This window comes from Blennius ocellaris (assembly GCF_963422515.1).
Source record: "Blennius ocellaris genome assembly, chromosome: 2".
Taxonomy (NCBI): Eukaryota; Metazoa; Chordata; class Actinopteri; order Blenniiformes; family Blenniidae; genus Blennius; species Blennius ocellaris.
The window spans coordinates 12,319,039-12,391,127 of record NC_137651.1 but is presented as its reverse complement, the minus strand read 5'-3'; the positions used below and the strand labels follow the sequence as shown (position 1 = coordinate 12,391,127).

Below are 72,089 nucleotides of genomic sequence, written 5' to 3'. Positions count from 1 at the left end.
AGTGTAGACATTGGCACAGTTTCGTGAAAAATATTATTTGCAAACAGATGAGAGGTTTTCACAATGTGGGAGAAACTCACATCACTTGTGCTTTTTCGTTAATGCCAAACTTCCTGATGTTTTGCACATGGTAAGACATATTGTTACTTGCTGTTGACTTTGATAAATAATATAAAGCAGAGTTCTTCTTGCGCGATACACATTTAATTGGAAGATCAGATTAGTTCTTCTAATAAAGTTGTCTACACTTCTTTGTTGTAATCGTCTACTAGAATGCTAGAATGCTGGGGTAAAGCATCTCCCTGATCCTCTTTAAGCTTTCTTGCACTCTTTGAAATCCAGTGGGATATTCAGGGACAGTATTCAAATAATAAAAAAAAAATGTTCTGGGTTTAATTGGCCTTTTTATAAACCAACTTGCTTTTGTTCCACAAACTTATTGACACTATTATTTAGTTATTATATGGATACTGATTTGCAAAGCCACAATTACAGCTTTATATTCACATAAAATATATATTTTAGTGAATATGTGCGTGAGGATAAGGTTTAAGTTGTATGACAGCTTTATGGAAATATTCAGGTTATGTTTGAACAGTATGATAATTATTACAATCAATTATTGTAAATTGCACTCATTCAGCTTGAATAGACTGAACGAGACTAATGCAACAGATAACACAAAATGACCTTACATTCAAATCAAGAATAATGGAGGGAGCTCCCGGTGGATGAATCCCAGCTTCTGTTTGGTTTGTGCTATCATACACGTTGTAAATACAAGTTGCATTTAAAACTGCATCCATGCTAATAGCATATGCAAGAGTGCTCAGACGTTCCAGCCATGTCATACAAAAGGCGCCGGTACCCTCAGTGCTCTGTGTTTACTGTTCCCAGTGAACAGATAGCGGCTGCACCTGCTCATGGTTGTACTCCTTATTCACGCTACCGGCAACTACTAAAACAACTGCACCATGGTAAGTCCTATCCTATCAAATATGAGACGTTACATTGTGTGAAAGATCAATAGCTCTGGATTTAAACTCTGAAACCTGATCCTGGAAAGTATTCTTAAAGTTTATGGTTGAATCTCATTTCAAGGCAGCTGATTGGTTCCTCTCTCCTTCTCCCTCCTTTCTCCTCCATGCTGGTCTTTATTTTCTACCACTGTTCTTTTCACTCCTCTTTCTCTGTCTTCCAGGTGCTCAACTGTACAGACATAGATGACATTTTGGAGAAATACTACCTCTCACCCTTTTATGCCTTTGAATTCTGCGTTGGCTTCCCAGGAAACCTTTTTGTCATACTTGGCTATATCTTTTGCTTACCAGAGTGGCAGAGTTGCAATATTTACCTCTTCAACCTGGCACTGTCAGACCTTGTGTTCCTCTGCACACTGCCACACCTCTCATACCTGTACGCACACGACCAATCGGGAATCAGTCCCTTCGCTTGCATAGTCAACCGCTATATCCTGCATGTCAATCTTTACTCTTCAATCCTCTTCATGGTCTGGCTCAGCATGGATCGCTACCTGCTCATAAAGCATCCAATGAAAAACCACTGTCTGCTGAAGCGACGCGCAGCCCTCATCATAACGGGGCTGAGCTGGGTAGCTGTCAACGTTGAAGTCACCCCAATGATACGACTGATGATTCAGGACCTACAGAATGGAAATATGACTCGTTGCAAGGATTTTGCAAGCTTAAATGGAGATATCAATGTATTCGGCTACAGCTTAGGACTAACCTTGACGGGTTACCTTCTCCCTCTGCTTGGACTTTGTGTTTTCTCCCATCAAATCGCCCATCTACTCCATGTTCAGGAACGAGCTCTACAGCGCAGGACGTCATCATACAAGCGGCCTCTTCGGGTTGCAGTATCCGCCGCGGTCATGTTTCTGGTTCTGTACTCCCCTTTTCATGTGCTGAGGAATGTGAGAATAGGATCCCGGCAACCCTGGGCAGGGCTGAAGCTGTGTACAAGGATGTACATAGAGAGCCTGTATATATTTTCTCGACCGCTGGCCTTCTTGCACAGCGTCATAAACCCTGTCTTCTACTTTCTCATGGGTGACAAGTTCAGAGATCTCATGCTCTCTCGTCTCCGAAAATTATTCCGGAGAAAAGAACTTCAACAAGAACCAGCTTGACAACACAAGATTTTTGCTGATGTCAGCATTGTACTACATCCACACATGTGAATCAACTCCAAGTGTACATAAAATAATTGGGGTGGGTTTTTCTTCTTCTCTGTTTTGTGGTTTGATTGCTTTTTTTTTTTTCATAATTCAAAATATGTCTCTCATTCTCAATTGAAGTGGTTTCCAAAGTGTGGGGGCCAACAACCATGGGAGATGCCAGAGAACTGCACAACAGGGTGTATCAAGGAAAAATTTAATGTGAAGAATAACCAACAATCTGGTGAAGCAGAAGGCTGATATTTAGGATTTTTAGTGAGTTAGGGAATTAGCCGAAAACAGGGAGAATATTATATGTATGATCTATACGACCACTTAATATTAAGAAAAAAAATTGACTGGTTTGGACGAGGTGATAATTTTTTTATTTTTAGATCAATTTGACACTTGTCAAATTCAAGCTACTGAGGTTACAAGCAAAGCCACCCCCGTGTATTTAATTACAATATGTGTGTAAACTAAATTCAATACTAATTTTATATTTGTGAAATTTTAGCATTTGTTACATTTATGCGCCCACATAAGGAGATAAAATCATGTCATGCTATTTTACTTAAAGATGTAGATGTAGAATATACTGTAATAAGGTTATATATAGGAAAAAAACAACTAGTATGCATTGTTAAGAACCTACTTTTCTATTCATATTTGTTGAGAAAGCATTATTATTTGCATTTGTGGTTGAATGGAAGTAGGAATGCATTGTTTCACATTGTTTCTCCAATAGAAATGTACTGCAATAATATCTAATCTTTTTAACTTTCAAATAAATTGGCCTATCTTTTCTCCAAATCCATATAAGTTGATCTTATATGATCTAGTTATTTTTAACATCATCATTAGTTAAAGATAGATTTTTTTTTTTTTTCAATTCAAAATATTTCATTTGCAACTTTAAACCTACTGATGGACAAGTGGTGATGGAGTGGTCACACATGGTGGTTTGCAGTCTTGCCTCACAGTGGTGGGTTGTTGACCTGTCCAGAGTTGACTTTGTCTTCACCTCCAGTCAGCTGGGAGTTGGATGAGTTGGATAAAGATATATCAAAGAATAATTCTTAAGAAACAACATTATTAAAAAAAAAAAAAACCTCTCTATATTGCCTGCAGGAATTGGAATACTCATTTTCATTAGTTCTCTCAAAAATCATTCATTCTGTTTTTGTAAATCTTAGCTAAGCTAAGCGGGGTGTCCGGGTGTATAAGTGATAAAGTGTGAGGCGAATATCCAACATCAACACAGCATCTACGTCTCCTGTGTCAACGGAATAATTTTCACCTCACTTGCCCCCATGTAATCTGAGAGGTGGAATTTCTGGATATGTCTGCGGTTGTTTGCACCTTATTTGCTTCTCTGCAGTCAAAACCTAAAAATCTTTCCTATGTGCACATTTTGAAACAGAATATCCTCAACAAACACTGAGAAGAGGCATGTTTATTATTCTTTACACGTACGACAAGAGGAGCCTTTATCTCTGTTGAAAATCAGTCAAGGCAAACATGATTCATGATTTGCTCTCTGTTGTCTTTGTTTTTTTCCCGGGCTTATGTGTACCCAGCTTGCTGAGTTGTGGAGCACCATGCATTCTGACCTTTTCAACTGAGTCATCAGCAGTTTCTTTTTCTATTTTTTTTTTATGTTCATTTTGAGTGTTTTTTTGAAACAGGTTTGTTGCGTTTCTCAAGTTGTATCAGGACTTCAGCCAAGACTGTTATATGGGTGAATGAGTTACAGAGAAAAGCGAAATAAAGGGCTTGGATTTACTCGATGGGTAAGCAATTTATCACTGTCACTGCAGGATATTGTGTATGTCATCCGCTTTGTGTGAATGCGTACTTCTGGAAAATACATTTAGGCTTTAAAAATGTCAGCATGAGAGAAATTCAAAACGTTTTACACAACATTGTGTAAATTTATACTTAATCCTCTCGCCTTTCACATTTGGAAGCAAGACTATATATATGTAAAAAAATAATCTTATTCTCTTCTTGTTTTCTTGGAATAGACTGATTAATCTTGAGAGCAATGAGGGCAAAAAGGACACAAGCCCTGTCCTGTTATCTGATTGTTATCTGAAAGAACAAAACATATTAAATTCAAAACCTTAAAAGACGAAATTTAATATGTCCTTCATTTCACATTGAGGTTTTTCTCTGTGTAGCAGGAGTTCTCAAAGCTTCCCCACCACCTGTTGTAATATATAGACATGACAGAATTATTAGTTTGCTCTTGGGATCCATTGACAACTAAAAACAAAACACAACTCTTCTCATGGCAGTCAGATGCTGATGTACATGTGTGTATGTCTTCACATACAAAACATACATATATTTTATACACACACACATACACACATATATATATATTCAATTTTACCCTCCATTTATTTCTTACGGTCGTGCCCCCATCTTCCAACACACACACACACACACACACACACACACACACACACACACACACACACACACACACACACACACACACACACACACACACACACACACACACACACACACACACACACACACTGTGTTTTGAAAGCATATTAGTCATATATGATCATTCAATTGTACATGTGTCTCTTAAGTGTTATGTTTATTGATGTTTTTAATTTAGAGCTGCTTTTACTTCATTTAGTCGAGAATCATCCGTGGAATGGGTTAACTAAAGAAGCAGTGATGAAACAGTTCATGGTGTGTGTGTGTGTACGTGCATGTGTGTGTGCATTATAAGTCTCAGGTTTCCTAATATAAAACCACAGGTGTGAAACTGACGCAGAGTCAGCAAAATGGGCCAGGAGGTAAGTGAGGACAAATCCAAAGTTCAATTTTACACATTGAATGTGATATGTTGTTTCAAAGGTAATATGGTATTATTGTAATTCAGTCAACTGAGGTCACGGAGAAACAAGGCCATGTTTGGTCACAGGAACGTTCCAAAGTCTTCTTTTTGATGTTTTTTTGTTTTTTACAGCTATCTCTTCTATTTTCATTAATAAAGAAACCACTTTGTATTTTTTTGCAACAATTTAACATCTAATCCCTCTGCATTTGACCATGAATAATTGTTGTTTAATCTGATGAACACTATTGCACCTAGACAAACTTGTTTCTCTCGGTTATATTGCTTTTTAGCAATGAGCTGTATCCACAGAGAAGTGAGTGATAGCATTTTTATGTAAGCGTCCCTGACATTCTCACTACTCTGTGACCTTTGTCATAACTATAAAACAGCTGTGGAGTTGTTTCTGTTATGGGGTTAACACCCTCCTGACATCAACATAAAAGATTTCAGTTTTATTAAGTCAACATAAACTGTAGTCTGTGTTTACAACACAGCATTTGACTGCATTTTGGAAGTGGAAGCTGCAGTTTTCATTTTAAAGCTAAATTTGCTGGTTCAACACTTGATGAAAATCCTAATACAAAATGATGTAGTTCTCTCTTCTGGATTTGTTTTATTTTGGAATTTATTCTGCATTGGTCTTCCACAACCAATATAGTGGTTTCACTTAAAGTTTCATTAGTGTGTAATTAATCCTTGTTGCATGTGCTGTATGACCTTTTCTCAAAAAGCTCAGTAGCAAAACAGTATGTTTTTTTATCTAAAAGTAATATTAGTTATACTCTGGTCTTAAAACTTACCAAGATTTCTCAGAAATCACTCCATGTGGTGCTGTGAGCCGCTCGTCAATATCCAGGGCTTTAAACAATCCCATGCGTATCTCATCCACTCCAGGGGCCATTCCACCAAGATGTTTTTGATTACCTTAGTGACCTGCGCCAGGGAAATGGATGAGATTCCCCAAAAGCCTCAATGCTTCCAGTAAGGGAGGCATGTCTCTCGAATTGAGGATAACCACAAATCTATTAAGGTTTTAACTGATATTTTTATGTATTGTCTTCATTCATATATAACGTTTCTACTGGGCAAGGTCTCTATATTAATTCATTGCATTGTATCATGGCAGATGCTGGTCCTGTTGCAATTGTGATTTGAAGCCTGGTTCATCACACTCAAGATAAAGGCTTAACCCGACACGTCATCAAAGTCTTGTTTACAAATATAATTATCCAACTATGTCTTGACCACATCTAAAGCAGCATTTTGTTCCAGTGTGTTTCTCTTCCTCATTCATATGTATTTGCACACAAAATACAAATAATGAGTGGTGAAAGATCAAGTCATTTTAATGTCAGATATTAAAATTAAGAATGATGTAAATCATACACTGTTCAAAAAGGAATATCATGACAAAAAATACAAATGCTTGCATGAACAATTGAGAATGTGTAAGTGTTTAAGCAAAGGAACCAAGCGTCTCTGGAAAGCTAGCAAAAAACAAAATCCATAAAAGTTACATTTTGTCATGGTGACATACATTGTTTGGAAAAATAAGAAACTTTTTCAAAAAAAGACAGAGTGCACTGAATGACATTAAATAAAGACTTGTAACTGTTTCAGCTCAACAGTTACTACATTCCATAGATGTTTTCCATTAAGTAACCATCCTGTGAGCAGAAAACCACCGACAGACTGAGGATTACAGAAGTGATGAATAAACTGTTTAAAGTCATCTCACATGATTGTGGAGCTTCAGGGAAGATACATGCCATGAAACACTGCAGGACATTGTTGGAGCTAAACACTTGAGCAGGACTAAAATCTGTGTGAAAAGCACAAGTTGCACTAATTTAAACTGCAAAAACAGTTTCTTCAACAGCATTCAATTCACACCAGCCTTTGAGTTGTAGCCAATTGACCATTCATTCCAAAAAGGTCAATCGACAGTGAATGACACACTAGCTTATTAGAATCAATAAGAATATGGGTCACAATAATGACATTTTAATCATGAGATATATTCCCGAATGGAAACATTTCCTGGGATATTTTATGAAAAGCTGCTTTACTCAACACTATATACTGTAAGTGACGCTTGGGGGAAGACATACAGTCTCATATAACTTTTGCTGTAAGAACCCTAAAACTTACAGTGGTCAATAAAGATTACATTCCCCTTTAACAGGCTCCCCTCAGTTATGAGCCATTATTCTCATCATTCAAACTTGTACAGCGTTGTACAAACATTTCAAGCTGGTGTGGAGATGGAAAATCAGGTGGAGCCATGTCAAAAAAGGGCTCTATTAATAGTTTATTTTCATGACTGGATCAGAAATTGCAAAAGTGAATTGGTAGGAGAGAAATTGGACGGTGAGATCGCCCTTTGTCTTCAAAGCAGCATCAGCTATTTACCAGCATGCTTTTAATGAACTTGCTCAGAGGTTGCTTAACAATGTTTTTTTGGACATGCATTTTGATTCAGACGCTTCTGTCTCTGTGTGTAAATCCACAACGATTCAAATATATCAAGGTCAGGGCTCTGTGGAGATAGGGCTGAATAAATGCTGGCTATATGCTTGTATAGTATTCTAGAGCTTCTAGAGTATGTATGGTTATCCTGTGCATGTATGGGTTTCCTTTAGGTATTCATTTATGGATTCTAAATTACCTTTATGTGTGAGTGAAGGCGCTCGTCTGTCTCTGTGTTTTTCCTGTGGTGGATTGGAGACTTGCTCATGGTGTAAATTCCCTTAAAGCATAGTCAGACTCCTGACAAAGCAGTATCTCAAAGCAATGGAATCCGATCATTTAGACTAGGTTATAGATGCTGTTGCCTTGACCAGGCTCGCTACGCTGAACATACTCCACATTCAACATAAGTCCAATGGACTTGTTTCAGTTGCATTCAGACGCCTCCTATCTTGACAAATGCGGACATGCATGGACATAAAGCAGTTTAGAAGACGGAAGGATAGAAGTATGCATCTTTGGAGTTGTTTTCCTCTGCAGCAAAATAGATTTTAATCCAATTAAAGTCTTTTAAGCAGGTGACAGATGAGTAGCATTATATCAAACCTGCATAAAACCTGTGCACAATGATGAATGTCCGTGAAGGAATATATATCTGTGTGGTATAAATTGTGTTTGTTACAGTATGGCATTTACTTAAGGTCTTAAGGTTACTTAAAGTCTTTTTTTTTATGTGGAATGTGGATTTCAAAGGAAAATAAGAAGAAGTTGATGACTACTTACTATACTTACAAACATCTATGAGTTATACAATTAAGGAGTTGCTCTGTCCTGGAGAAAATATAACTGTGCTTAATGCCCATTTTCCCATCTTTGATGTTATAACACCAGAGTTATGGTTTTATAAGCACGTCAAAACAACCTTAGGTTTCAGTGTGAGGTTTCAGTGATCAATGTTAACTTTGGCCAAACACACCCATGTCAAACTTAATTCCTGCTTGGCCAAAACTGTTCCTGGATCCGTAAAAACCCCTGATGGGATTACTCAGATTGTTCCACTGCATGCTTCCATAAAATCAAACAGCAGTTTCATATGGTGCAAAACAAAAATAAGACACACCAAACCAGGCCAGCTTTTAAGCAGGAAAAAAAAAAACAAATGTGGTGACAGTCTGCAGCCTGATGTTAACTCTGGTCATGTGATTGTTGAGGTAAACACACTGTCACTGCTGTGTGCTTATGTCTTTTTTTGTTAAGTCCAGTTACATCTAAATGCATGAGTGCAAAAAAAGCCCTATACATGTATCAATATATGTACATACATTAGCATAGTTGCAGGGAAAGAAACGCATCACAAACTTTTAAACACCAGGTGGGAAAAGGTCCCACCCAAACAAAAATGGGTGCATTGAATGGAAAAACTGGAATAACCATTGATCAACAGGGAAAAGAGTTTTTTTTTGTTGTTGTTTTTTTTCACAAATTTTCCTTCAGCCATTTGATATAGTTGTATGTCAACTGGCGTCCAATGAGAAAGTCAGTTGGCCACACTGTGAACATCAACGCTCCGTGAAATCCTGTGTCATAGTGTTCATGGGTCACCTCAACGCCAGCCGCGCGGAGACGTGTGACGTACATGATCCCGTCATCTCGCAGCACATCATACTCACATGTCAGAATGTAGGCCTTGGGCAGAGAGCGCAAGGCCGAATCCGGGACCAGCAGTGGCGACGCCCTCGGATCAGCAAAGGACTGAAACGGTCCATCTACCGCTCCCGCCTCCCCTTCACCTCCCTGCACCACAGCTGGAGCGCTGTAGTTGTACTTTCTGTGGTACGTTTCAGGGAGGAAGGCGCTCCAGTTGACAAACTTCAGCAGACTGGAGGATTCTGGGTTGTTGTGAGTATTGGCCATCATGGCTCTGAAGAGGGCCTTGTCACTCGTGAAGTACTCACTCCAGAAGCGCACCATGAGAGTGCGGGGCAGGATAGGCATGTCTTGATTCTGCTGATAGGAAGGTGTGTTGAGGTCCAAGGCCTGTAGTACTGGGTAAATGAGTGCTTGGGCTTTTAAGTGGACGTCCCGTCCCGGCTCTTTCAACAGCTGTGAAGACAAATAGAAAAGTGTTATTGTCTGTCGTGTGTCTCATGATAAGTTCATCAGATCAACACCGAGAAGACAAAACTTCTACTCCTTCCTCAACTGCAGACTGTGATACACAAAATCCAACCATCAGTTAAAATGTGGAGGTACCTTATTCAAAACATTCAGTTAAATTTGCCATCAGCAAGGACATTTCTTTTTAAATACAAAAATATTTTGCATTGATCAACAGCACAATAGATAAATGAACATTGTCATATAAATTCTTCTTTGTTTGCAACAAACTTGGTGAGACTTTGTCTTTTGTTCTCCCCTGTGAACACCCCCCCCCCCCCCCCCAAGCTTGACCAAATGTACCAGTCATGCTTGCTTACAAGATTAAAAACATTAATGTTTCATAACTCCTCTGGCTCTCTTCACTAACGTGCCTAAAACCCAGCAGTAATCCGATCCCCTGAGCTTCAGTGCCTCTGGAGTTGTGTTTGACTGCTTGTAAGTACCTGTACTCTGAAGACATTCCGTACTTGTATGTTGTAAAACAAGCAGCTCAGCTTGATTATTTTTACGAGTGAGTGCGTGGGGCTCAAGAAGACCCTGGTGTAGCACTCATACAGCATTGGCCCACAATGGCTTTAGCGCTATATAGTCTGACAAAGAAGACGTGCAGGGCCTATTGCACAAAACTAGCTATACAGTCATTCCCTAAGTATACAGTGTGCTACTAAATAAGAAATTTACAGGACAGTATGTTTATGTGTTATGGCAAGTCTTTTGCAGCGTTGAAAACCACAACACCTTGCAAATTGTTTGCCTTGGATGCTCCATTATGTGTTTGGAATGACTGGATAATATGAGTAAGACCAAGTACATAGCAGGTGATGAAATACAAAAGCACATTTAGTTACACGGGGCCTTTTAAAAACAGCTCCTGCAGCGCAGTCTAATACAGTACTCTTTATTATATCCTGGCTCATTAAGTTTTACTCATGCAAAGTGTTCACAAAGTCTCGATTAATACTCAGAAAATAAAAGGCACTGAGAGGCAATTAGATCCTCTACCTGCTGGGACACAGCCGCTGCCAGGTTCCCTCCTGCACTGTCTCCAGAAACAGCAATGCGTTCAGGGTCCACAGAGAACTGGGCCAGCACCCCCTTCTGGAGGAAGTGTTTGACCACACGATAGACGTCCTCATAAGGGACCGGGAAGTGATAGGCAGGGGCAAGACGGTACCTGATAAAACAGAGCAGCTGCAGATTAACATCAAAACATAAATAACATAAGCTTTGAATGTCATGTGCACATCCCAAATTTTAAGTTCAGGAAAATAAATATGATAATGGAATTTTCCAGAAGATGTCAGGTGATGAGCAACATTGGAAACCACAGTTCAAGAACGCTCACTACAGTTTCTGCAAAGACAACACAGCCAAAAGATTACATTTTACAGAATCAAAAACAGTTGGATAAAAAAATGACTCAAAATTATCTATTGCAAATGTAATCATCAATTCAAATTATACTGATGGACTGCTACGTTATTTTTTTATATATCTAACTACTTATAATTGCACAACATCTTTTAGGGCATTTGATTCCATAATTAATATATCTAATTAGATTAGATCATTTAGATTTTTGCAATGTTCACAGCTCTTTTTAAGTTGCATCCGCCCAAAAAAAAAAAAAAAACTGCTTTGTGACTTCATTAGATCGTCCACATTTGTCTTGCACTCACCAATGTCCTGTAGGTGTCTTCTTAAAGTGTTTTAATCTACACTCCAAATGTTATACCTCCCCTGAGCCTGTGATTGGTTAAAATGTTTAAGTACATTCTTAGCAAACTACTGTGACAAATAAAAATGAGGGGGAAACCCTTCAAATCCCACAGTCTGTCAATAGCCACAAAGAACAGACATGATATAATGATTTAATAACCCAGCAATGCGGCTTCAAATCTGGAAAAAATCTGTACAGAGAAACATGGGTTAAAGGCAGCACTATCAAAAGCTACAGTACTCAGAGACAGTGCTGGAGCCGGATGTGCCAAAGAACAACAGGGAAAGGCCTGGCAAGTCCCAAATGAAAACCTGTTCGCTTCATTCTACTGCATCATCTCTTCAACCGCGCCTGTGACTAATGAGAGAAGACAGGGACATGTGAGAGGAGAAATCTGAGACCGAGATATAGATAGGGGGAAAGAGGTGGTGTGTGTGTGTGTGTGTGTGTGTGTGTGTGTGTGTGTGTGTGTGTGTGTGTGTGTGTGTGTGTGTGTGTGTGTGTGTGTGTGTGTGTGTGTGTGTGTGTGTGTGTGTGTGTGTGTGTGTGTGTGTGTGGTAATATTTACTTACTCTACAGAAAGAACCACTGCATCTAGCTCGGTGACAATCTTCCTGGCCAAGAGATCATATGGGCTCATCCCTGCAATGAAAAAATACATTTCAAAATAATACAATTACAATGACGCATAAAACCATTCCTAATTATCGTCTTTTTTTTAAGGTAGCACCACAGTGGTACTTCCTGGAGAGATTTATTATACCGTAATTATTTCAGCCGTTCGACAAATTGCAAGAACAGTATGAGGCATGTCAAACTCTGTGTCATGTTTTTACATGTCGGATTAGCGAGAGGTACCACCCTCTGGGATTCCCGCCGCTGCAGCAGACGGCACATTATTTGCTCAGGAAACTATCAAAGCCGGGCATGTTGAGTTTCACAGGTTTAGCCTCTATTTACGACCCTGCCATAATAGCTGTCAATAGGAGTCGACATGACGTTGCAATGCGATATGTCACATTAATAAAGTAATAGATTTTCAGAGTGAGTTCCTGATTGCTCTGACAGGAATATATATTAACTATTCATTCATCTTTCTATCCACCCTTAAAAGTCCGAGTCATAATTCAGAGCGATAAAAAAGAAGGCAAGTCGACCCATCAACTTACGGGAACTCCCCAGACACCATCCTCCACCGTGTAGGTATATGACAGCTCTCCTGAGATTTATGTCGCTCTCCTGGTGCTGAGGCTGGTACAGCACCACCTCCACTCCATCAAACCTCTCTTCTGTCACCTTGACATGCTCATCAGACACAGGAGCTACTTTTTCTAGTAGCGTAATGAGGTACATAACCCCCATGTAGTCCTTCAGCTCCAGTAGCTCGCTGAAGTCTGCCTGGAAATAGAAATGCACAGATGTCAGGTGTACAAATAGCTACATCAGAAAGGAGAATCACTCAACGTACAATAAATCTACTGCAAACCACATCACCTTCACTGACCTGAAGGATTGGTGGATTTGAAAGACCTTCAGATGTCTAACTTTGTGGTCTTGCTCAAATGTTGCCTTGTGATTTATTACCAGTCCCACTGAAGAGTTTCAACTTAATAACATATTACAGGCAGACTGATAATCCACTATGTGTGCTGAGGCAGGCAGTCAGTGGCTGGCATGAGGCTGATCAGCTGATACTTTCTCATTGTGACCACATGAAAGTAGTAAAAATTCTCCTTTATCATCACAATCACTGAGCAGAAACTGGGAATTTCAAACATTCTGAAAATGTGGCTTGAAAAAAAGGAGAAGCCAATACAATCTAGAAACATTCACTAATAATGATTTGTTCACTGTGTACACAGATTTTGCTGCATAACTAAAAAAAAAAAAAAAAAAAAGGCTAGGTCAAATACCACCGATGCACCCTTGACAGTAACATTATTTTCAATAAAGAAAAAAAGCCTTCAGACATACCACTGCCATCTGTGCATCACAAATATGATTGAATATGAATTATAAGAGGCAGAAGACTGAACTTGCACTTTTTCTGAGTTGGCATGAGTTGTTGGACATGCTATTTGTAGATTCAGGTAACGCTCTAAAGATGATATTACAAACACAACTATTTGTTAATTTATTGGGAGTCCATGCCATTTATTTGAGAAAGGTAGAAAGCATCAATCAACAGGAGACAGTATACTGATGAGCCCGAAAACAAGCATGAAATCATTAACGCACAGAGGCTGCAGTAAACCACGGGCGCCGAACGGTCATAAACAGAGGCCGGTTTCCTTAATAGGGTCTATTATTAGACCAGGTTATCAGGACTATACAACACATGGATTATCATCTGACATAATCTGGTGTAACCAGCATGTGTATCTACATCAGCAAAAACAAAACAATAAACGTGTAACTAGCCACCGAAATCCACACCTGAATGAATGAAGTAAAATCAATTCTGCGTATTTTATTCTAACATATAAGCCGGTGTTCGGCGTGTAAAAATTTTTGCATCTACATCTTATTAGTGGAGAAAACTTACCAGGTGGCTCAGACTCCTGAAGAAAGAGTTGGTCAGCATGAGTTTCCATCTCTCCTCTATCTCCTCCGGAATGGGCTCGTAAATATAATAAGCGGTCAAAGAGCAAAGAGCCACGAATAAAACGATGCTTCCCAGCCTCATTTTTTCAAAGAGCGTCACCGGCTGCACGACGCAAACACAAGAGTCCAAGTTGCGCGCGTGAAACAAGTCAGTCAGTCAGTCCGTCAGTCCGGTGCGCGTCCCGAGCTGAAGAGCTCCGAGTGGATAGAAAAGATCCGGGCGAGCTTAAACTCCGCAGCGCCTGGCTGCTGTCATTTGATGGTTATCTGCGTGCATATTGGGAGCGTTTCGTCGCTGCTCGTGCGCGCCCCGTAATGCACGTCTGTCTCGTGGAGAATTAATTGAGGTGTCAGTGATATGAGAGCACGCACACAGACACGGGGAGCTCACGAGGCAGAACCTTCCTACCTTGGCCCGCGACGCAAATTCCTCAGGTGCCTCCTAATCGCGGGCTTACACGGGACGCAAACTTTGCTGCGCGACGCAACAGCTGATGTACAAATATTGAGGCTCACGCACATCGGCAGTGGTTCATGCGTTCACATTTACAACGTGAGGAGGGGAAAGTAAGCCTGCTATTGATGGTGTCACTGTGAAAAAGGGAGCTCTGGTTCCCTGCAGCCAATGAGCAACTGTGCACGCAGTCACTGGAGCGCTGGACCACTGTGAGACCTGGACACGATGTCTCTCAGGATCCCTGCTGTGGCCACAGCGAAACGTTATGTGGGATATCTGAATAACTATGGTCGCAATGCAGCCCAAGCTAATTTTATGATTGGTGTGGCAGAGTCAGATCAGATTTCTAGTTTCCTGGTACAACGGTCTCTCACGAGGAACACGAGTCTCTGGTGTGTTCACGTTTTTAGAAGGACTAGAAGTCCAGGAGTATTCTGTTTCATCTCATTACAGGATGTAATTCTGCTCATGTATTCCAAAAATTCATTATTGGCTACAAAATGCAGATCAAATGGTTTTAACATGAACCCTCCTGTTATGTATTTGTCAGGAGCAGCAATGATGTTCCAGGGTCAATTTGACCCTGTGCATGTTAAATTATCCAAAAGATGTCCAAAAAAAAACAAAATTCTAATAAGCATTGTTAATATTTTATGACTAACTCCATTACCAACTATTCTATCAATATTTAGTGCAATGGTGTCCCTTACCGCTCACAGGTAATGGTTAAATTAGGATATTTAACTTGCATTTCATAAAAAAAATACATGTTCAAACTTTTTTTTAAATAATTCACTACTTTATTACTTTTGAAAGGCCAACCGGTAAAACACAATAGTTTTACATAACATTCAAACATAACATTTAAATTTTGTTTTACATAAATGCACTGTTTGTGAACGAGAAATGAAAAAAATAACAAGCAACCACAATATGAAAAAACTGTCTGTCTGTCTGTCTGTCTATCTGTACAGCACACGAGTGGCATGTCATCACACTGTGCTTGGTCCAAATGGCTTTTGCACATTTTGTACAGGTCATGCTTGTCTTGATATCATCAGATGGCCTGCAGATCTGGCACCTCTTCCTCTTCCTCTTCCTCTTCCTCTTCCTCTTGCTCTTCCTCTTCCTCTTCCTCTTCCTCTTCCCCCCAGCAGCAGCAGCAGCAGCCGAGAAACGAGTGGACTATGATTACTCTACTATGATAACAGCTACGACTTTTTGCTGATCACAAGACACACACAACATGCTCTTATACATTTATACACACAAATGCACACACATACTCACACACACACACCTATATTCACTGGCATTGTAATCCAGGATCATGCTTGGTTTCTGGTCCTCTCTTGTGCTGATTTCAGCATTTTTGTGCAGAGTGCTCATGAGCACTCCTGTGTTCCCTTTTTGGAGCAGTAAGACACAAAGCTCCTGACCCAAGTTGTAGTTTGTGAAAAAAATTGTCACAGGTTATGTTGTGCCCCCTGAGCCCCTGTGTAATGTCAAGCATGACCCTTGTGCACAGAATCCTCTTTGGGCTCCTCCAACCGACTTTCCAGTGCAAACTTGCATGTTGGATGCATAGCTGGCCTTTGTATCACATCCTGCCCAGATTTGTATTCCATATTTAGCTAGTTTCTCACACTCTCATTGAGAGAATAGGGAGAAAGAGGGGTTTTGGGTGTGTGTGTGTGTGTGTGTGTGTGTGTGTGTGTGCGTGCGTGCGTGCGTGCGTGCGTGAGATTGGGGTGAAATACATCTCACAGTTGCAAATATAGACATCAAAAGATCCGGGGGGGCAGGACTTAGAGACGCATCTGCTCCGTGAGAATCTTCTGATCAACTTTTTGTTTGTCTTATGAATGTAGTAAATTGACTGTGATAAAGCAGACTCACTAGAATTGTTTTGTTTGATCTTGAGAGTTTTGAAAGTTTAGGCACAATGTTTATTTTATTTTGTTGTATTTTATTAAATAAACCGGGTTAGAGGCCGTCCAGAGTCCGGCATGGCTCTGGTAAATTCTCAAGTTATAAACATTAAATTCCTCTGAATCCGGCGTGATTGTGGTAAGATAAAAAAACAAAAAACAAAACAAACAGGTTATTACCTCTTGTCGAGTCTGGCACAGATGCCACAGAAAACAGGTTATGATCCCCTATCGGTTCATGCAAAAACGTGATAAGAAACTGGTTCAAGGCCATCCGAACCCACGCAGTCGTGGTAAATTCTCAGGGTGGAGAAATACTCCTTGTATAGTGTCCTAACCATGACCTCCTATGTAAGACACATAGTGTGTTTTTGTGCAGAATTGAACCAAGTGCAGCAGTGAATGTATGAGAGCGATGTGTAACAGAGAAGCGACTGCCCGAATCAGGGGGCGTGCCTTGGACGGTGATTTATACTGGATTTAACATTTTAAGAGTACCAATAGAAGGCTGATATTCTGAGTGCTGCAAAATGAAGGCTAGTCTATAAACAGGTAAATAATAGATAAATAAAGAGCCAAGAGTGGATGAGCTTTTATTCAAAGACTGATTTTTCTGCATACCATAATAACGAAATACTGAACTGTGGAATAGAAAATGCTTCTGTCACATTAACCATTGATATAGGTATATGCCCCTTTTCAAATACTGGAGAATGAATGTATATTCTGATGAGTGAAAGCCTAGTAAAAGAAATAAAACAACATCTAAAGGAATATTTCCAAATAAATGATAATGGTGAAGAAACACCATTCATTCTATGGGAGGCAGGGAAAGCAGTGATACAAGGAAACTAATAGAAATATAATCTAGAAGGAGGAAAGCCCGACTGAAAATAATAATGATAATAATTCTAATAATAAAGAGAATTGGAGAACAACATTAAAGAATGAGATAGAACACAAAAGAACACCTGATAGGTCCATACTTAATGATCTAAACAAATTGAGATAAATTAGATGAACCTTTTAATAGTTAAAGCAGAAGGGTCCTCAGGCTTCATGAGGCAGAAATGGGAGAATTCAATAAGAGATTTAGAGAAGAGTGAAGACCTGTACTGTCTAAAGTATTTAATTATACTTTAACACGTGGAGACCCACCGAAGTCAAGGTCAGAAGCCATCGTATCAGTCTTGTATAAAGAAGGAAAAGATCCAACCTTATGTGAACCATATAGACCAGTGAGCCAACTCTACAATGATTTCCAGGTATAATGGCAAAACAAATGCAGAAAACTCATAAACAAACTAATAAAAAGTAGACCAAACTGGATTAATTCCTGAAAGACAGGGAAGAAACAACATTAGGAGAATATTGAATATAATATCCAATTCAAAATACACATCTCAGACCTCGATGATGCTTAGTCTTGATGTACAGAAGGCCTTCAACAGGGTGAAATGTAGCAAGGGGCCTGTCCTTAGGTACCATTGGAATTATTACTATATACTATTAAGTCAATGCAAAGGAAGATTAAAATTGGAAATGATTTGATTATAGAAACAATGAAAATATGGTCAATAATAAATAGAAATTAGACGTATCCAGGTCTGTCAGTAGAGCTAAAAATAACAAAAAACCCAGACTTTATACTGTCACTATGGATGCAGGACTTAAGAAATGGACAAGCAATGGACTATATATATAGCAGAAATTTATAAAGAACACATTTTGAAAATTTTAACAGCTTAAACAGGGACTGAATTTACTTTTATAGATATTTAGAGTTGAGACATAACCTTCAAAATCATGATGAATGGGAAAGAATAAGCAAAGAACTAACTAAAGTTGAAGAATTGTACATGTCATTTACAGAGAATCGCTAAAAAGGGGGGGGGGGGGGGGGGCTTATTTAAAAAATATATAAAGCATCAAACATAAGTTTGCATTTTGTTACAGTGCAGGTCCACCACTTTGAGAATTTGAATATTTCTAGAAATAAATTTGGTAAGATATTAAATGACCAAAGTGACAATAATATAGTGCAACACACACTCACACTCAGTATACAGGAGAGGAAAGACAGAGCGTGAGAGAGACAGCATTAACAAGAACCATTTGTTTGAAAAATGTGGAAAGGGCATCAGATAAGCCCCCTCCCGACCAGATGATGGAAAGAAGAGGCCTCCTGGATGAAGAGAGGGAGGAAGACCCAAAGGAACATGACGATGGGAAAGGAGACATATGCTGGACTGGAGTGTAGAGAGGTCTACAAGTAATGAACACATTTATGCTTAGTAGCTACGGTTAATACGTGTTAACACTGTGCAGTAGGGATTTTTGGATCGGGTGAGATAGAATGATCGTAGGACAACTCGTCCACGGATAAGATTTCAGATTTTTTTAGGAGAAAATAAATCCTGTACAATGTACTTTTACATATTATTTCAAATTTATATTATATATATGTTTCACAAAATAGTCCTGCAACACGCATACCAGCAATACCATCACGCTAGAAACTATAGTACCGACTTTAGACACTGCTTTAAACAATACTGCAGGATTACAAATGGAGAACGTTTGACTTATAGCTCAGGACTAATATATCTTTGTAACGGTGCAAAGACTTTGTAGTGTCCCGATGTCGGAACGGGATAACGCCGTTTCGCTGCTGACCGCTTTGAGTGAATGTGTATCATGTAAGAGCAACTTTCGACATATTAATGAGCTGTGGGTGGCCACATATAGTAGCGACATTACTTTATAAACATGATTCAAATATGACTGATAGAGTCATTAGCGAGCTGGAACTTACACGTGGCGTACATGATCTTCGCGAGAATAAAAAGCCATATGATATCATACGAAATATATATGCACGTATCCTAGATATATGAAACTCATATAACACATTCATTACAAATAATATGCAAAACTACATTGTGCAGGATTTATTTTCTACTTCGAGACGCAGCCTTGGAGGAGAGATGTGAGCTAAAAAGGAAGAAAGCCCCCTTCATTCCCCTGAGTATAAAAACCTCCTTCCCTCTTGCCAGGTCGTCTCGTCTGTGCAGCACTCAGACATCCAGCCATTCTTTGTGTTTGTTCCTCATGTTTTGAATCCTAGTGATTGGATGTTTGATCATTTTTGGACTCTCTTCTGATTGACCCTTTTTGGATCCTTCAGTTATGACTCCTTGTTGAGAAACAAAGTCTTTTGAACTTTACTTTGTGTTGTTCTTCTGTTGGGTTCACTATGTTCTTGACACAAAGACGACTCGTGATTTTATATGAGGCAAAAAAAATAGTCCCCTTAAATACTACATGGTTACCGATATGAAAGTGTTTCTAATTTTTTTTTTTACTTCCTGTTAATGAAACGTACAATAGTGAGGAAAAAGTTCTTATGTTGTCTCAAGTTGTTGACAAAGGTGTATCCAAAAAGATTTACTCTGGTGCTGATTGCTCTAACTTCATCTTTTGAATAACTGATTAGACAAAGAAGAAAGTTAAAAATACAACACTCCACCAAGAATCCCAATCTTAAATTAGAAGGCGGTGCAATGTACACAGCAAACTGAATTCATTAATATTTTCGAGATACCATCAGTGATATTGGCTGACTCTCAGGTCACAGTGAAAGCTTGCCTGGGGTTATTTTAATTCAAAACATTGGAAGCTAGCAAGTTTAAATTGTGTGTTGTACAGTACTTATATTCCACTGCAAGCTTCATTTCAGTAACCTGAACCACATGCCTCCATGTGACTTTGAGTTGACGTCCATGTAACGGTCTTTTAAATCTTTCTCTCAGTCAAGTTGGAATTTGTAATTGGTTGCTGTTGGGGAGTCGGCAAGTGTCTCCTTCCATTAGCCGTCAAACTGTATTGAGACGCAATCTGCAGGATCCAGGGCGTGACAGAGGGTGAAAACCTCAGTGAGACTGCTCAGTGCTGAGCAGCAGAATAGCAAATATCTTCTCTGAATACAAAATCACACTTCAGACACTCAGGGATTCTCCATGGAGTTCCCCTTCCTCCGTTCCCTCTCTAACCACTGGCTTCCACTCAGCTTCTAAGAGAGACCACCTCAGTTTGCTGGTAAATCTTTCATGGAGTCCTCCCCACTCTTTGCATCTTGTCAGTGGGGAAGATGGGTGTCGGAGGATGTGTGGGTGAGGATGTTGTCTTCATCTCCATAGAGCCATGCTGTGCAGCGATAAGCCACGTGGCTGCCCAACACCCTGCTGTGTGTGTGTGTGTGTGTGTGTGTGTGTGTGTGTGTGTGTGTGTGTGTGTGTGTGTGTGTGTGTGTGTGTGTGTGTGTGTGTGTGTGTGTGTGTGTGTTCATACAGTAAAGTGTGTGCTTACCGGAGGTAATCCCAAAGTAATCCCACACTCATGCATACATGTGCATACATGCATAAGAGTGTGTGTGTGTGTGTGTGTGTGTGTGTGTGTGTGTGTGTGTGTGTGTGTGTGTGTGTGTGTGTGTGTGTGTGTGTGTGTGTGTGTGTGTGCGCGCGTGTGCATGTGCGTACAGAGCAGCAACATAGTTTTGGTTTATGCATGCAGCACATCTGCAGGGAAAAATTTTAATTTTTATAATTAAAGAGCTCAACCCTGAACTCCCATATCAATGATAAATATGAGGAGCAAACTTTATAACTTTTTTAATTTGCCGAGCCCCTGCTGGGACAAAGTATTTGAGTTGCACGATGAGAAACATCCCAAACCACTCAATGGAGGCTGAGATGACTGGAAGAAAGATTTTTATAATGCATCATTGCAAACTCCAGCTGTCTAGTGTCAAGTGAAATTAAAATGATGAGATTATCCCATCTTCAGCAAAAAAAAAAAAGAAAAAAGAATGAAGTAGATTTTGCTTACATCAACATACATATATTTTCCAAAAGGTCATGCTGCTAACCCAAATTGCACAATCATGTAGACATTCAAAAGTTGTACTAAAACTTCAGCCTTCTTTTCAGAAGTTTCTTTGGAAATAAAGGTGGAGAAAATAGGCACGTGACACCTAAGGAGAGCTCAGGAGCACAATTTCAATATCTCCAGCACATGTTTTTGAGTTGTGATAGGAAGCCAATCCACCCACAGCAAACCCACATGTGCACAGAGTGAACATGCAGAACGTGCTGTCTCTGAACAGAAAGGCACTGAGCCTGTATTCAAACCAGGGATGTCCTCACAGTGAGAGAGAGTGATGTAAAACTATGTGGGCAAGCAAAATTCAAATGAACTATTAAACACTGTCAAGTGTGTTGATTCCATCCATCCATCCATCCATCCAATAACTGGTCAGGCTTAAACACATAGCAAGCCATTGGGTTTTAATGTTATTTCAAGAAGGTTCCAAATACAATCCTCCAGATGTTTTCTTTGGTTTCAACTAAGAGTTTTAGGACACGGAGTACCCTAACATTACCTCACTTTTACGTATTCAAGCATCTTATTACTTATATCTTACAATGTTTGTGTTGTTACTGCAACCACTGTCAACTAACTTTTTTTGGTATCAATTTTTGTTGTGTCTATGAAACAGAGTTTGATGTTACTTTAAATATATGTGAAATAATAATAATACATATATGCATTAACACTATTAATGTGGTGAGCAACCACATTACATTACTTTGGGGAGCTGATAGAGAAACTTTAACTCAATGCATCTCACCTGGTTCATTAAATCACATTTTCAGAGTCTGACTCTCTTGGAAAAATGCTGTGGATTCAACTGAATAGATCTCTCACTGTCGTTGCCACATTATGAAAGCTACAAAAGTTGACAAATCTGAGAATCTCTTTATCATCTCATCTCTGCAGCTTAAAAGATCACTGAATACCCGTGAGCTTCTCATGCATTGCGTTTCCCTCGGTATTCCCGGGTGACTGGACACCGTACACCAACTGGCTTTAATTTCAAACTGTAGTCCAAGAACAGAGACAAAATGTGTTCAGTTGTAATTAAACACTTGCCTGGATGCTTTTTGTTTGTTACCACATTGTCAAATGGTTCACAATGGTGCATATGAGGGTACTTCATGAAACCATGTCTGGTTTTTTTTACCAATGGGTTCTTCTATGGTCATAAAATGAAAACAGCATATGTTATGAAAAGATCAAATGAGCAGATAATCTCATAATTTGCAATACAGATTCTGAAAATTATTATGCATCTGAGGACACCATTTCCATCAGAAGGATGAATACCATCACCAGCCTATAAAATGTCTTAATTCATTATTCCTTTTTAAGGATTTCCAGATATTTACACATTTTATTTGGAAAAATTCAGGCTATTCTGTGCTTTACTGTGGAGATAATGGGTTGTCTGTACTGTGTACTTCTAAATTACATGGATTTCTTCTGGGAAGCTGTGGGTGAAGTCAATATGTACATGTAATATTTTGTTTTTGGACTGTTTTAATCACATTCCTCCACTATTAGCTCTTCCGAATTATAATCCAAGGACTAAAGTAGCGGTAAGAATCTTGAGGTTTATTATTTCCACTCCATGCCTCATGATCATGGGACCGAGAAGCAGCAGTGGATAAGCTCTTTATCAGTTGTGCCCTATGTAACACTTCTGTCATAAGGAATGTTGGCCTCTCACCCCATTTCCACGTGAATTGCGTGTATTTTATCAGCAGACCCAAGAATCCCAAAGGGCTTGTAGTACTTCTGAAAACACAATGGCTATAAAAGTTAAGCATATACTATTAAAAATGATAAAATTTTCTGCCAGCTGTAACAACCTACAAAGTTTTATTTACGTTTTCAATTCATTAAGTGTGAAAGCATTTCATTATGTGTGATACACTTAAACACAAGCCTGCAGCCACACTGAGGAGCCCTGGGAGGTCGGACTTAAGCACTTAAGTACTGTTTACGTCCTACTAAAGTCAGCCTGACAATCTTGACATGTGGATGTGTAACAGCTTTTGTGTCTCACATTTATCATCTCGTCTTCACACATTTGCCCATAAAATCAATGAGAATGTGTAAGAATGTTGATGGGGAAGTTATTGTTGGCGGGCATTTTAACATTAGGCAACATGATGAAAATACTAAAAGGTATGATTTTTCCTCGATTTCATTCAAACTAAAGCCAGAGATTATGATAATGAATACAAATCCTCTAAAGCAAGGGTTTCAAACACATGGCCCTTGGGCAACCTGCCAGAGAGTCAATTCCAGCATGGAGTGTGATTCTACTTTCAGTTTAAACTAAATTAACTGATGTTTCTAGCTTTTTCACTGGGGCTTGACCTGTTTTGGTTATAATATTGGGCATGAACTAGCTTCCTTGTGGCTAGCATGTAGCCTTAAGCATTTTGTGAGTGAATTTTGAAACGTGAATCCTAAAGACAGCAGAAATTAGGTTTTTTGAAAAGCTGTAATCTGAGAAACACTGTTGATAGAGAGGAGTCCACATTTTTCTGCAGATTTGGATAAAACAATGACATTTGCATTCTATGGGTGCATCAAAATGTAAATTATTTCCTAAATATTTATATAGAAGAGGGATGGTGACATATAGATATGTTTCAGGTCACTGTGGCAGGTGTGGGTACTGCAGCTTGTTCCTGGAGCCTGGAGCCTGGAGCCTGGAGCCAACGTGGCCAGCAGGTTGGCTCTCTAAATAGCACTCTCTAAAAATGAATGAAATATTTCAAAACAGGATAAGAATATCTAAAATGTAGTTTAAAAAAATCAAAAGAGCTTCAATTTCTTTAAAAGGTTACATAAAAAAAAGTAATTATTCCTCAAAATAAAAGGTCTGATACAACGCGCTCAGTGTCGGGCAGTACATCAGTTTCCTACAATAACTTCTCATCCTCCACCCGCTGCAGCGCCTCTTCCACTGTGTGGTCGACATCTTGGGCGACAGCTATCCCAAGACACACATTTGGGAGGCCACCGCCCCACAGCCTGCCCTCCATTACCTACTATACGCCAGGTCAAGAACGCTCACTGTTCTCATGGATATTGGCCAAACCGACAACCCAGGCTGTTCCTCCACGCCTTAGGCTACAGTGGATGCCTCACTGGACTGTATGTCACTTGTTGCTGTGCAACTGCCCTTTTCATCTGTCAACCCCCTTGTCCTCTGGGGCCCTCCGTCTTCCAGGTTCCAAGTGGGCCCTGCTACCTTCTGTTCTCTCGTGACCAAGGCTTCTGTTGTTCCAGTGTCAGGGAGGACACATATTGAGGTCAAGAATGGTAAAAAGGGCAATGATGTCAAGGACAGACCCATTTCCTACCAGTGACAGTTGTTTTGTCCTCAACAAAAAGAGCAACTCTCCCTTCACAGTATATTTGTTAAATGCTGAACCCCACCTGAACCGGGGGAGTTCTCTCCTTTCCTTTCCTTCGATATTTGGGTAATAATTTGGTTGGGGTTAAGGTGTTGCTAAATCCTGAGTCGACTGTTGTTCCCCTTTCAAACCATTATGATGATTTACAGCAGCAGTGGGGTTTTCGGCAGTTAGTGTCATACCTGCAATAATGAATAAGCAAAAACAGATTCTGTCCTCTGAGGAAAACAATGGGGCAGCTAAAATTGGGTCCAACTGACAGCCACACTCAATTTTCCCACCCACCCAAGAGTATTGACTCCTACCATAATTTCTTGAGCAGAAAGTTTTCCCAGCAGCTGGAAAGCGGGAAGATGATATTGGAGGGCAAGAATGTGATTAATTTCTTGCTTCTCTTTTTGATGCTTTGGTTTTGAGAAATTGAGAAAATGTCTTCTGGTTGAAAAATGGGATGTTTGTACATAAGTGAACCCTGCCTCATGCTTCAGGGGAAGTTGTAATCGTGTGAATGTATCCACATAAGGCCCTTAGGTTAACACATGATTATCCTTATACTGGCCATTTAGGGGCTCAATAACTCATCCAACCGGGTCTTAAGAGTTGTTGTTTTATTTTTTTTGGCCAGGATTAAAACAGTATGTGTGCCGTTTGTCAGGTTCCTGGTAAACCTGGTAAACATAATCAGTACTTTTCTCTGAATCCACTCTATACTATTCATGTTGTTGGTGAAATGTTTGAGAGGACGATCATAGATCATGGATTGACAATAGGGGCCTATTGACAGTTACGTATGTGTTGTGCACTCACTTTCCGAAGGGCATTCCTATGCTAAAGATTAGCTATAGCCCCTGTGGTAGTGATAATGGCTTGCCAAAAGTGAGACAAAATGTCAAAAGGTCCAGTATGTCCAACAGTTTTGCTCAGATAGCTTCACTCACTGTTGCTCTGGTAGATATTATCCAGAGATCCAAGGAGCAATCGAACACTTTCACCAAACATTGAAATCCATGTTGCAAAATTATTGTTTAGAGTTTGACAAAGACTGAGATGAAGAGGTTCATCTCCTTTTCTACTGCAGCTCTTGAGGTCACTTGAGACTCTCTGGGCTTCAGTACAGCAGAATTGATGTAACACTTTCGAAGTTCTGTTAAACTACTGTAGGCTAAGTGGTTGGAGACGAGAAACCGCAACATCTTTCTCATGCTTGTGCATTAGCTAGGAAGAATATGTGTATGAGCAAACAAAAATTAAGGCCACATTTACATGCACCTGAAAAAACGGTGATATTTCTTTGTGTTTGGGCCGTGCATTTACACATAAATGCAGCAATGACTCACCACATACGATGATTCTTGAAAACTCCAGCCACAGTGGAGATCTGGATAAAATCTGTGTTTCTGTTTGTGTCTAAAGGTGGATAGGTGGATATTTACATCACAATTTGTGACATCCTGTTTTTCTTTCCAGGATTCTGATTGGCTATCATGGCTCCATGCTTCTTGCTACACTGCCCCCTACAGGTTTGGCATGCTCATCGCAACTCTGAATCTGCTGTATATGTGGGTCAGTGTAAATTAATTAAAAAAAAAAATGTTTTAATGTAGAGAGGGACATTTTAAAAACTGGGTACATGTAAACTTGGCCTAAGAGATTACTTGACAAAGCAAAAGTTTTTAAATGGCTGACAAAACTGTATTTATCCTTATACATTTCTGGTTCAGCTCTGCAGTGGTCCTTATGTTGTCAAAGAGAAATCAATGATTGTGACAACATAGTTACGTTTCTTGGGGGGGTGTATGTCAGGCTAACATGCTGGGACCATACCTTAAGAGGGGATCTGTCGCTCTTCCTACCATTAAAGAAGAGAGTTAAGCTGTATTGCTGTTGGTGCAGCACCGAGTCAGTTGATGAGACAAAGGGTTCGGTGTTGCTGTCCAGTGCTGATCCCACTGAAGCCCATTTGATTGATGCACAATGGGAGGATGATTTGATCAAATCTCACCTGTCTCTCTTTTCAGATGTGCCAACTTGCACCCATGTGCTTCAACTCAATAGCAATGCAGGAGATTTTTCATCAGTAAAACAGTATCCCTAAACAGTGAATCCTGATAAATTTCTTCTTCTGTTTGCATTTGACACTGCCATTGCATAACTCAATTGTACCCTGTGGAGTTCTCTGCACTTTCTGGCAGGTGAGCTGACAGTTGCGATTGCTTCTGCAATGATTTTCACAAAGGTAATGGGGTTACCAAGCCTGTTATCCTCCTCTTCTTCCCACTATGTCGACATGATATGGTCACGCCATTGGGCATGCACAATACTGTTGCTACTTTCCAACCTTTAACACAGGTTTTGTCTCATGTACCTGGCTGTGGAGTATATTTGTATAATATGTTTTTTTTTTAAATCCAAACACATAGGTTGAGCACATTGAACAATTTTATGCGGTTTTTGAAAGGTTGAGTGGCGCTAATCTTAAACTTAATCTTGTAAAATGTACATTTGGCTAAATTATGGTGACCTATCTGGGTGAGGTTATGATTTGTGGATGAGTAAAGTCAGTGGATGTTAAGTTGGAAACTACCCTTCCCAGTCCTTCCTAAGTGGCTCCATTTTCTGGGGATGGCAGTTGAAGCTTCAGTGAAAACTTTTCAGGGTTTGCGGCTCCACTCACAGGTCTTTTCAGCCTCACAGGTCTGAGAAATGCTAGCATGCATTTGAGAGCTTTAATGGTGCAGACTAATGCCCTGATACTTGAGACGCCGACATTCAATAATTTGTTCAAACTGTCTGTACATGCAAGTGACGTGGGGTGGGTGCTGTAGTTTGATTGTGTGGCTGATCCATTTTGAAATATTCACCCTCAATATGTGTAATCAGCCACTAAAACGTTCGACCTTGTTCTTATGTGGTAATTAAACATTTTAAAGTGCACATCTCCTCTAGTTGTATACATCCACCATAATCCTCTCTTCTTTGTTAATCAAATGAAAAACACTAATTAAAGGCTTATGTGCCTGGCGCTCCTTCTGCAGATATTTGATCTAGCTGTTAGGCACATAAAAGGAACGACAATGTTCTAGTCAAGACATTGTCATGCCAACTTGATCCATGAGTAGTGAATAATTTGTAGACCTGTTATTAAAACTCTTAGGGTGGTTGGATGGGTGGGGGGGTGGGGGGTGGTGGGGTGACATGTGGTCTGGTGTTGGTGCCTGCGCTTGGCGAACCTTTGTGTTGGTTGCTGCTTTCTCCTCCCTCTCCCCTCCTCCTCCTTCCTGTTCTTCACAGGTTTTCAGCCTGCAAACAATCGACAATCCTGAGGTAATAGGAAGAGGCGTGGAGAGCAGGAGGTGGTCCGTCTCTGGCACCTTTTTCTGAGACGCCCCTGGCCATGGCAGCAGCATTTTTGGCCCTCTAAATTTTCTCTACTTTGTTCCTTTAACTTAGGTTGGAGATTTGCGGTCACCGTGTCTAATCTTAATCAAGTTCTTATTTTTCTTTTTACTTTTATTTTATTTTTCAGATTTCAAAATAGATGTTAGATATACCGGTAATTTATCTAAACATTTGGAAGAATACAGCCATTTCCCACCAACTAAACACCAAATACACAACTCATTGAAAACTATAAATGTTAATCTTCATGATGAGGATGCAAACAATTGCAAAGCAAGAAGCAAAATAAGTTGGCTGATCCAGTTGGACAGTATAATAAAATGTTTGTGGAAATTTGCTTTACACAATTCAGCACTTAGAATAAGAACACAGCATACTATGTTGGAGCTGAAGCTCAGATCTGAATGTAGAATTCTGACAAATTCCTCCTGAACATTGTGCATGTCTGATCCACAGCTGGAAGCTCTTTAATTACAGTTTACACTGTCAGAATAGGTTTAATCAGTTATTACATTTTAGAGCTGTAGTAATGATAAACAAGCAACGCAACGAATAAGTTTAAGTGCACTGTGTATGTCTGTACTTGTGATTTGATGAGTCAAGCATAAAATCTGAGGTTTTACAGTGTTTCCTGCACTTGTACCTGTAAAACAACAATACTATTTGTTCTCTGTTCCATATCAACATGTGGGCTTCTGACTATTTGTTAATATTTTTGTCTATAAATCAACAAACAAATGATTCCATGAAACAACTGAATATCTAAGTAGTCATGTGATATTTCACAAACAAGATTATGTCTTTAAAGGAACATAATCAAATAAAAAATGCATTATTTTCAGTCGGAGTGCTTCTGGTGCTTTATTGTTTATTTTGAGTGAAATACATGGAGAAGTGAACTTGAGGAATCCTCTGAAATCAGCCCCCACTACAGTAACTGAACCTTCCTGTCCAGCAGATGGTGCTCTTTCATAAGTATAGGTGTAAGTATTTTTTGTCCATCCTCCATTTTTGTTTCTTCAGTTTAAGGATGCTGGACTTTAGGTGAAGACACCCTGGATAGTTTTTGGTTTTTATAGTTTTATCTTTCATATGCTCTCAGTGTCTGTACTTGTCTTTTTTCTATTTATTTGTTTTTTAAGAACATTCTTGTATTATTGACACTGTAAATGTATTTTATGTACTGCTGCCAGGACACACTAACCCAAACCCTAAATGTGGTTCTCTTGACTAAATTAAGGCTAAAGAGAACCCAAATGAATGAAAGTAATTAAGCTCATATACAAATCTATGCACCTGCTGAAAACCCATACAGGGAGAAAACACAACACAAAACTACGTACCTTTTAGAATGAATCTGAACCTGGCATATTTACCACAGTGTTAACCACTACACTACAGTGCTGCTTTCTTCAACAAATGTAAAACCCAATGCATTTAAAGAATGACCCTAACTGATTCCCATTAATTAATCAAACTTCTACAGCTTTTCAACATGGCTAATGAAATATGGCGGTGGTAGGTTAGAGGATAGAGAAGTGAGTTTGTGTAGTTAAGGTTAATTATGTATTGAATGGGTCAAATACATGGCATTATTTCCCAAAAAGGATCAATATAGTTTGCTTCCTTTGTTTCTAAATTATGTCTGAACAAATAGGGGGGGAAAGAATGATAACCTGGTATCTTCCAATAAACAAGAACATCACAAGCAAGGATTATGCAAATATTATGAGCATTATGCAGTTCCTGATCATTTGTGCATTTATCATTCAGGACATGCATGGAGGCTCTTTAAATGCTGTAATCTCACATGTTTATTTAATTTTCATCTAAATGGAGCAATGTGACATGCTGCATTATTTTCCTGAAAATGGATTGATTGACAGACAACACAGTGTCGTGTTCAACAACCACATTCTTAAATGTAATATTTTCATGTTATTTACACCACATTCAGATGTCACCAGACCAGATTGCGATCTGATGAAGATACTGCAACACACGTACATGGTTGCATTACTGGTTTCATTTTTCCAACCTCACCCAAGAGCCATGCTGAATAAACAAGGCCAGACAAGCCATACAACCTCTCTTCAGTCTCTAGAGTTGTGGAGTGAGTGGAACATTTTGAAATCCACTTTCACACTAATTAAATATAATTGCTCATTATTGTTATCAGAATACTGAATACACATCATCATAAGGAATGCTGCAGTAGAGTTGTAATTGTTTTAACTAGTTTGAGTTATGCAACCTTCATCTGGAGTGAAAGACTAAAACTCTACAATGTGTTGTTCTCCACATTTCATGTTAGTGATCTGGATTTTTATGTGCAGTTTGTGTTGATCAGTCCTTTCTGGTGTAGAACAGTCACCTGTAAAGCAGACATCTTCAAACCCGAGTTAGTGTGGATGGATGGATGTGTATTTCACTAACCTAATTCACTCAGACTGACTGTTCCTTCCCTGTTTCTCTCAGTTTATTTTAAGGTTGTGCATCATGCTGCTCTACTGACCCCTAGAGGTGGAAGTCCAGATATGTGAAACAGCCACAATTAACAGTATTAACCTCTGAGTTATAGCCAGGATGGCTTTCTCCTGTTCTGCTTCACACACACACACACACACACACACACACACACACACACACACACACACACACACACACACACACACACACACACACACACACACACACACACACACACACACACACACACACACACACACACACACACACACACACACACACACACACACACATCCAAAAAGACAGATTTAGAGCTGAGTTATAGAGCCACACGCACGTCTGCACTATGAATGACAACACCTGTGGCCATGCACACGTGCAGTCACGTGTGATCACAAATGCACATTGATTAGAGTTAAATGTCTTGATTTATTCTGTCCATGTGGATATGTGTGATGCAGTCATTCTTTTAATGTAAAAAAAAAAAAAAGAAAGAAAGAAAAGCAGATATTTTGAAACAGCGCAGCCACCATTACTTGCAATAACACGTGTAACTGTGTAAAGCTGCACTGTGCTTTCCCTACTCGACATGTTCACCTTTGAATCTTCACTTTCAATGTCTCGACACCCACAGTCTGACTCTCGAGGAGAAGATGGAAAAACCAGAGTCATGACACTGGAGAGCTCAGAATGATCAGGTCAAACACAACTTCATGTGTAAACATGATGATAGCTGGAAACATCCCCACTTGAACTTTTTAAAACTTTAATAAAACATTGAAGAGAAATGATCATATTACTGTGACGAGGAAACAGGCTCATGACAGAGGATTACTGAATAATATTGTAATTTAATAGACACAGCTACACCTAACAAAGAGAGTAACAGATTGTTCACCTGGGACAAGTTATTATTGTTCTTTTTTTAAGCTATGAATGGGAAATAAAGCTGTACATTCAGTCTCAGGACACACTCTCCATTCTTTCCCAATTGCACATGTGTATTCATCATTCTGTGTTGAGCAGCACTGTAAAGCTTCCCCTTTGGGATTAATAAAGTATTTTCTTTCAAAGTGAATCACATTAATCCAGAAGAAGAAGGCTCTTTATGTCAAGATCTCCATGACGGGCCTTGTGCACATCAATTAATCACTCAGACATTATTTAGATCTAAACAAACAACTATAACAAAACAAGGAAGGGCAAGCACACAGATAGTACATTATTAAAAAATGCAAAGCCAATTAAAAACATGACTGATTTTTTTAAACCTCACATAAAGTTGATAAAAATGCAGTACACTGTAATTTATCATCTCAAAGTTTTTGCCTGAAAGGTTTGCCTGTTAGTATGTTGTTTCCACATTTTATAAATGTTTGTTTATATATAATGTTTTGTTTGCGCAATTGTTTGTTTTTGTTTGTTTTTTAAATTGACGTAATGTACTTTAATCACCCATTTCAATCAGCAGTTATGGTACATTTTAATCTATGGTTTTACTATTTTCAATGGATTTTCATAAACTCAAATTTAGATTTCTATACATTTATATGTTTTATGCATAAAATATCTAAATACATTTTTTACTCTTCCTTTTATTTTATTGATTTTAGTAGTTTTCAAAAAAAGCTATTTTACTTATCTTGTAGTTGTTTATTGTCTTTAACTCTTTTGGCTTCCCACTATGACTTCAATTTATTTATTACTCTAAATATTTATGTGTGTATGGGTGTTTGGTATGTGTGTATGCATTTATACTCGCACATATACAGTATATGTGCAGGTGTGCATGTTTGTAATTGCTTTTCCTTATAATGTTTCATCAATCGCCTGTGAAGCCACTGAGTTGCATTTCATTGCCTAAAAGGTCTTTGTCTGTGGGTCGGTTGAATGAATGTTTCATTGTTGACCTCGCAACAGCTGAAGGACGAAACTGTGGGTTCCTGTTCAATGTGACTAATGAAGTCATACGTACCCCAGGATCTGAGGTGCAGACCATTAGATTTCTTACGTTTGAATGTCTGCTATTATTTCTGCAAAAATTGAGCAGGCTTTTATTTTCTTGTTCTTCTTGTGTCACATCACTATCAGCTTCAGTTAAATTAAATGACTCCCAAATTTGCGATAAATCATCCGTGTCGAGGTTTTGTTATTTTTTTATCCAGGAGAAAAGCATGAATGTTTTTCCATTCATATTCAATTCTGTCATTTTATTACTACCTGAGTTTAAGAGTGGAGCCCTGTGATTTACTGTAAGCCAACATGTGAAGGGAAAATCTTAACAGACACTGCTCTGTGAAATGTGAGGTCATACAGGATAAGAGACTGACTCATATCCTCCCACTTCAGACTGTTGTTTGGGGTTAAGAGATTTCTGGACACGTGAAGCGCTGAGATTTGTTTCTGTGACAGAGAGACTTGGCCAGCACACAGGCGAGAGAGAAACTGGAAGTCCTACTTGGACAGAATGCGATCACAAAGCCACATGTTTGATGGCCTCCTGGCATCTTCTGAGGCATCATAAGATGATTAACTGTGAAGGGATGATTTAATTCTCACGTCCAGAGAAAATATCTCAAACCTGTGTTTTGGGAGTTTTGCAACACCTGGGGGATAGGTTACCATGATAGGATTGTTTTGGAGTATGAACTGTGTGAACACTTAGATTGTGCAGGAATCAGTCATTATGTATACATGCATGTCTTATTTATATTTAAAGTTCATTAATCACGCCATTTACTGGTTCAGAGTTTATCAGGTTGTCACATCAATGCAGTTAAGTTTTAAAGCTGCATTTGGCAATAACAGTACAGCTGATGGGTTTAAAGGATGGATCTTCTATGTAGGTCATTGAAGATTTCAGCCACTGAAAATACACAAATCATGAATCACCTGATGGTAAAATATTTTAACTGCCTTGTCACACAAAATCATTGGGTACATGGGTCTGGAAGAGAGGACTGGATCCATCCTGATGCTGGCAGTACACTCCCAAATGTGGCCTTGGTTTATTGTTTAAATATACATTATAATTTGGTGTGTAAATAAAAATAATCAAATACAGTAACAGATAATGAAGAGATGTTTGTTTTTAAAGTGCAAAGAACTCTGGTGTGCTTGTAGACAGTAAATATATTTAAGCTTTGGGACATGCAGGGTTTACATGTTCTCCCTATGTGAGTTTCCTGTAGGTATTCCAGTTTCCTCCCACATTATGAAAACATATGAGCTTAACTGGTGACCATAAACTACTTGTAGCTATAAATGCATGTCTGTGACTGGATTGACTCCAAAGCCTCATGAGCCTCCAGATGGATGGATTGAATCATTTTGTGGATATTATCTTTTGTAGGAAACCAGTATTTCTTGGTTTGCGAATCGATGAAGTAACTGGGAAGGTGGTGGTTTGTTGTGTTTGCTGAAGATGGAAAAGTAATTACAGGGAGTGAAGGAACAGTGTTGACTATTTGAGTTAGAGCTGAATGTTTTGTTTCTTGTTTTGTTTTCATTCATGCTAAATTGAGCTCCAATAAAAATGGAGTATGAAGTCAACAGATGTATTGTGGACACGTATCAGAAATTAGGAACAGATTGACTCGTACTGATTAAGTGTGATTTTATAACTCGTAAAAAAGTGATAAAGTGGGATTACAAAGTGTTGTGCTCTTCCTTTTGAGTCCTTTTGTGTTCCATTGTTTGATGGTTTGGGTGCGTTTTTCCATTCATTTTGAACTTTTTACAGTGTGTCATTTATATTCATGTTCCCCAACTATTTAATTTAACTTTATTACCACCCGTAATCATCTGCTAAACATTTTTATGTCTTGGCACATTGTTATTATGATGCACTTGGAAAATTGTTGCTGTTATTTACATAGATTTCAAGTTTGATTTGTTTGTCTGAACTTTATCAGGTAAACAATCTCACGCACTGTCAAAGGAAATCACTTAATGATTTGGCGAAAGAGTCTTGACAGATGTTTACGAGAGTCTTAAATATCATGAACGGAATATGGATGTTATAAGGAATTAATTCTGTTGACATGAGAGTCTGCAAACGTACATTTCACAATCAGCATCAGTTTTAACTTTGCTACAGGTGTGGCAGCGAGGCAAATGAAGCAAAACTCAAGAAACAATGCCTATATATACGCAACAGTCGGATTTTATTAGGTGGACACATTAAACAGTCACATACCGCATAACAAAAGTACAACCCTGTCTAACATCTGTGCAAAGGGTTGATTCATCTTAGTGTTCAGGTCATTGAGTCAGAGCGCAGAGATCAGTGGCTCCACCTCTGCTGTTAAAACCTGTGATTTATGCAGATCCTGAAGTGAACATCAATCTTGGGATTCATCTTGTAATAAAAGACTTGTGGAAATATCAAGCACATCATGCACATCTTTTCAAACTCAGTGTGCAGACTGGTGCACCTTTTTAAAGCTCTGTACTGAGAGTTTTCTCATTTCTAATACACAGTAGTGAAATGTTTTCACTTTCCACTCATTCTTTTGTTTTTATGCAACAAATTAAGCCGAGGCTGTTTTTCATTAATGATATTTAGTTTCACGTGTGTTATGGATGATGGGGGGAGGGGGGTTTCTGCACGTGTAGATGAAAGAGACCCATGCTAAATAAAGAGGAGGGGGTTATGTAAGATCAACAGCATGATGTTGATGGCTTTTAACAGCTATAATAGAATTCACTGTTTTTATTGGGGCCATTAGAGCCCAAAGGACCAGGAGGGATGGAAAAGGAAAAAGGTAGCAGAAGACACTTGCATTCTCAGTTGCCCAGCCCATGCTCTGAGGTATAAGATCAGAAACATGTGTTTATATGTTTCTTTCATGTTCAGTCACTGAAACCGATGGCTGAAGCGCCTGGAACTGACTGAAAATTACAGGAGCTGAACATGACAGGAAGCTGCTTGTAGCACTGCGGTGGGGTTTTGCCTGCCCGCACATCAGAACCACTCAGCTTTAAAAAGAAGCAGGTAACATGCACCGTTACAACCTGCCACACCTGCCAGATCACCAGCAGCTGGTGATGCAATCCCTCATATGAGTTGATTTTTCCATGACACACATTGTGGCAAGTTAAATCTTTTTTTTTTTTTCAGAGCTGATTCTCAGCAAAGGTAAGATACACCTTGAATAACAAATTAGCTTCAAAAGCATGTTTTTTCAATGGTGGATGGAAATGGGAACACGCCTTGAAAACCTGCATGTGCACAGGGAGAATATTCAAACTGTATGCAAACTGAAAGCCCAGACTCAAACTATATTTTCACTGGGAATTGAGAGTACTTGCCATCACCCACAATACATTGTATTCTGAATCCTAATTGTTCTACTCCACACTGTTTACTTTTTTTTTTTTTACTCAAATATATTTCTGAACCCTTACTTACATTTACCGGAGTGAGCAAGTTATATAATTTCTCTAAAACTAATACCTGTATTTGTACTGTTACCACCAGTGTACTTCTTATCGTATCGTATGGTTCCATATCCAATCTTGAGAGTTGGACATGTGCGACATCCTTTTTTTTAAAAATATCATTTGCAGTTTGCAGTCAATGCTTTCAGTCATCATGTTCATCTTCGGGGCCATGGCACTAATAATGTTCCCACAGTAACCTCATCAGAGGAATAAACAAAACAGTAAACACATGAGTTAACGAGCCTCTCAAATGACACAGTGTATTTTGGGCATGTTTTTGCATACCAGAATGGAGTCAGACACATCCGTATGTCGCTTGCTAACACACTTGTGCATAGCGTGCATTAACAGCAGATCTCATGTACACAGCCCAGACACAAACATAACAAGCATTTTTCACAAGTCTCCACTGACTAAATTATAGTGGTTAAAGGAAATGTCCCCTTAACTGTTGGACAAAACAAAATGCTTTTCTTTGTAGAAACAGGGGTACGATGAAATCTGTGAAAATAGAGTATTATAGAGTGTCTGATCTGTTTTTCTCCAGTAAAAACAAAACCAAAAACATTTTTTTATAACTGACTTACAAGTTCCAGATGGTAATAAACCAGAGGCGCATGTCATAAGATGGGGGTAACGGAGGAGAAGAAAATAGTAAATCACTATAACTTCAATGCATGAGCAGCTCCAAGAGTTGGATCATTGTTGTCCTTTACTGCTGTGCATGGTCTGTAAAGAAAATACATTTGTAAAGTGGTTGTATCTATAGAAGACACACAAATTAACTGTAAACACTTATGACACAGCCAGGTGTGCATTCTTGGCCTATATGTTTGGACTGCTCATATGAAATGTCTCATGCTCACAATGTAACTGCCCTATGTTTGTCTTATGAGACACATGTAAAATAAAGCAGACTAAATAGTACAAGTAAATAGAATCTAAATAGACTAAATGGTATGGGATAGAACTTAAATCGTCAAAAAAAAAATCATGATTGCAAATTTCAATTATCTCTCATTATAATGTTTGCTATTTAATGCATTGTTTTTGTGCAGTATGTTTTAGTGGTGCAGTTACACTAAGTGTTCATGTTGATTTCTTTATTTTCAGACCAATTTTAGATGTATAAACTGCAGAATATGACACACACACACACACACACACACACACACACACACACACACACACACACACACACACACACACACACACACACACACTTCCTTGCAAAATCCAAAATAGGAAGCAGCCTTACCCTGAAAATGCTACACATTACACCTCAATAACTGATTGTAGAAAAACCAAGTACATTATTATGAAGTTTAATGCTGTTTTTACAGGACAGGAGCAAACCTATTATTGTGTCGTGACCTCCGTTTGCATTGCTACTTAATTACTGTAACTAACTATCATGTTGTGTTTACCCTCTTTTAGTACTAGTTCAGAAAAAAAACATTTCCTTCCGCACTTTGTGATCCTGCATCAATCAATCAATAACTAAGAAGAAAATAGGTCGTTTTGTGTTTTTGTCAAGTTTTGTTGCCTCCAGAAAGACAATCAGTCAAACTCACGTTCATAGCCAATGGGCAATTTAAGGTCATAAATTAACCACATGAGTATGTTTTCACATTGTGGTCTTAAACAAACATACCCAAATATCTTGAATGCAATGGAAATTATCCAGAGTTGTAAAATGAGGAAAAAAACAAAACAAACAGATGTTACATGAAAGGCTTTTTAACAGCTGGCTGGTTTCCAACAAGCTCCGAGATGGATGAAGCAAAATTTACAGTTTACGTAACATACCTGGAAAAACATAGTTTACACATTTGTTTGCTCCTGTGAGTGTTATTTAAAGCAGCTTCCTGCGTTGCTACAGCGAGGCCTTTAATCTGGGACCAGCGTGGATGAATGGCTGTTTACTTATCATGAGGAAGAAACAATGTTCATCCTGTTCTTTACAAATAGTAATCGAGCCAATCAGACTTCAATCTTGAGCGAACGCCATGACGTTATTTTCTGCGCACTTAGACCAATGCAATAAATATGTTACGTTACTATATATTCAATGAACAATCTAATTGACCAGCAGGTATGAATTGGTATTTACTAGCACCCAGACATAAAATATGATTTATCAAACCAAATTTTCTTCCTTGGTTTAGATTATTCAATTTCTCAGATAACATGACCATTTCTAATAAGATAATATTCATTATCTCACACCAGCCACAGCAAATAACAATCATTAACTTGTAGATAAACTGTTCATCAAGCTACGGAATGTAACCTTGTTCACAAGTCAGCTTGTCTACTGAATGCAGCTGGACTGATCCTATGTATTCATATAGTTTGTGTATCAGGATAAACTTCAGTAACAATGTCCAAAATGTTACTAAACCAAAGCAATAATACAAAGTGGAAGAAAGAATCTCTTTTACTGGGTCAAATATATTTGAAACTGCTATGTCAAGACTTTAGCAGGTCAAAGGTCACATCAGACTCACAGCAGGCAGCTGTTAACACGCGTGACTAATGTGACATTGGTCAGACATGTCAGGAGAGCAGCGCTCCTTTTCCATCACTATTGTTGACAATCCATGAAACTTGAGTCGCTGAGTGTGCAGGTTTGAAAGCACAGACTTGAATGCCAGAAGAAAACTTGCACAACATGAACTCATGTACACCATGTCAGGGAGGTGGGGAATTTAAAACACATTTGGACATTGCTACTTCCTTGAAGTATATTTTTCTAATATCTGTACTGTACTTGAGTATTATTCTGAAGATATTTTACTTTTAGTCCCTACATTTGAACTCAAGTTGGCATGATCTACAAACATCAATGGAATTACAACAAAATGTATTGTTGGACGTTGGACCCGTTGATGGTAGAAGTTATCAGATGAATCTGAGGTTTACAGCAAATAAATCCACTTCTAATATTTTTCAAAAATCTTGAACACATGCTCAATATATTTCATATTCATGAGTGATAGTGTGTTTTTACATGTGTGTCAGATGCAATCCTCAGTGCGATTGTGTCCACATTGTCAGGTTTCTGCCATCTCTTCTTTGATTCATGCAAACCATTAGCAGACCCGGCCCAATATATGTACCTTCCACTTTTTGACCTGAACAATTCAGAGTTACATTGAAAGGATCAAAGTAGCCAGTACTGATATTTATTAATTCAATAATGTAAAAGTTTCATTAATATTGGCTGAATGCCATGATTTTATTGTTTTTAATGAAAGTCTTTTCAAAAATATAAGTTTTGAATGTGATGTGGAGTTAATTCTAAAATGTATTTTCTGCAGAGGAACTGCAGGAAGCTTATCAGTTTAAATGTAGATGTGTTGGCAGATAGTTCTGACGAATAATATTATCCAAAGCTGTTTTCCACTGCTTGTTTTCCACTGCATCATCCTTTGAAGTAATGAATAATTTGTTTCCATTGTCTGCTTGGCTTGAATTTTGTCATCCAACCCTTTGTACAAAGGCAAATGTGGGCTGACACAACAATAAATCTAGTTTCTTCTGCTTTTTCTTACTTAGCATTTATACAAAGCCACTTTGATGCTTCTCCTTTACTGTCTTCTCTGCAAAGACTGTCAAAGATATATGGTATGTTTGTTTGCTGCTCTGAAAAACACAGCCGGAGCCAGAACACCTGCTAACAGATATTTACTGACATTGCAGAGCAGATATACGATGTAGCACAGGGGTGGACACTCCTGTTTCAGGAGAGTTACAGTCCTGCACGTTTTCAGTCGCTCATATTTCACAACACACCTGAATTGTATGGATGTGTCATTCATGAAACTCTACAGAACAACTTGTGGGTTCATGTATTTAGCAACTTGGCAATATACCAGTTGGGAAAGTACCAGCAAACTGATGTTTGGCCCATAAAACTCTGCAGATAAATAATAAAAACATTATCATCTACTTTATAAATTAACCCATAGGTGAAATGATCTGCTAAAAATCAATATTATGTACAGAAGGCAACATGTATTGAAATTGTTTTGTTTTTTTAATAACTGGATAATCTGTACACAAGGCTAATGAAACCTGTTATAAGGTTTGTTTATTGCAGAGTGCATTATGTGGATGTCCTTTGTTATTGACATGTACAAGTGCTGCCATGTTGAATGACATAGTAATTAGCTCCTCTGAGCTCTCAGATAGTTCTCACTTTTTTTCCAGTGAGAAGTTCCCAGTTGTAAATGATTCCTTTACAACTGGGATTCATATACATTTCTAAAACTGTATTCGAGAAAACATGTTGGAACATCATGAATACATGCCAAAAGTATGGAGCGTACTTTATGTAAAGTGACATTTTTTTCCAAACCGCATTATTCCTGTCATTCACCTCCCACAGTGGACGTGAGGAGATGAAGCCAATACTATATGTGTCTACAGATTCCTCAGAGCCTACCAGCTAGCTGTGACTTTTAACAGCCCACCTGCTCCTCCATGTTCCATTTAGCCCGCAGTGGATGTAAAGAAAGAGAGATGCCCTACAAGAACAGCATTCGGCATTTTAATCTGTGGTGTATATGTAAACACAGATCATTACCTAAGATGGACAATATGTAGCTGGCTCAGCAGATTAAAAAGAAAAAAACAAAACAAATCACCAAGAATTAGATTTCAACCCAGAATATTTTCAAGCACTGTAGCTTGGAGAGCAATACCGTTGTGTTTCGTCTTCCATCATCTGGAGCGAATTAAACCTGAAAGAAAACAGATTCCTTGGATAGAAAAAGAATGGACAACATTCATTTTTGTGATCAGCAAAATAACAAACAAACAAATCACATTGCACCAACCTCATAGGTTTGAGCGCGCACACACACACACACACACACACACACACACACACACACACACACACACACACACACACACACACACACACACACACACACACACACACACACACACACACACACACACACACACAGAGAGAGAGAGAGAGAGAACCTGTTGCAAGCAATGCTCTTCCAGTCATCTTCCCCGCTCAGCCCACTAATCCTCTTATCGCTGCCATTTTCCATCTCTAAGAAGAAGCTTACCTCCTCACTCCTAAAGATGACTTGGATCGAGACATAATTAACTCTACTATGTGTCGGCCTGGAAGAAAAACTCTGCTCTTTTAGCAGATTAAACCCACTCTGGCTGGGGAAGGCATGAAATCCTGCATAATTAATTTAAGTCCTGTTTGTAAAAGATTACATACAGGAGATGAGAATAGAGAAGTACTAAACCCAATTATTATGGAAGCAGCTAAGTAAATGAAGTCTGTGTGTGGGCAAGAGGCCTGGAAGGATCTGGAGATGATGGCAAGCAATTAATAGCCATTCTTCATCACAGTTGGTAGATCATGTGTAACAAAACCATACATTATTTTAATAGAAGAGAAGAGAAGAGAAGAGAAGAGAAGAGAAGAGAAGAGAAGAGAAGAGAAGAGAAGAGAAGAGAAGAGAAGAGAAGAGAAGAGAAGAGAAGAGAAGAGAAGAGAAGAGAAGAGAAGAGAAGAGAGAGTGTGTTATCCAGATGTGCAAGTAAACAACACTGATGACACAAAGCATGGAACACGCCAACCTTTCCTGTGACCCCAAGCAACTCATCAGAAGGATCACCATAAATCATTGTTCAATGGAAAAAAATGCTATTCTCATACAGCACGTCTTCCTTTTTTTTATTCATATGTGGTCTGGACGACTACACTGAAAATCTCTCAACAGCAGAAAAGTATTAGGTGATAATTAGTCTCTAAGAAGGATTACCAGATCTCCTTCTGTAAGTCGTTTCCTGATAAAAGTGGGATAGTTGTTGAGCACCGCAAAGCATTCGTGACTCTTTTATTACTCACTGCTTATTCATCAGTTATTATTCCCTCTTGCTTTTTTTTCGTATCGGAAAACTCATATATCCTCCACTGTAAAAACTAGGCAGTGCTAATTACATCATAATGTTAGCAAGTGGTCGCAATAGTTTGACCGAATCATTTTTCAAAACATGTTTCAACAATAATGTGCATTCAGCTGAAAATTTGTTTTTAAAATTTCTCTATTTTCCTCTATTTTCTGAGGAGTACAGTTCAGTTAGCTTGGTTTGAGTTGAGTGCAGAGAAACAGTACTTAGAGTACAGTACTAAGAGGTATGATCAAGTAAAAATCAGAAATGAACTAATAAATACCATCAGGGAAAGTTGAGGATTTTCTTGAAACCTTTTTTTTTTGCTTTCATTGCACAACCATTTTTATGACTTTCTGTTACAACCTAATCACATAAGTCAAACCTTATTGCCTTGGCACTACTAAACTTTTGCCCTTAGTAACACAAATTGGGTCATGTGTATTGTATGTGTTTTCTTTGGCCTTTAACAGGCCCTCAAAAAGGAGGTATCATACGGGAGACCACCTCCCTCAGTATAACATGGTTGCATTACAGAAGCTCTGGGGGCGGAGGAGGACAGACAGAAGCGTGTGCTGGACGGCAGGCGCTCACACATACATGCTCTCATCCCACTACGCTCTACACACCACTTGAGGAATGAACCTGGACTACTGAAAGTTATTGTGGATTTTACATTATTTGGATTGGGATTTCTGCTGTTTTACACTTTGCGGCAGAAACATTCAGGAGTGGTGAGGGGAAGCCTTTCTCATGGTTTAAACTATACAACCTTTTCAGCTGTTGTCAGGATTTTGCATGGGTGTCTTTATGTGATGAAGTTGCATACATGTGCATGCTGATTTCTGCTTTAAGATTGCATGAATACTAAAAACATCATCCTTCATAAGTTATGAATGAAAATGTACAACTTCTAAAATAAAAAGAACTATCCATCTCCCTGATCTGAGCCATTTTATGTCTGTAGTTTGTAGTTAGTTTGTAGTATACAACTACAAAAATGTAGAGTTAAAGCCAAAAATGCTGGAATGTATTCACGGAAGCATTTAAAAGGGTTTTATTTTTATGCCACAGGCAAGCTCACATCAGGGAGGTGGGTAGTTTTAAATTGCTGTTCTGAAGTGTGATTACAGGTGGTTTTCCTTTCACACTCTCACTTTGGGTGTCACTGCTTTGTGCCTACCTTTTCATGTCTTATATTTCCTACTTGTCAAAAGACATGATCTTGGACACCCCCCTCTCTTGTGCCTCAAGTTTCCATCCCTCTCTCTTCAGGTGGGTTTCATTAAAAGTTCAGGACAAAGTGCAGCCGTGGAGCTGACACTTCACCTCCGTGCACCATGAGAGTGTGTGTCTGCAGCGCTTCCTACCTGCAGAGGTGGCTGCTCAGAGCTCTGTTGTTCCTGGCTGCTGTGCTGCCATCGAGCGCCGACTGCCCCAAATCCTGCGCCTGCAACGTCCCCACTGAGGTCCACTGTACCTTCAGATACCTAACCGCAGTACCTGACCACATCCAGACAGCTGTGGAAAGAATTAACCTTGGGTATGTATTGCTTTATTCCAGCATTTAGCAGACTGGATAACTGGAAGTGTTTTCAATGATTGCTTTAGTCCACATGTGGTGTAAAAGGAAAAAAAAAAAGGGGGGGGGTTGCAAGGAAAATATTGACTATTCAGAAATAACTTGTTATTTACTGGTACTTTTTGATCAGACCATATGCATTTTTCTTCGGGTGAAAACGGGGTCATATAATGGACTGTCCATGAGTATGCTGAAAGCGAGAAAGGCCAAGTGTGTAATTCATCTGGATGATCTAGTTGGAGCTTTCCACTTCGATTGTTAGATGTTTCATTTTTTTCCCCCAAAATGTATACAAACAATCGGGAAGCTTGATTCCAATCACTGTGAACATCTGAAAGTAAAAAAATGAAACAGAATCAGGTCAAAGAAAAAAGAAAGAGAGGTTAAACGAGGAAAAATATCTTCCTATAAAAGTACACTGTAAAAAGCTTACTATAATAACTCAGAAATTGTATACTTTTTTGTTTGTTTTGCAAAGTTAAGCAGCACTCTGAGCTGCAAAAGGGATTTTAAGGATAATTTTGATATATGGATAATAAAAAAAAACCTACCGGTACTATGAAATTACAACATTCATAATTTGATGATTGCAGATGAATTGAGATTGCAAATATTTGTGTTGGTATAGTGAAATGTGTCAGACAAAGGATGTCGGAGATGAACGAAGACCTGCAGAGAAGAGTCAGAGATGTAGCAATCACGACGATGACATAGGTGATATAAAGCGGGAGGTCTTAGGGGATAGCGCAGTGGCTCTCAAAGTCGGTCCCATGAAGCTATACAGGGGGTGCAGAAGCAGGAGAAATCTGTCAGTGAGGAAAAATACCTGGATGGAGGAAGATCATCTGTTGATGCAATAAATGAATAGAGCAAAACCAAGCAAAAAAACCAAGAATATAATAAACTTTTTTTTTTAAGCTGGACGTTATAAGGAGCTCCCAGATAGAGCAGTGTGAGTGTAATTTAAGAGAGATACTTAATCTGCACACAATTATTATTTTCATTCTCTTGGGCATGATAATAAATCAGAGTCAGCTCTTGAAATTTCTGTTCGATTCCATTGGAGCGGAGCTTTTGTAACATAATGCATCACATTTCACTGGAAAAAAGATCACTGATAACATTTGAACACACAAATCTTTCAGATTGATTGTGTGATAACAGAAGAGTAAACTGGAATTAATGCATTATTCCAGTTTACTCTTGTGTTTGAGCCCTGTGTAAAAGAACAACCATTGAATCTGTTTGATTAACAATAATGTCTCCATAGTGACAACCAAATCTCATGCCCTTTATTTTACACATGTACTCTCATGGCAAACTAAGATAATTGGATTAAAAATAATTAATAGAAGAAGTTATTTTATCTCATTAATTGGATATTTGAGTTGTATTTCATGTGTCATAGGGGAAATTTGGGATCAAATATCAATTTGTACATCGGCAGAATTTTAAATGACGCTTTTTGGATCGTTAACCAATTTTGTTATTTGATAATTATCAACTGAACCTTGTTCTTTTTTTTCTTTTTCTCTGACAATAGGTACAACAGTATAACAGTCCTAAGAGAAAATGACTTTTCAGGACTTGAGAACCTGGGGCTGGTCATGCTGCATAGCAACACTATACACAGTATTGAAGACAGAGCCTTTAAAGACCTCAAGTCATTGCAGGTAACACTGTTAAAATTAACCTTTTGCGAACACAGTGTTGTATATTAAACATAATAGCTGCTGGCATAATTTGGTACGGTTCTACATGTAATGACTATCATCAAAATGCTGAAAGGGATTTGTTCATAGATTGTAAATTATTTTCCAGAGTTAGCCTAAAATGAGTCATTGCATCAATACAAAGGAAATACATGTTTGTTTATTTTTTCTTCAAAACACTATTCAAAGATGCATTAGCCTTATCTTTTAAAACTTTATAATCAAATCCTGACACTTGTTATTATGGAAAACAGACTTAAAGATAATTGGGCCATGTATTTAGGGTTAAATCTGATATTTTTTTTATAATCAGCAAAATATTAACTGGCTTTACTTAAATCTTATTTTAATGACTGCATATATATATCAATTTTAAAGCATTGATATTGATGTTAGAAGATTACTTACTTCCTCAAAAGACCATCGCTAATGCAGCTTTCCAGTTGCCTCGTACAGTAATTGAAAAGTGCAAGCTGTATCCCGTGTGGTGGTAGGGATATAAAACATGCCCTTAAGGTCAGTACCTAACAGATAAACTGGTGGTAGCTTCAAAGATCCTAAGTTTCCAAAATGGCTGTGCACATTGTCACAAGTTATCATCAACAAAGTTTAAATGTAATAGTTCTTCTACAATTTTACTAACTCACACTCAAAGGTCTAACCACAGTGTGGCCTGTGCATTTGACATTATGTTATGTGTATGCTGAAATGCAAGTTATTTTCTCTATTTAAAGAAAGAAGTAGCAACTTTGTCAACTTTGTTAAAAGTGCCAGTCCTGTTGCTTAACTTGACTTGCAATGTTGAGCTTCATGAAAAATGGAAAACTACAACATTGTTTTGGTTTTTTTGGTTGTTTTTTAGCAATGATATTCTTGGTTAGGAATTCTGAGCAGTAGTAGCAACTGGACCGTAGCATAAGTAATGACTCAGAAAATAGAGCTGCCTCAATTACTTATTGGCACAACTATTAACATCTAAAAACCACAAGCTTTACCCAAAGATCGGAATCTTTTTTCAAGTAAAAACAGTGAGAAATATTGTATACCACTTATGTTTACTTTATGCAAATAACGATCTGCAGAAAATTTGGAACACTTGTATTTTTCTTGGCTAAATAAACAATCACACAATTCATCTAGATATAAAGGTCATGTTGTTTCTGAATATATTTCTCTGAAGTCATCAATGTTCAAACAAATGTCTCCAACTCCTCAACTGTGTTGTTGCAGGTCCTGAAGATGTCGTATAATAGAGTCAAGACGATCAACAAAGAGACCTTCAAAGGCTTGGACAGTGTACTGAGACTCCACATTGATCACAACCACATTGAGTTTATTAGCCCAGAAGCTTTCTTTGGCCTGACCAAGCTACAATTGATCCATCTGGAGGGGAACCGCCTGCAGCAGCTTCACCCAGACACATTCATCACACTGAGGCACAGCCAGGTTTTCAAGGTATCCGCGGTGAGAAGCATCCACCTCTCGGACAACCTCCTGACCAGGCTGCCACCAGATATATTCTCAGGGTGCAGCCAATTGGAGAACCTCTTCCTCCATGGAAATCCCTGGACATGTGACTGCAACATGAAGTGGTTCTCAGATTGGAAACACAAGACCACAGGTGTGCAGTACACATTTCTAAATATACAATGCTGTCCAATTTTTTTGTAGTTTCCAATCATTATGTTTGACATTGATATTTCTAGAAGTTTATAGAAGGGAAAAAAAACTGAATCTCAGCAAACTGCCAGCTCTGAAAATACAGACTTTTTAAAGCTACCCAGATTATAAATAATAGTGCACAGGAAGATGGACGATGGCACATCCAATGAAAATATTTGTATTTCACTGAAGGCAAAATCTTTTTATTGTGTTGCATTCATTATCCTATCATTTCAGATCTGTCTAATGCAAAAGTCAAACTATATTACATCTCTGTATGCTGATATTTATCCCTGCTGGTTCACAGTTTACAAAGTGATTTTGGTTTGGCTACCACACAATATAGAGACTCTAAATGTCCTTTTCGTGCAAGCTAATAAATTCTACACTGCTTTATAACTGTTTCCAGGTGTGCTGAAATGCAAGCGAGACAGGAGATATCCAAGTAGCCAGCTGTGTCCTGTTTGTGAAAATCCTGCCCCTCACCACAATGAAGCTCTAGCACATCTCCAAAGTGATGCTTTTACTTGCTCAAAACCATGGATCCACCCTCATCTGAAACAGAAAAACATCAGCCTGGATGAAGGGGACTTCACTCCAGTTTCCCCCAAGGACTTCGTTGCCCCTTTAGGCTCCATACAAATTAACATAACTGACCAATTTCACTATGATGCCAGTCTTTTCTGCACCGTCCAGAGGCCTACTGCATTTGAGGACTTGACACAAACTATTGAAGTGGAAGAAGGAAAGAACATCACTGTGCTTACCGCTGGCATAACTACTTATTTAGTGTGTAATATAAATTATGAACACATCCAGCAACTGTGGCAGATCCTGGCTGCCTACAGTGACTTCCCTATGAGACTAGAGAGAGGTTTGATGCTGGCCAGAAGCCCAGAAATGGTGTACAGATATAATCAGTTGAAAACCGATGGAGAAGAAGAAATAAACACCAACATTGAAGCTGATATTAAAGCCTCTCCTGCATGGCTAATGCAAGGACAGTTAAGCTTGCAGCTTGACCGGACTACTACCACCTTCTCTACTCTTCATATAAAATATCAGTCTGTGGTAAAACTACGATTGGATAATATATCGTCTAAACGGGACCACTATTCATGGACTATGATCAAGCGAGATAATCGAACCAAGACTGAACACACTGTACTCACAGGTGGGAAATCACACTTTGCAATCTTTCATGAAACTCTTGTCTTCGGTGATCTATTATGGTTACTGCACTCGCTCATATGTTTTACTTTATATGTTTTTATTGTAACTGTAATGAAACATTTTACTTTGTAACATAGGTGGAGTGGCACAGTTGAGCTGTCAAGTCCAGGGTGAACCAAAGCCAATGCTGGAGTGGATTTTACCAGATGGTAGTAAGGTCAGAGCTCCATACTCCAGTGAGGACCGAAGGATCATGATCACAACTGAAGGGAAGCTATCAGTCCGAGGTGCAGATGCCTCAGATACGGGCCTCTACTGGTGCATTGCTACAAACTACCTGGATGCAGACATCCTTACCTTTCGAGTGACAGTTTTGTCGCCAGATGTGGAAGAAGCCGAAGTGAATGGCATCCAAGTATCACAGCCTCTGGATGGAAATTTGATCTTTAACTGTGGCTCCTCTGGGAGCCCACAACCCTTTGTATCATGGATTCTACCGGATCATTCAGTATTGGACAAGTTTAATGGCAACAGAAAAGTGTCTGAGAATGGAACGCTGTTGATTCAAGGTGTGACAGAGAGACATCGAGGATTTTACAGATGTTTGGTTGCCAATCACTTGGGGGTTGACCTGCTTGTATCTCAGGTGATTGTGACTGAAGAAAGGCTTGAGAAAGGGACAAGTTTGGGCAGTGATGGGTCAAGAATAATTTCAAAGGTTGAAATGGATTCTAGCTTGACAGAAAATACTGCCAGTGTCAGTGAGAATCCCTCTTCTCATTTTGCTGACAAAACAAGCCAGGAATCAAGGACCATCACATCAGATCGACCTTACCCCCGACAAAGGTCGCAGGGTAGAGGAGGTTTGGGAAGTAGACTGGGGTCACGAAGAAGGGGGTCAGTCCGCAACCGACACACCTGGAGTGGTAGGGTATTTGATAAAACTTCAAGGAAAGTAGACCCACAAAAATTTGCTGAATTTGTGAAAAAAGCGCAGAGTGGCAATAGAGAAAAGACTGACACAGAAAAAGAAAAAGTAAAAAATTATTACTCACACACTGGAATTTCTGGTGATGATGAAATTGGCTCTGGTGAAGGTCATGAGGACTATCTCATTGCTGTGACAAAGGTTGTAAAACCAACAACAAATGCTTTACCACAAACATTTACAAGTGGTCAGAAAAATGAGGACATTGACATTGAAAAGTCATCTCGGGCTCATGTCGACTCAAGTGAAATTTCAGAAGATATTAACTGGCCAACAACAGAGTCCTATATGCAGTCAGACTCGTCAACAACTGTGTCTGAGTCTATGTTCACGCATCCAAATTTGGTTGGGACTACAGATTCAGATGTTTTGGAAACAACCAGCAAACTACTCTCAAACACACACCCAGTTACTCTTAAACTTACAGTTACAGACACTTCGCAAGAAACTCAAATAGAGTTTTCAGGAGACCTACCTTCAGAACAGGACACATCCACAGGAGCAATGCTGCCATTAACTACAGATCCAAATGTCACTCCAATGCAGGATGGGCCTGGCTCAGTAGAAGTGGTTATCCATGAAGACCCTGAAAGTCAAACCACATTCACATCAGTCACTACTACAGAGAGACAACAGGACGAGATTACCTTTCACACTACTCAGACAATAAAATCACCACGGCTACCTGCGGGCTCCACCATCATATCCCGGCAGCAGATCCATATTATTCCTCAAAAAAACAGCAGAGGAGGAGGAGGGAGTAGGAGGGCATTCCAAGGTCGCCGGAGGATCATCAAACCAAACAAGATTACTGATATACAATCTTTTATCAATAAACTGAAGCAGCCGACCCTAAAGAAGGAAGGAAATGCCACTGTACCTTACAGTATTGAACTGACGACAGGTAAGACAGAAAATAATTTGGTCATTTTGTACTTCATTTGTCTGCATGTTCGAAGGTATGTCATGCAGCATGATGAGTTATCCATTTGATTATGTTGTCCATTTTCACAGACTGTGATGAAGACAAAAAGAAGAAAATGACAAATGGTCTGCAGGTGGTCACACCAACAGTTTCCTCGAGTCCATTTTCACACAAAAGAGAGAGACCTGTGTCCACACAAAGAAGTTCAACTTTGCCAAACCATCACATTACTTCAAGTTCTCCCTCCACCTATACCGAGTCCAGAGCGGAAGTTTCCAGGGAGTACTTTACATCTGCTGATGAACCTGAGTTTGGCCCCACAGTTGATTCTTTGACCACAAAAAAAGGAACAGCGTTCACCACAACTTCTACGACTGCTGCTTCTAAAGTTATTCGTGGAAGAATACCTTGGAACAGGCTGTTTAGTGGAAAAGAGAGAGAAAAGATACTGGGCAGGCTAAAGAGGCCATTCAGCACCCCAAAACCCTCAATGGCTTCCAGAACTACTACAATGACTATAACCACAGCTCCTGCCACTATGCCCACCACCACAGCAAACTCACTGGCAGAACCTGAGACTCTGTCACCATCCAGACAAACACAAAGCCAAGAGAGCTCAATAGAGGATGACTACGAAGATTTATCCTCTGCAGATTTTGAGTTCACCACACGTGGACCCGGTTTTATCACTATAACTCCTACAGTTTTACTTGATTATTTTAGTTTTTCCTCAACAGTTGAAACACCAACAAAGGTGCACACTGTACCTGCTCCCCCTACTGTCAAACCACATTCTGCAGAAAATCTTGATGAATCTTTATTGTCTGGGTCTGGAGGACTACCTGACCATTTTTTTGTGATGAGGCCGAGGCCTGGCCATACAAAAGGATTGCAAGGAGAAAGAAAGAAGCCATTCATGGGCAGGGGCCCCTTCACAAAACCTGGAATTACTAAAACACATGCTATTACCACAACTGAGACTCCAACTACTGAAGTACCAACTGTGGAAAATGCAAGGGAAGCAACTGTAGCTGTAACCACTGAGCAAACATCTGAGGAGGAGCTTTACTCATACGAAGAATTAGACTGGATGTTTAGCAGTATTTCAACATACAAAACCACCAAAACACCTTTGATTACCTCAACTACATACAAACCCACTACAATACTGACAGAAACTACCACAAAACGGCCTTACACAACAGCTCAGACTCAAATCCACAGCAATTTCCGACCACCATCAGAGAGGAGCATTGCTCCAACCACCCACAGGACACCAATAAGAATCAGACCCACTGTGAAAAGCAGTCGTGCCAGAGGCAGTGCTGAAAAACGCATTACCTTGGAAACGGTAAACGTCCTTACATCTAAGAAGGGTGTAAATGCCAAGACCCCTGCTCCTCACAACAAGGACATACACAATGCAGTTTCTACCATTTATAACGCTGAAGTTACTGGTGCCAATATATTTGGTTTTGAACCCACTACAGACATCATGACAAGCAAACCTAAGATAGTCGGAGGAAATGCAGCAAGCTTTACTGTTTTATCTGACTCAGATGCATTCCTGCCTTGTGAGGCTGCTGGGAACCCACAGCCAGTTATAACCTGGAAACGTTTCATCTCAAGCACAGGTAAAAAAATATATATATGTTTTTCTGAATAATTCCTATTAGTTGTGAATATTCTTATCTTATTTTGGTTTTTCTGTCCTTTAGGAAACACCATGACCATCAAGGGTAGGATGGGGAAGTTTGTGCTATTGAACAATGGTACTCTTTCAATACAGAATGCCAACATCAAGGACCGTGGCCAATACCTTTGCCTAGCTGAGAATCGCTATGGATCCGATAAACTTATTGTCACCCTTTCTGTGGTGGCTTACCCATCTCGCATCCTTGAACCAAAACTGCGTGAGATAAAATCTCACACCGGTCACACTGTGGAGATGAAGTGTAATGCAGAAGGCCGGCCCATGCCCATGATATCTTGGATTTTGGCAAACCAAACCCAAGTCAGAGGTGTGAATACAGAGAGAGGAAGAGTGTCAGTGTCTGCAGAGGGGACTCTTGTTATAGAAAATGTGTCCATTTATGACAGAGGTCATTACAAATGCATTGCCAGCAATGCAGCTGGAGCCGACACCGCGACAGTCCGACTGCAGGTGGTGGCAGCTCCACCAGGTATCGTTGAGGAAAAACGCGAGCAGCTGAAAACTCGCACAAACCAGAAGTTGTGGTTACCTTGTACTGGTCATGGCAGCCCTCAGCCCACTATTCATTGGGTACTCAATGATGGATCAGTGGTTCGATCCAGCCGACCTTCCAGGGACACAATGGTGTTTGTGTATGAAAATGGGACTCTTCACATTAAGAGTCTGACTCCAGCGCAGAGTGGAAAGTATGAATGTATTGCTACCAGTTCCACTGGCTCCGAACGAAGAGTGGTGACTCTAACAGTAGAGACGACCCAGTCACCGCCTAAGATAGTGGAGAAATCTAAACGCATGACAGAATTGTCATTTGGGGATCAGTTAATTCTTAACTGTTCAGCAATCGGAGATCCTAAACCTCGGATCATGTGGAGGCTGCCTTCTAAAGCTGTGGTGGATCAGTGGCACAGGTAAACATGTTGTGATTAACAGGCAGTAATAAGACGAGAATACGAGAGGCAACCGCAATGATATGTTTATAACTAAAACAAAAGTGCATTTGAATAAACATGCAGAACCTCTTAAATTTTTAGACAAACCCCCCCCCCCCCCCCCACCCCCACCTCCATCTGCAAACGTCATGATTAAAGAACTATTTTAACAAAGCTGTTCTGTACAATCTAATTACAGAATAACCAATTTTTTGTATGATAAAATGTGTTTCTTTAACTCGTTCTGTAAGTCTTTAAGCAATTATGAAACTTTCAGCTGACAGTGGACATTTGCATAAGAAGAGGAAAACTGAAACTTATAGTATGTCTAATGTTGTAGACAGTGATGAAGCACAAACACAAAGCAAAAATATTGGCTCCCCAGTAGTGCAATTTTGTGCAAAAAGCCTACATCTGTAAACAATTTCTTTAAATAGCTTCAGTGCGTTTGGCATCAGAGCTCACACTGAGCAAGGAAGCTGAAAGTATTCAGTTAAAAAACATATGCAGTACAAGGATCTATTCACTGCAAAAAACCTCAAACTTTTGTTTATTATTTTATAGAGCAATATTGTATATGTTTATCTCATTCAGACAGATAAATTCAGTTTTCCATTTGTGCTGTTCATAAAGAATCGTCTCAATAGTATAGGAAATGATATTTCTCTCTGTTTTTAATATTTCTCCAGAATGGGCAGCAGAATTCAGGTCCATGACAATGGAACTCTCATTGTTAACTCTGTCAGCGATAAAGATGCTGGTGACTATCTTTGTGTTGCTCGAAGCAAGATTGGGGATGACCTTCAACTCATGAAGGTCAGTGTGTCAATGAAGCCAGCCAAGATTGAGCCGAAACTCTACGGAAAGAAGAATGTGCCCTTCGGTAATGACTTGAAAGTAGACTGTAAAGCTACAGGAGCACCAAAGCCAGAAATCTCCTGGGGTCTACCAGATGGTACAGTAGTCAACAGCGCTCTGCAGTCTGATGCCAGCAGTGGAGGAGTGCGGAGACGTCGCTATACTCTGTTTAACAATGGAACGCTTTATCTAAACCAGGTATTGTGTTTTATTGAGTTACTCTTCCATATGAAATCTAAAAATATTGTAAGAATTTTTTTCCTTTCTGTCGCTACTTCATGTCTCTCCAGGTTGGTATGTCAGAGGAAGGGGCATACACCTGCTATGCTGAAAACCAAGTGGGCAAAGACGAGATGCACGTGCACATCACTGTTGTGACAGCTGCCCCTAGGATACGTCCACCCAGTCAGCCATACATCAGAGTAAAGCCTGGAGGAAACATTCGGTTTGACTGTGAAGCCCTTGGGGAGCCCAGACCGAAGACTTTATGGATGCTTCCTACCAATGACATAATAGCAGCATCAAATGACCGCTACCTAATGCACGTCAATGGTTCTTTGGATATCAGGGACGTGAAATCAGCTGATGCCGGGGAGTATGTGTGCATGGCTCGCAATCCTGGTGGAGAAAGCAACAAGGTTTACACACTTGAAATTGATGGAATTCCACCAGTAATTAATGGCTACCAACAGAACAGGACAGTAATTAAAGCTGTAGCACCTAAACACTCCAGAAAGCTCATAGACTGCAAAGCTGAAGGAGAGCCCACTCCCACTATCACTTGGATTATGCCTGATAACATTTTTTTGAAAACACCATATTTTGGCAGTAGGATTAATGTTCACTATAATGGGACACTTGAGATTCATAATGTGCGACCGACTGACACAGCAGAGTTTATTTGCCTGGCAAGAAATGATGGAGGAGAGGCGGTAATGGTGGTGCAGCTGGAAGTCACCAGAATGCTCCAACGTCCAATTTTTAAGAACCCCTTCAATGAACGTGTTGTGTCTCGGCATGGAAAAAACGTCATTCTGAACTGTTCAGCTGATGGGAATCCGATGCCAGAAATCATTTGGATTTTACCTAATGGAACGCGGCTAAATGGTGGACCAAACATTGGGTCTCACCACCAACAACATAGTGATGGGACTTTACTTATCTTTAACCCTCGCAAAGAAGATGCTGGGAAATACCGCTGTGGTGCGAGAAATTCATTGGGATATATTGAGAAGCTGATCATTTTGGATATTGGGCAGAAGCCTTACATTCTTACAAGGCCAAGGGGTATCATACGCAGTGTTTCTGGAGAACCACTTTTCCTTCACTGTCTTTCTGATGGGAATCCCAGACCCAGAATCTACTGGACCATTCCTGGTGGTCACACTCTGACTCGACCTCAGGTCCTTGGGCGATACCAGTTGCTAGAAAACGGTACTTTAGTGGTTCATGATGCCACGCTCCACGACCGAGGAAACTACATCTGCAGGGCTCGGAACGAGGCTGGGGAGGCTGGACTCACCATCCCTGTTGTTATCATTGGCTATCCTCCAAGGATCACCACAGGACCACCTCCCAGTGTGAGGGCAATGGCTGGGACACCCATTCAGCTCAGCTGTGTTGCCACTGGTATGCCCAAACCACAGATCACTTGGGAGATTCCTGATCATTCAGTTCTCTCAGCAACAGATCAGGGAGGCCAGGCAGGTGGTAAGCTGCTCCACCCTCAAGGGACCCTTATCATTCAAAAGCCTACAATATTGGACTCAGGCACATATAAATGCCTGGCCAAAAACCACCTTGGTACAGATTCAAAAGGCACGTACATACTTGTTCTGTAAGAGACAAAAAGAAATAGAGAGAAAATTGTCTGCCAAAATGTAAATATTAACATAGGCATGGTTATGGTACCTGAGGTCTGCGAGGTACAAGCCTTGTGAAATATTTATGAAAAGAAGTCCCAGACATGGATTTGAAAAATAAACAGAGCACAACAAGAAAACAGAAAAGACTTTGTAAAAGGGTAAATGTGCCCTTTCCTAACTGGGAAACTCTGCTTGGAGCTGCAAATTTATAAGAAATTTTGGAACTTAGGGTCCAAATTCATAGTTGCTTCTCGTTTACACACAAACAGAGGGAACAAAAGGGGGCAAGCAAAGCCACCAACAAGGTTTCATTTCCCATTATTACTTTGTTTCTTGGCAGCAAATGAAAGGAGTGGGCATTTAAGATGTAGTTTTGTTCTGAAAACATCCCAGGCCATTTGCATGACCAGTTCAGTACATTTTGTTCCAGATCCACATCCGAGTTCCCTATCATGCTTTCTGCAAAATAGTGAGACTTTCAAACAGATTCCTTTATGTCTAGTTGCAGCACAATAATAAGCACAAAGGCAGACAATCTATTGTGTTGTACACAAGAATTTACAGTAATGTTATACATTATGTTTATCTGTATTAATACAGTATATGTATATCTATTTGTAGTATCTACTTTATCAAAACATGGGAGTAAAGATTTTAAACTACACCTTTTCACCATTTCTTTGTAGTGTGTTTATTGTCCTATTTGCTTTATTTAAATGCTTTGAAATGGTACATGGAACATGCTTTTGAGAAATATGGTAAGAATTTTCACAACTCTACTGATTTTGCCTTATGGGTCCTTGTGGGTTGTTATAAAAGTCATTTGATTTACTCGGTTGTACCTCCTTTTCCAGGTGTGAAAATAACTCATAGGGGAGCCATTGATTTGGGTTTGTGTTGTGACTTCAGTGCCCTAATGCCAATTAAAATGAAGGATAGTAGAGACGGTAGAAACAGGAGAGTAAAAGAGAAATGTATTTGTAATATAAATAATACTATAATTAATAGTACAGCTGAGATTGTTCTTTACAGCCTGACATGAAATTATCTTTACTCTGTCACCAAATGTATTTGATGGAATTAAGCAAATTAGCACCTCAGAAAGAGTTCAAATTTGTTTTACCCCAAGACATCTTTTCTCTTAAAGGTAACAACTTGAAACAGTGTATCAGTAAATTGCACTCAATGTTGATGACTAAATAAAGATGGATGTTCATGAACTTGAATACAAAGAAAGAAACCCCATTCGATTAACACAAAAATGATAATCTGACTTGAATGTATTTGTTATTCAACTTTGGGTAAATTAATTGAATTGATTAAAAACATTTAATTATATTTTAATTAATAATATATATTTTTAGAAATGTATCTAATTAAGACACATGGGATGTTGGAGCTGATTTAATACAAATTCTTTTTTTTTTTAATCTTTGGGGGAAATAAAGGTATTTTTGTTTTGTTTTGTTTTGTTTTGTTTTTTACAGCCAGTCTTTCACAGTGCAATGTGCCCGAGGTAGGAATAGAAAAAAAAAAAAAAAAAGGAATGGGGAACCAGAGAACGGTTCTCCGTCGACTTTTAAGAGCTTGTTTCTGACGCCTGTGATTTGTGGGGAAAGTGCTCTCATGTATGAGTGAGACAACAGTCAAACACAAGGTAGTTAAAAAGCTTAATATACTCTTTAAATATGGCAATGCTAAGTGAAAGACAGTCCATCATTCACACCACGACTCCCCTGTGGATGGTGAGTTTATTTGTTAAGTTTTGGTTTTGTTTGGATACTGATGGAGTTTACCTTCCTCTGACCTGAACGTTTATATGGATGTTAAATGTGACTTTTTTTCCCCCCATTTGTTGTATTCCCCTTGAAAGTTTAAAGAAACATCATCGAAGTCTGGCATGTACGTTTTAAAATAATGTGTCTTAAGAGGCTACTGAAAGGACCTCTGTGAATTTTCACCATGTCAGATGCACCCAATTTCTGGTCACATCTGTTAAAGCCAGACAGGTCAGCATGGGCAATTGCAATTAAAATACAAAATCACATGTATAGTAAATACAACCTGTTTTACACAAGATGAAGTAGGTTGAGGTTTGTCCAGGGATCAACCACCGTGAAAACAGGAGAAAAACAGAACAAATCTGCTCAGAGTTAAATGGTAGCATTGTTTTGTTCTGTTTATTTGTTGTTATTTTGTTTTTTGTAGTTTTTTTGTTGTTGTATTTTTTTTGGGGGGGGGGGTTGCAGCTTTATAATTGTGGGTTTTTCCGTAATGCGCTACTTCCAGTGGTAACAAGCAGTTTTCAGTTCACTCAATAAAACCCTTCACCTTTACTGGTGCTCAGCACTTTATTGAAAACAGATCAAATCAGCTAATCTGATCTTGGCACTTTCTAAAGTTCCATGGCTGTTTTATATATTGCAAATGTCAGCATAGATAAAATCCAAAAGAGAAAGACAACATAAGAAAAGACTGAAAACAATTAAATTGTATTTAATTTAAGCAACATGAAGTATGTTTTAATCAATGTAGATATGCCTTGCTATGCTGAGGGAGAACATAAAGGCACATAAAGGCCCCTCAGTCTGAAGTTGAGCTGAGGATATTCTCCCCTTTCATCAAGCATGCTAACCACTATAGCATCGTGCAGCTCTTGGTGGACCTAATGAAACTAAATTATGGTTAGTCATAACTGTGACTCTTCACAGATGATGTCGGGGTCAAATTAAACACAACTATGAGCTTAAACCTTTAGAGCAATTCTTTTGTTCTTTTTGTCAAACGTTGATCTTGCAAATGCATTATTTTCATATTAATTGTGTGGTTATGTAGTAACATATCTTATAGTGAAAAATCTGACAAAAAGGTAAAAGCAAGAAAATCATCAGAAGAAAAATAGAAAGAGGGGAAATAGTATCTCAGAGTTGATAGATGATGGGAAACCAGTGACCGGTGAGACATACTTTTGGTCTGTGGTTTGAATTCCATGCTTAAGCTTGAAGCCTCGCAGACTGAACATGGAAATTGAGTCCTCAGGAGACTTCTGGGAGCAGACCAACACAAGTCTCCCACAGTACTCTTCTGTTAGCTCTGTGTCTGCCTTTTTGTCTCTGAAGCTGCAAACCTGGCAACAAGTCCCTACAGATTTGAGGAAAATGTTTTTGGATACGCTCACTCTTCCAATAGATCTACTCTCTACTACATTTGTGTCCATATCTGTGGTCTTGCTGGAATTTCACACCAGCATTATGGAATCCACACCTTCACCGTTCAGCCACAAGTAAGATCAGGTCATCTTTAAGCCTCTCCTTGAGGTATCATGTTCAACTATGAAAATAAGACTTTGTAAAGTAACCCACAGTAACTGATTACTATTCGAAAATTATTATTATAATTATTATAATGCAATTATAAATTACATTAACTTAATAATCCTTGTGCCGTGAGCTTATATGTACTATGTTAGTAATATAATTGAATCCATGCGTACATCATTCACTATTCACAAAAACATGCAGACAAATTTACATTTGAATGCCTTTATTTCCATCTGTAAAACATCTGTGAATTCTAATAATGTAGAAGTGAGATTTTATGCATTGTGAACTAGCAAAATGTGAAAAAGCTACTGGCTTCAGATTTAAATTGGCTCCACGTTGGAGAGTAAATTCAGCGACTATGAAAAGTAATAGCATTGTAATAAATGTACACAAGTGCCTGACAGAAGTGCATTCATCTTTAATGGGATCATATCCCCCTAGTCTTTGTCCAGAGGGGAGAGGAAGTACTTTAGAGGGGGATACTCCCAACTAACTGGGGGCAGATGTCGACTTTCGGCCCTTTGGGAATAATCGGGTCTGCTGATACAGGCCAGTGCTGTAGAGTTAATCATTTTCATGTTGGTCACCAAACTAAAAACATCAAAGAACTTCCAGATTATTAACTCCCAAAGGGGAAGAATGCTTTAAAGCAAACTGGCCCTCCCAATTAGGCCACACCAACAATGTGGCAGCACTGCTTTACAGCACAGGTCAACATTTCTGAGCTGACTGGTTCATCGGTTCCAAGAAACTATTTTATTTGGGGATGTGCTGTCCTGGCACGTTAAGGTTAATGAAACTAGCTGTGAGCATCACTAAACTATGAAACTTCATTATGTGGAAATGCTCCACAGAGATGCTGCTGTATATTCTCACAAGTCCAAAAGAAGTTACAACACCGTGAAAAGGATTTCAATTGTAACATCCCCAGCTCCCACTTTAACTCAATGAATCCTTTATTGCCTATGCATTTTTTTCTGACTGAAATGTTAGACTACAGTGTTTCTGCTGATTTACTGGCAATACCCACATTCATTTAGGTCTAATCACTTCCAGGATAAGAAAGCAAAGTCTGAGCTAAAAGACTGTTGAGAAAGAGTCATGTGTTCACAAACTGCATTATTTAGCAAGGACACATCTATAATCAATATATCCTCTGAGCTTCTGGAGATAAAGTTTAATTTACTACTCTGCAGTTAAAGGCAATGTGTAATTTAGATGCAATCTGGAGGTGCTGGGACACAGCTGAAGAAACACTAAACACCTATAAATAAAAGCAGGAAAGCAGTACAAGTCCTGGGTTTGGACAGCTCTATACGAACTCCTCCAGTTTATGATGACTCACTAAATATGCATGTACTCCAGACATTTAGCTTCATATAATTTTTTTTGCAACTGTTGTAAATATGAAAGCTGACATTGTCTTTCTCATCATCAATCTTGTGCACTCACTTTGTCCCACAAACAAAAGGAGAATAAGGGATGGTGTTAGTCTGGTGGAGAAATAAAAAAAGTGTACAAAACAATCCACATTTTAATAAAGTTTTATAATGGAATGTTTTAGTACAACAAAATGGAATAATGTAATGCAGAAAACACAAGATCATAATGCATTTTTCAGTTATACCCATTACAGAGACTTACTATAGTTTCCACATAATAGTAAAAGTCTATAACAAGCAACTATCAACAAACAACGTCTATTAATTGACGATAACAATTTTGACAAATTCTGGAAATCTGTGATTCAGCTAAAATGCAACAGTGGAGTTTCACTCTTGATGCATCAGAGTTTTCTAGTCCACCATTCAATAAAATATTATTGTTGAAATATAGTGTGTCTGTATTAGAAATAATCACAAGAAGTATCTCAATTCCCTACGAAGAATGAAATCATTGTGATTCAAATCCAGATCAAGCAAAAGTAAGAACAAACTCTTAGTTATTGGCTGCAGAGAACTGAGATTTTACTGATAATTCTTAAATTTGTTGTGTACATTGAGCACATGAGATACAGCCATGTACCTGAGTTGTGGTATCTTGACAAATAACCAACAGATGGCATCAATGCCTCTCACTGTTTGTACTACAAAAAAAGAAAAAAAAAACCTTCAGCAGCTCTGAGTTTCTCAGCTGCTACTCAAATCCTCTTTGCGACAACGATCATAAAAGTAGCACTCGATGGTTCCTTTTTTGAATGACACGTTGTTTTATATGTCCTGTTTAAAAGAGCAAATAAAAGATGTTGCTATCATGAACTGGTCATAAAAGTAAATGCAATAGTTTAACAAAAATTGGTTTATCTAGTCCTTTTTTATTCAATATAATTTTATGGCTTTTTTTAAAAACCAGAATGTAAAGGGTGATTAAGGTGTGAAAATAAGATAGATATTAAACGCTGTCCTTGGAATAGTAATCTTTGCACCTCACCATAGACAGGCACAAGAATACAATGTAGTGTCTATTTGGACGATCTATTTTACAATGGTCCTGAGAACAACCTACTGTGACTTGCAACAAATACATGGCCAGTTTTTAATAAATAAAAAGATCCTGTTGATAAAACAATTCAGTGGAATTGATTCAATATTTAAATGCCAAAAGGAATTTTATGGATTGTACTCTGCATATCCCAATAGGTTTCCATCCACCCATCCCTCTTGTACATCTGCTTATCCAACTGCGTATGACTGGGTGCTCGAGCCAAACGAAGCTGATTATGGGATATTGCAGAGTACACTCTCGAAATGTCTGCGCAATATCATAGGAAGAGGACAAAACAGACACATTCACACCTACCCTACGGGCAATTTATAGAGTCAGTTAAACTGTGACAGGAAACCGGAGTAACCGAGAAAAAAATCCACACAGATGGGGAACATGCAAACTCTTCAAGGAAAGGCCAGTGATATCCTCACTGCAACAAGCGAGTGCTAACAATTACACCACCTTGTCTCTTCCCTAAAAGCTTATCAAAATATTCTCATATGCAAATTACCACACATCAGAAATATGTTCCTGATTTGTTCCAGCAGACCTGGGTGTGAACTGACTTAGTAGCAGTGCTCTCTCCACAGATCTTAAAGGACCAAAAGGGACAGTCCAGGTGAATAACTCATTAATGTGCCCACAGGCACATTGGGACAGTAAGCACAGGAGAAATGTGTTTTTGGTCTTATGGAACCAGTAACAAGGTGTGCAGCAGGATTGCAGATGATTAAATGCAGGGGCGGGACCTCTGGCTAATTCCTGAAGAAAGTGTGTTCCAGTAATTGTGTTGTAACTAAATAAAAGCATGAACAATTATGTGCATGTCAACACTTTGGAAAAAAATGACCCATTCTTCTGTAGACTTGAAGCCGAACAAAACAAAGATTTCCAGTTAAATTTTTTTTTAAACAAGATCATCTTCAAACCTCTTGCTTTCCAAAAGCTTGAAACTTTATTCAAAAGATAATCAAGCTTTGAATCAAATGAGGTGGCTTGTTATATTTGAATTCAAGAAAATATTTAAAAAAAAATTATTATTATTTTTAATTGGCATGTATATTTGTAGATCATATGTATAAAAATGAAAGTCTGAGAATATTTATTTATAGGATGTTACATAGAGGATATGTAGAATTTCAAGTTTCATTGAATGGTATCACTATTTGTATATGACATTGACCTCCTTTGTACATCTATTTCCCACCATAGTGGTTGATGGGTAAAACTGACACTTTCCGGCCGGTCCCTTGGCCTATCTGCTGCCTTCTGTGTGCACACAGGTCTCTGCTGAGCACACAGTGACAGGCTGTCAAATATGCCTGGCATCTGAAACTGGCTCGCTTCTCAAAGAAAGCCATTGTCCGTCTTCTTTTTTTTTTTTTTCGGTACTCATGCCACAGCTTTTCATCCTCCTTTCGCAGGCAGGAGGTTGAGGGATTACCAGACAAATATCAACCCTCTTGATGGGGCTTTAGGAGAGAAATGGCTTCGGTGAGAAGTGCCAGAAATTGTACAAATAAGAAAATATGAGCGGGATGAGCTGCTTCTACATGGTTCTTTCACTTTAAAGGCATATGTAGTTCATCAGTTAAACTTGAGTTGAAGAATTGGAGTGCTGCGTGAGAACGAATTGTATGAGGAAAGTCCTGATGAGGTGTGGAGTGTGACAAAATAACTGTCTGTTCTCTTCCATACAACTTGTAATATCACAAAATCAACAGACACCAAAACAAAATCACAAATTTTACGCTTTTACAGGAAAATCTTCATTCAAATCTCCTTAAATGGCAGCGAGATGACCCCAAACAGAATACTTATAGTACTGCATAGTTCATAATTTTTTTATTAATCATACTGTGAAATTCCCAGTCAATTGTGAAAATCCAATTGGATGCGTTTATGGAAAGATCAGATGTGTATGCCAGGTAGTGTTTTGTGGGTCATCCGCTGATGTTTAAGCCAGATGCTAAACACGAATAGAGGCTTGTATCAAAACCCAAACAAGAGGTAGTTGCTAGGAAAAACGGCTATATGAGCAAGAAACTGGAGCAGAGAGTGGAATCACTCACATCATTCACCGAGAGAAACTAAAGTCCAGAAGCCAGTTGGACCCAGTGATTGTTTTGTGTGTGTGAGTGTTTCTGTCTGTGCCATTTTGTTGCAGACAGTCGACACACCCACACTACACACATGGGGCTCATGAGAAATGAAAGAATGTACTTGATTCAGCAAGAGCACCGAGCTACTACCATCACAGGGCTCCTAAATAAGAACTGTACAAACTTTAGATAGAAAGCTTTTTCAGCCGCTTTATCATGACTGCGTATTGATGCTTTGCACAATAATAATGCATGACAGCAGAAGCGAGTTCATTTGCAATGAAGGGTAGAAACATAGACTCTCAGAATTTTGTAGGTATTCCACACCCCTCACCCTCTGTTCACCTCCGATTTGTCAGCACGGATGGCCATATGGGAGGCAGACCCACTGGAACGTACACTGAACAGCACACCAGCAGGAGCTAAGGAAACCCTACTCTATCAAAACAAAACCTGGCCCACACATTTAGAACTATGTAAAGGGAAAAGGTTTCAAAAGTCTGCCAAAGTAAATCTACAGGAATAAACATGCATGCGAGAAAAGACAATTACAAACAATATATAAACAAAAGCCATGAGAAAAGTTTTCAGCCTTATCTTTCTCCCTGTATGTGAAAAGAAACCTTTCCAACACACCCTCAAAGTGTCACCGTGACAAGATGATCAACCATCGTCTGTTTGCTGGGATCAAAGGTCACAGTTCACCCTCACTCTACACTTACATCAACCAGCCTTTTTCGTCTACAGCTGTTCTGCTCAGCTCACAGTCTGTTATTAGCTTCATGTCTTCCCTCACACACAAAGCCTCCTTTCCATCGACTTCTCCTGAACCTCATAATAACTCCAACCAACCACAAAGTTCTCCCAATGGCTACGTTAAGACTATTTTTACTCAAAGCAGGACTGTTAAAAGGCAATACCCCACAGAGAGATGTTTTTCTCCATCCACTCGTCAGCTTCATTATTATTACAGTGAAAAAGGAATGAGTGTCTGACTCTGCATGTAAGACAGTAGCTCTGCTCAGGCTGGCCTGTGGTCTGCCACCAGGCTGTGTGTGTGTGTGTGTGTGTGTGTGTGTGTGTGTGTGTGTGTGTGTGTGTGTGTGTGTGTGTGTGTGTGTGTGTGTGTGTGTGTGTGTGTGTGTGTGTGTGTGTGTGTGTGTGTGTGTGTGTGTGTGTGTGTGTGTGTAGGGGTGACAGGGTTATGAAGGCTCTGGGGGGTTTAAATGGAATTTCAAACAAGTCTTATATTACGTTTTACTGTTTTTTTTTTTTAATCTCCTCTCCTCATTGCTGTTTTCCGTCTGTCTGAGAGCACGCTGACAGGGATTTCAGTGTTTGTGAATGTAGTGCAGCTGTTCCTGATTCTGCCCAGTTTACAACTGTGCATTTACATCATACTTGATCATTTCGGCTACAATGTCTAGGATTTAAACCTTTTCTCATGGACAAAAAAACCAAAGAAAAAAAACGCAAGACTTACAGTCTACAGTGTATTTTTATGTTCATGAAGTGAGCGACGTTTTGTGTTGCAGTTTCCGTTGAACCTGAAAACTCAAGACATTTACTGAAGTGCATGAGCAGGAGAAAGTTGAAACGGTTGAGTGGTTGCCCCTTGGACACCGAGGTGATGTTGAAGTGGTGGTAAAAGCAGCACTCGAAGCCGCTGAATCCTCTGCAGCAGACTGCAGACTTGATTTACACTTGATCTAACCCAGCTGTGCAGTGATCCCAGCTGTAGGTAAGTTGGTTGAGTGTAAATATGGAAGCTGGGGAAATGGACAACACATACAGTATAGCTCAAGTATGATGAAACATGGATATAGCTTCACGTGTAAAAGATTATGGCATGTCCACTCAGCCAGACACTTGGAGAAGCCTTCACATAGGAACTGAGTACTGCTGATCGTGCTCGTCTTGCTCCAGACATAGGAAGTTGCAGCATTGGCATGCTAACTGATGGCATTCGAGACAATGAAGGGGAGAAGGCAGAGTCATGATCCAGAGTTGACTAAAGAAGTAGATACTGAGTTTAAGTGGAACCTGTAAGCAATTCCTGAATACAATTAATCAAAATATGTTGGTAATCAGATTATAATGAAGGTTTCATTGTTTCCATGGGCTGTTTTTTTTTTTTCTTTTCTTCCTCTGGACTCTCATTTACCTTTTAAGAGTTAAAAAATTTCAAATGACAATAAGTGACTCCAGCTTCTCTTTAAACAGTGAATCCATTGTTTTGAACACTGTTTTGCTTTCTGCCCAGATTCAGATATGATATAAAGGAATGGCAGTGGTTACAACTGTCACCTCATAATGTCTCTCACCTCAGTGTTCTGGGTTACTTCAGTTCCACCAGGGAATAACCTTGCGCAATTTAAAAATGAAAAAGAACACATTAACTGCAATTTCTCAATGAGAAATTAAAAAAAAAAAAAAAAAATGCCAGTTATATTAATCTGCTGAGGTCACAATGTTTGGGTAGTACAACTTCTCAGTCATTCGCGCCAAGAAGCTGCAGGGAAAGCGACTCGGTACCTTTCTGCCTCTTATATTACATTAGCATAAACCCAATAATACGGTGGAAGAGTTCATCAAAACATGCATAATAAAAGCTGCAATAAAAATGCAGCCTGAAAAGGGACATTATCAAAGGTTTCTTCAGACTGCACATGTTGAAAGATAATTTACGTCAAGCAGAGAATGTATTCAGAATGTACCTCTGTCCCTGTTTGGCCTGAAATTCAGAGTAAAACGTGACTTTTATTTATCGAGCCATGTGTCTTTCTACCGGTCTGACATCAAATGGACATGTATTTCGCTGCTGAAGCACATTTTGAGCTAACTTTGAGCGTGTTTGCTAAGGCTACTGTTCAGTCAGCCCAACAGATCACAAAGCCATCATGATTTAAAGAGACAGATGTTGTCTAATGATGTGGCTGGGGTTTTTTTGACAGCTTTAAATAATGGTTTGATGCAGGACATCACTTTGTACTAAGCAGGGCTGGCTTGTTGAAGTTAGTTGCAGTATCATTTTCACGTAGTTATTTTAATGGATTTAAAGCAAAATAATTTCTTGTGTGATGAAAAAAATCACGTATTCATGTAGCACGTCTATGTCTCATTTATCCAGAGAGAACATTTAAGTCTAAAGCAGAAGTGGCTGAAATTACACAATGTTAGTCACTCCGAGTGAAAGAGGTGAAGGAGAGGAAGAACACTTGTTTTTCAAAAGCCAAGAGGAAAGATTTATTTATAGAAGTGGAAATCAAATTCCACGCCACCAAATATCTCTGGAACGTTTGCGTTCAATTATGTCCAACTTTAAAATAAAAGTTTATGTTGGATTTCATCAATGCTTCCGATATTTTAAGTATATTTTGAAGTTACTTCCATTGCTAGTTGTGTTCATCAGGGAACGTGAACTACACAGGGCCATTCACTGTCACTGTGGTTCATGATTGATGCCTTGAAGAGAAAAAAACTGGACATTTTCTCTGAGATTCATGTCATGTACTGTCAGTTTGCTTCCATGAGAGGATGCGGGTGTGTCGTCACACAGAAAGTCGCTGACCCAGCATCCGTTACAGGACCGAGCGTACAAAATACAGAAGAGAGAGGAACCTTTCAACTTGCAAGGCACCTTCTCCGATGCGCAACAACAAAACTGTCAGGTCAGTTTTAGAGTCATAATTATGTCAAAATTCTGTGAAAAAATGCTAAATATACTTACAGAGCAAATTCTGAACTCGTGTTTGTTTCAGGCTGCATACAGACGTTGCGAAATGCTTTTAAAACATAAAAACAACATGAAGTCTCATCAAACAGCCTCAAGGACTGTACTTGTATTCAGTTTTGTGCTTTTCATACAACAAAGCACACTCAACTTGAGTATTATTGATAATGACATTTGTCTTGTTTTGGGGTTTCAAGACTTCTGAAGCAACTGTCTCTTGATATTCTTTAGGTTACACACATGGAGAGAAACTCAACTTTTCCGCTGTTCCCTGGTAATCACAGCCAGACCAACAGCACCTGCTCCCGAGACAACCTTTTGAAGACGGTGGTGTTTCCTGTCCTCTACTCCTGTCTTTTCCTGGTCGGGCTGATGCTCAATGGAGTGGCAGTATGGGTGTTTTTTCGCATTCCCTCTCGGTCGCACTTCATCATTTACCTAAAGAATATTGTTGTTGCAGATGTCGTCATGACTTTCACCTTCCCTTTTAAGGTTGGTTTATTTTCAGATTGTTTAACATCATTTTACAATGTTTTGGAACAACAACCATATGCAAAATGTTTCTTTTGTTAAGGAGTATTTCATTTTTAATTGACCTAAGAGAGGTCAGTGAGTCTGCAGGGAGATATGTAAAACATTACAAGTTAAAATGGTGTAAGATCGTTGTAATATTGCTCTTTTGGGTCAACATTATATACAGTAAATATCCTTGAGCAAATGTCTTGAAAGATGATCGACTTTCAACTTTAAACGTTTTTTTTTTCCCCCAGAAAGTTTTACCCTTAAACTTGCAATTGTGTTGTTGTTTTGTTTTAGTTTTTTTTTTAGAATATAAGACAGATGCATTATGTACAATCATATTTTGCTGTGTTTGTGCAGGTGTTGTCAGACTCCAATATGGCATCTACTGGCCTTCGAATCTTCGTGTGCCGGGTATCTTCTGTGCTCTTTTACCTCACCATGTATATCAGCATCCTCTTCTTTGGCCTCATCAGCATCGATCGCTGCAGAAAGACCCTGAAGCCATTCAGGGGCACAAACTCTGCACGTCTGGCTCGTCGTAAATTCCTCTCAGGAGCCATTTGGACCTTTCTGCTTCTTCTCTGCCTGCCCAACGTGATCCTGACGAGTAAAACCCCCAAGTCACATTACTTTAAATGCAGCGACCTGAAGTCAGAGGCCGGGTTGTCTTGGCACGAGGTGGTAAACCACGTCTGTCAGGTGATTTTCTGGAGCAACCTGGTGACTGTGATAATATGCTACACTTTAATAACCAGAGAGCTGTACAAATCCTACTCCCGCACAAAGTCCCCCAACACCAGAGGGACCGCATCTCAAGCACCAAGTGGAGAAAAGGCTCGAAAACCCTATCAGGGCAAAAGAAAAATGAATGCAAATGTGTTCCTGGTTCTGGCGGTGTTCTTTGTGTGCTTTGTGCCGTTTCACTTTGCCCGAGTTCCATACACCATGAGCCAGACCAGAGGAGTTCTCTTTGATTGTAAGCTTAAGCTCTTCTTCTTCCAGCTGAAGGAAAGCACACTTTTTCTCTCATCTCTGAATTCTGTCCTAGATCCTCTCATCTACTTCTTCCTCTGTAAGTCCTTCAGAAACACTCTGTTCAGGACCCTGCGGCTGCCTCCTGGTACCTGCAGCTGGCTAACAGGGAGAGAGCCGGATACAGACACAGGCAGCTCCCCACTGAGAGACTCTTCTGCCTGCACATAAAACCAGTCACCACGAGAGAGACTTTCATTCTGTGTTCATATGTGCGCTTTTACTTTCTGTTCATTGTGTTCGATGTCCCACAAGTCGGACGTGGATCAAATCGGAACTATGAGACAGCTTCAGCAAAGTGTGTGACTGTGATTTTCCAAGAGAAACAACCGCGATCTGTTTGGCAGTGCTTCTCTCTGCATGACGCCAGCATTTTAAAATCTATGTTTTACACTAATCAACTTTCTTTGTTTTATATACTGGAAATAATGAATTGCTTGTTTAAAAACTGAACAACACATAAACATAAATAGGCACTTATTTCTGACGTCATCTTGCTTGTGTCTAACTTAAGTATCTCATCTTGAAACAGATTCTTTGTTATTCTCTGTTCACCTTTGAAAACAAACATGAGGTTTCTCTTCTTTATTTGTATTCTCACTACTTTAAAAAAGAGAAATGTGACTTACTAGTTTTTAAGCTATCAAAAAGTCAATGAAAGATGAACTGTGCACTGTGTGCAGTTATTTGTCATGGCAGGTTTATTAGATAACAAAAAATATCAGACTTACTTTCTGCATACTGCTATGAATTTAAAACAAAATAAAATCACATTTACATTGTTTTTCCACACACAAACAATATCTAGATGATATCAGTCTCTTGAACTATTCAGTAATGCTTTTAATAACTTTGAAGGAAATTAAAACAGTAATAGGCCTAAATATATATTTATTTGTGGGTCACAGAAACTGCTTCGACACCAATGTTACCACAACAGACGACTAATTTGAATCGTCCATATTGAAAGCACACAAAGCAGCTCACTGTTCATGGATTTGCATTTTTTTTCTGGTTGAAGAGGCGGACACACATTTGTAATGTATTGATTTCATGTAATATGTTGGGCTGCTTTGTGGAAAATTACATCCATTCTCATTGGGAATGTATTTACTGTATGTAATTACTTATGTATTTAGTGTGACTTTGTACTTAATCAAAGAACCAATATAATAAGTAAATAAACGCCACCTTTGATGCAAATAACACATTATTAGATCAGGTTTAGGGTGAAAGGGTAAATCTACTGAGAATGTAAATCAATAAATACTTTATTAGACACATTTACTGATAAATAACTGCTAATGTGTCAGGTGATACATGTGTCTGATAAACTAACCTGAGGCAGTTGTTTCTGTGTGGGAAAGAAAAGCCAACACCAGTATAGCTGCCACCCTCCAGTGTCAAAAGTGCTCAGCTTGAGTATTCGGAATATATTCAAATACTCTGGTGATGCCTTCAGAAACAAATCAGGGTGACAAAGTGTCTTGTAAATGAAATGAAAAATGCAAATCAGTTTCAACGGGGCAAGCTGGAAAAATCTGAAGCAGTGGTATTTCTTAGTCACAAGCAAATTATAAACAGGAGGTCATTCCATTTGATCAAGATCCTCCATTTAGGTGAGGTACTTCTCTGTTCATGCTGTTTAAGCAAAATAAACATTTGAGAGGATTTGCTAATTACTGCATTGTCTTTGTTTAAATTTTACATATTGTCATTGTAGAAATCTTTTTGGAATTGTGGTTGTATTTTTCACATGCTGCTCCAAATGGGACGTTTATTCTCACTGGGCTTGTTTAACCACTTTAGCCTGAGGTTACTTCTTCTTAATCATCTTGATTTTATTTATTTTTTTCCCATATGTCCAACAAAACATCCCACATCCCTCCTGTCTGTGCCTCAGCCAATCTCCAGTCTGGAGACATGGTCATGTCCATCCTTTACTTCTCCTTGTTCCCCATTGTCTTGCTGCTCAATGGGATGTCAGCATGGGTGTCTTGGCACCTGCGTTCCACCTCTACCTTCATAGTCTATCTTAAAAACCTGGTGGCATCTGATCTTCTCATTACGCCAACACTTCCTCTGGGGGCAGCCAGCATGCTTTCTGGAGGTAGCGTCGAGTTAGCAGCTTTCAGCTGTTGTTACTCAGTGGTTGTTTTCTTCACTTCTTTGTACACCAGCATTGTACTGATGGGTCTCACAGGTCTGGACCGCAGAGCTCAACCACTAATGCTTGCCTGGACCCAGTTCTTTACTTCTGCCTGTGTAGATTACAGAGACAAACTGGTTCATTTGATGAAAAGTGGAGGTATTTATATAGGGTGGGGTGTCTTCAAAATGACGCTCTTCGGCCTAATAGCCCCTAGTAGCAGCAACAAAAAAGATAAATACTTGCATGTTTAGATTTTATTATTTCTTTTGAAGGTCTCTTTAATAGTGAATATTATCTTTTAACACTGAACCAAAACCAAAAGTCTTTTGTCAACAGAAATCTAAATTTATTTACATATGCTAAACATGCTACACATTTATATCACACTTTACATGTAACAAAAATATATCACAAAGTACTTTAGAAATATAAATTTAAAACTTGGTAAAGGGCAGGTATGGGAAATTCATTCTTTTTAAAAGGGGGTCACATAGAAAACTTCTGTGACTTCGAGCTAGAAGTTTTACCCTTTGAAAATGACTTTGTGGCAGTGAAGTTCTTGTAACTAATGTGAATGTTCAAATTGTATTCTGTGAACACAGTAAAATGTAAAAACAAATCGTGAATTATGTTGACTCAAACATTAAAGCTACAAACCTGCCACTTTCCCTGGCACCATATTAAAATAACTGTCTTTTAGTTATTAGCTTCTCATAGATCTCCTGCAGGCTGGTAAGGGATATCTAAATGGTTACATGTGAATGTGATTTATTCGACCTGAATAATGCCCAAATCTGATATAATATAATAACTTAGAGATAACAGAAAATATTTCACACCCTAGAAAACAATGCGTGTCTGTGGGTAAATTGCAGATCATCAAGATTCAACAGTTGAAGAAAGTGGTCTTTGTCTCCACCTCTTCACTACTAGATAATTATATTGTATGCAAAGACTGCAAAAAGAGTATTTTCCAGTCGCAGCTGATGATCTTATTTTTTTGTGTTATACCTCCCCCTGGTGTTTGAATGAAGACAAGCTCTCGAATGACAGCGCCACGATAAATACAATACATGTTATTAATAACTACATAAAGACTGTGACAATTTTGAAAAAGAAAAAGAAGAAGAAGTATGCTGCATATTATTGTTGCATGTCTCATTAATGAGATTTTAATATATGAACATGCATTCTTGCTTCTGTAAACCTTTGTGTGGTGATGTATCCAGCAGTATATATAGAGAGCGTTGCATGTCGGTCTTAGATAAATTGATCTAAATACTTCACTATCTTATGGTTTCTTGTCTGAACTCCATGATTTTAATCATGAAGGATTTTATTACTAATATTTGAATTAATTGAAA

The 72,089-nt window shown here is 39.1% G+C and overlaps 5 protein-coding genes across 5 annotated transcripts in view; 4 read left to right on the top strand and 1 right to left on the bottom strand.

The window, feature by feature from the left end:
* LOC308137463 (succinate receptor 1-like) overlaps positions 1 to 2,152 on the top strand; it is a gene marked incomplete at both ends in the record, with an annotated part of 2,903 nt that extends 751 nt beyond the window's left edge. The window contains one exon of the mRNA XM_080506168.1: positions 1,202 to 2,152. Within this exon, the coding sequence (XP_080362294.1) occupies positions 1,202 to 2,152 (951 nt within the window). The remainder of the gene's footprint in view (positions 1 to 1,201) is intronic.
* A 4,242-nt stretch (positions 2,153 to 6,394) lies between these two features.
* Positions 6,395 to 14,326, bottom strand: aadac (arylacetamide deacetylase). The gene is made up of 5 exons (XM_080503560.1): positions 13,940 to 14,326; positions 12,564 to 12,792; positions 11,967 to 12,036; positions 10,677 to 10,848; positions 6,395 to 9,617 (listed from the first exon to the last, which is right to left on the bottom strand). The coding sequence occupies exons 1-5, from the start codon at positions 14,078 to 14,080 to the stop codon at positions 8,991 to 8,993; spliced, it is 1,239 nt and encodes a 412-aa protein (XP_080359686.1). The 5' UTR covers positions 14,081 to 14,326; the 3' UTR covers positions 6,395 to 8,990.
* A 28,285-nt stretch (positions 14,327 to 42,611) lies between these two features.
* igsf10 (immunoglobulin superfamily, member 10) lies at positions 42,612 to 56,049 on the top strand. Its single transcript, XM_080508284.1, has 10 exons — positions 42,612 to 42,700; positions 43,242 to 43,509; positions 45,092 to 45,221; positions 46,491 to 46,881; positions 47,332 to 48,096; positions 48,233 to 49,987; positions 50,098 to 51,642; positions 51,727 to 52,630; positions 53,341 to 53,707; positions 53,800 to 56,049. Exons 2-10 carry the CDS (start codon positions 43,307 to 43,309, stop codon positions 55,348 to 55,350), a joined length of 7,611 nt encoding a protein of 2,536 aa, XP_080364410.1. The 5' UTR covers positions 42,612 to 42,700; positions 43,242 to 43,306; the 3' UTR covers positions 55,351 to 56,049.
* Positions 56,050 to 67,259: 11,210 nt separating this feature from the next.
* Positions 67,260 to 68,744, top strand: p2ry12 (purinergic receptor P2Y12; the record flags this gene model as incomplete). The annotated part of the gene is made up of 2 exons (XM_080513950.1): positions 67,260 to 67,511; positions 67,899 to 68,744. The coding sequence occupies 2 exons, from the start codon at positions 67,260 to 67,262 to the stop codon at positions 68,742 to 68,744; spliced, it is 1,098 nt and encodes a 365-aa protein (XP_080370076.1).
* A 1,752-nt stretch (positions 68,745 to 70,496) lies between these two features.
* The window catches only part of LOC308137454 (P2Y purinoceptor 13-like), a gene marked incomplete at both ends in the record, with an annotated part of 4,933 nt that continues 3,340 nt past the window's right edge, over positions 70,497 to 72,089 (top strand). Inside the window, one exon of the mRNA XM_080506155.1 lies at positions 70,497 to 70,683. Coding sequence (XP_080362281.1) covers positions 70,497 to 70,683 — 187 coding nt within the window. The remainder of the gene's footprint in view (positions 70,684 to 72,089) is intronic.

Excerpts from the sequence above, each read along its gene's own strand:
- igsf10 (XM_080508284.1), top strand. The coding sequence starts at position 43,307 with ATGAGAGTGTGTGTCTGCAGCGCTTCCTACCTGCAGAGGTGGCTGCTC. Across the intron at positions 46,882-47,331 it reads TTGGAAACACAAGACCACAG|GTGTGCTGAAATGCAAGCGA; the intron begins GTGTGCAGTACA and ends AACTGTTTCCAG. Across the intron at positions 51,643-51,726 it reads ACGTTTCATCTCAAGCACAG|GAAACACCATGACCATCAAG; the intron begins GTAAAAAAATAT and ends TCTGTCCTTTAG.
- aadac (XM_080503560.1), bottom strand. The coding sequence starts at position 14,080 with ATGAGGCTGGGAAGCATCGTTTTATTCGTGGCTCTTTGCTCTTTGACC. Across the intron at positions 12,037-12,563 it reads ATGGTGTCTGGGGAGTTCCC|GGATGAGCCCATATGATCTC; the intron begins GTAAGTTGATGG and ends TTTTCATTGCAG. Across the intron at positions 10,849-11,966 it reads GCAGTGGTTCTTTCTGTAGA|GTACCGTCTTGCCCCTGCCT; the intron begins GTAAGTAAATAT and ends CTGTTTTATCAG.